Below are 72,089 nucleotides of genomic sequence, written 5' to 3'. Positions count from 1 at the left end.
CAAGGCTCAGCAAATGATAAACTAATCTGAGTAAGCATGTAGGTTTTAGAGCACTTAGAAGAATTGACTTTTAAAAAGAAAGCAATGTTCAACTTTAACATAGGAGAGCTAATGTGTCACTGTAAGAAGTTTTGTTGTTTTAATTAAAATATCTCAAAGGAGGGAATGGAAGGGACCTCATAAAAATCCCCCAAGGTTGTTTCCCCCACTCTTTTTGGTGCATGATTTACAATGTGATGTTTTTGTACTTGTATTGCCATTTCATCTTCATTTCCCCAAAGCTAACTGCACATTTATTGTATCATCTGCTAAGAGAAGTGGCATACAACTCTATCATGGCCCCCCAGTGACCGTCTGATGCAATACAAGTTTCATGGGAATTTTAGAATAAAGATATAAATCAAGTTGGGGAGGTGCCAGGGTTCAGATTTGTGTGTACATGTGTCTAGTATGTGTATGTCAGGGAACCTTTACTTAAAAGAAACTAGCTAAACTTCAGCTTCAAGCAGCGTAAATTTGATTGTGCAGCTGGGTAGCAATACCATAGTTTGTCACCAGAGGTCTCCCTTGTATTTCTCAGGGAAATATCTAGTCCTTAAATGCAAAGTTTATTTCATTAAATGGGCAAAAACAGTAAACCATTCTTCCTCAGGGCTTCCATTTTAAAGATTTTGTACATGATTCTTTAAATGTTGCTGCATAGTCATTCAATGACTGGAGAAGCTGCTCTTAAAGCAACCTTTCAATTTCAAATTATAATATATTCCTTAGAAGAAATATTATTTTCCATGACTAGATATATCAATTTGTTTAGTTGCAAAACATGGATTGCCTTCATTTAAATCACATTCCTGATCTCATTTTCAGTAACATGGTGTTTGCTCCAAACACATTTATGAATTCTTAAGGAATCTCAGTTATGCCACATACTGATAGGGATCCTACTCTTCCAAATTCCTAACGCTATAAACCTTCAACCTACAAGGGGGAGGGACGCATCTTCAGAATTTACAGCCCAGTCTTCAACCTACCTTATGCAGTGGCAAGGGATGCACTGGCCCCAGACACACCCACATAACTTCTCCATGCATCGAGGCTAAATGAAACTGTGGAAGAGTGTGGAATAGAAACAGGGTAGGAGAGAAAGGCATCTACTCCATAGAAAGGTGATGTGGTGCTGTTTTGGGAAGGGGATAGAATCCATATCCCAACAAGGAGCCCCCGGCGGATCTTGTTGCTCTGCCTGTGCCACCTGCTGGAGATAAGGAGGTTACTGCAGCCCTGCAAAAATCTTGTTCTAATCCAGTGGTTCCCAAACTGGGCTTTGTCAACCCCGGGGGTTCACGAAATGTTACAGGGGATTCTAGGGAAAAAAGTCCATAATGGCGGACAGAACTGTCTATAGGGACCCCGGGCAGCATGGGCCAGCAGCCCAGAGCCTTGGGTACTTCCAAGAGCTAAGCAGATCAAAGCAAATGTAAGGGGACTGTTGCCCCCTTACTAACACTCAGTGGGGGTGTTTTGGTTGGCTAGCTCCCAGCACTAAAAGGGGAAGGGTCGATGGCAAATCAGGAGCCTGAGACTGACTGTCCCCAGGAACAATGGGGAGAGGCCAATGCTCCAGATCAGCCTGATTGACAGGGCGGGCAGGCTAATCAGGGAGTCAGGAGGCCGGGGGGGGGGTCCCGTCCTCCGTGTGAACTGGAATGGCCTGAGTCAGACAGAGTGGGGCCGAGCTAAGGAGAGTGCAGGGGCCCGAGCTAAGCTGCTGGAAGCAGAGCTGCAGCCCCAAAGCCAGAGCACGGCCCAGAGAGAGCAGAGCTGTAGCAACCAGAGCCAGAGGGGCCAGACAAGCAGCCAGGAAGCAGGTCAGAGCTGGGAGCAGAGTCACAGAAGCAGCCTGCAGAGCAGAGCTGCCCTGGGGGCAGAGCTGCAGCAACCAGAGCCAGAGAGGCCAGAGAAGCAGCCCAGGGAGCTGAACGCAGAGCAGCAGCAGCAGCCGTGCTGAGGCAGAGTGGAGCTGGAGCCGAGGCTGGAGCAGTCCGGAGCTGGGGCTGGGGCAGTCCGGAGCCGTGTGCAGTCCGAGTGCGGTGAGCACTGGGGAGAGTGAGGGGGACCCTGGGCAGTGGGCCCAGCACAGGGAGACGCCTCAGCCAAGAGGCCTTGCAGGCCAAACTTGCAGGGGGATCATAACCCTGACCGGGCGGGGGCGACACTGGGAAGAAGGGTCCTGCCACCTAGAGCCTGAGAGCGTGTGGCCACCACCAGAGCAAGTGTCCAACCCACAGCATCCCTGCAGCACAGACAGGGCCTGAGAAGGAGCCTGGGACCTACAAGGAACAGACTGAACTGCCCTGACGTTCCAGAGACACTGTTTGTAATGTTCCCTGCTACAGAGCGGGGTGATGTGTTTTCCTTTAACCTTTCCCATTTTTCCTTATTCTTTTTTAAAATTAATTGTTAATTAAACAACTTGTATTTGCTTTAAATTGTATGGAATAATCAGTGGGTCAGGGAGGTGCCCAGTGCAGAGAGAGTACCCCGGAGTGGGGACACCCTAGCCCCTGTCCTAGGTGACCACAGCAGGGTTGGGGGTCGAGCCCCCCAGGAATCCTGGGCCCAGCCTTGTTGGGGGTTTATGAGGACTCTGCCAGACAGGAGAGTGGAAGGGGAGCCCTCAAGGGCAGGGAGGCCTCTGGGTAAAGGAAGTGGGAGCAGGGACTCAGATCCTTTCGCTAGTCCACTTCACCGGGGTAGGGCAGAAGCCAGGAAAGTTCCCCACAATAGCGGGACCATTCCCCCGCTTACACAAGCATATCTATTATGCTGGGGAGATTTAAACTTCAAGGCTCCTTTTACGAAATAGAAAGGGAGGTGGATATTTTTTGCTGTTTTTAAAATTAAATAGGCTGCTACTGTTGTTTTTAAATTACCATGAAGAACAAGTTTAAGCTTTGTTATAACGTGCATTGTTTGCCTGGACTGCTCAAGACCTGAATGCTTGTGTAGGAGGAACTCTTCGAGTTGGCTTCTTAAATACCTTCATGCTGTTTCACATCAGATACTCCTTGATGAAACATAGGAGCCAGAGGCGCCAGTATGGGGAGGCGATGAGGGTCACGTGCCACCCCCACATCAGCGCGCCTCCCCGTGGGTCCCTTCCCTTTTTTTCCGGTGGCCCCCTGCCCCCCCCACTTTTCTGGCAGTGCCCCCCCATGTCCCGGGGTGCATGGGGGCTTTGCCCCCGCACCCCTTTTTTCTACTGACACCTCTGATAGGAGCCTTGTCTTATAACAGGCTTAATCGAAAGTGATACAAGCTACAAAAATGAGATCTTAGAAGAGTGTTGCCATTTTCATAATGTAATAAAAATACTGTAATGATAAATAATAATTAATACATAGTGTGTAATAAGTATATCATAAAAACAAATTTTATATGTCCAAGATCAATGCTTTTATAATTTATGCTGAGGAAAGGGAGAAAATCCCTGGAAATATTCATTTTTAGGAGGGGATTCACAAGACTTGACATTTTAGTGAAAGGGGTTTGCGGGTTGTTAAAGTTTGGGAACCACTGCTCTAATCCTTTTCAGAGAACAAGAGTGGGATCCAGAACCAGCTGGGGTTTGGAGGGGAAGGGGGGAGAGGAGAGGGTGGGATTCATACATTTGAGCAGTAAGGTTAGGAAGGGTGGTTCATAACTGTTGGCAGAAAATGTGATTTAAGGGCCACATCACCCTTTTGATGTTTCCACTTGTTCTCTGTCAGTCAGCTGAGGGTACCCACCCTCACCCAGAACCTTGTGGGGAGTTTGGGCAGGGAAGAGCATTTTTTGTGCCAGCTGCCACGGTCCTAAGAGGGCTGTTTTGGCAGCAGGCGATCATTGGGCACTGAGATGCCCTGCACATACCCCTTTTCTCTCAGCCATTTCCTTTATGCCAGCAGCTCAGAGGGTGGTGGTGGAGGGGGTCTCTATAGCTTTGCACCACTGGGGAATTCTCAGTGGAATGAGTGTACGAGGTTTCCAGCTTTTTGGAGTTCTCAGAGCAGTGCAAAGCATATGGAACAGTGGCCAAGACTGCAACATATTGTGTGTGAGGAAATAGGCTCTAGGTTGAGAGGGGATATTAATTATTATTATTATTATTTAGATAGTTCTGGGGGGGTATGTTTATTTTGTTGTTGAAGGTAATTTTGGAATAAACCAAACTCTACAACAGTAGAAATGGAAACAGTAACAACTGCAGTGCAAACTTGAGGAGAGGAGACAGAAAATCTGCATTCAGTGATCCATATAGGGAAGAGCAGGCTGAGGCCAGCAGTGAATTACAGAAGATAGACGCATTACTGTTCTTCGTATGTAGCCATTACAGAAAATGAGAGCAGTTAACACGCTGGGAACTAGGGAAGGGGATAGCCTGCTGATGATTACCTGAGAGCTCAACAGCTCTACTGACATGAGCAATTTGCGAATCTGACATTTCTGAATTGGTAAAAAGTTTGATATTTTAAAATATTCTGGGATCCAAGTATTGTAACAAATTTAAATGGGCGACAGTGACTGTGATGGGGTATTTGTCCCATACCAGACGTGAAAGGATTAATGAGGTGTGTGTGTGTGGGGGGGGGGGGGGGCATTATCTTGACAGGCTACACCTGAGGGGAATTAGGCTGGCTAAGCAACCCCTGATTGGGAATAGAGTCCAGCTGAGAAGGAACAGGTGGTGCTATGATACAGCCAGGAAGCTGGAAGCAGAAGGGGGTTGCAGTGTAGAGGCCTGCAGTTTCCCTCTAGTTGTAGAGAAGGAAAGCAAGAGGAAAATAGAAGCTCTCAGGTCCTGGCCCTGAGGGGAGGGTGAAGGCAGAGCCTGAGAGAGGCAAGTAGGAGGTATTCAGGGAAACAGTAATAAGGTTTGGGTCAGAGCAGATGTTGGCTGCTGGTTGTAGTGTCTCTGGGCTGGAGTCTGGAGTAGAGGGTGGGCCTCTACTCCCCTATCAGCCACTGAGGAAGTGGTACAGTACAGATCAGACAGTGGAGCAGCAGACTGCCTAGGATAGTTGTCCAGTGGGGCTTTGGGACCCCTGGAAGGGGAAAACTACAGTGACTGGGCTGGAGGGCCAACCCACAAAAAGGGAGCCATCAAGTCATGAAGAGAGAGCACCTGAGTTGCAGAGAGAGAGGGAGAAAGAGGCAGCAGGGTGCATGGATAAGCTGTAGTAAGGGGTGTGAGACTGGCAGAGCTAATCCCCACACAAGAGTTACTCCAAGGGTGAGTAGAGCACCCCTGTAACAGAAAAGTTAAGGAAGTAATTCAACCTTGGTGAATCAAGCACTCGTGCTCTGCTCATGTGATCTGAGTGCTGTAGGAAAGCTTGGGTGAAACTATATCCTCCTCAGCCATGTGTCTTTTGTTCTCTGTCTTCTCAGGAGGACAGGCAGGGCCAGCTCTTTGCTCCCCCAAAGCACCCGGATGTGTAACTGGACAAAATAGTGGGCTTGATTCTCACTTACACTTAGGCCCCTTTAAGGAGAGTCTGCTCCAGTCAGAGAATTAGTCTGATACTGTGCTGAGTATCAAAGATAGGAATGGGGAAACAAGAAAAGTTAAAATGAGAGCCCCTTATTTTACTCCTTGGTCCATCTCCCAAACCAATGCACATCCAAACCTTTCTGGGATACTGGGAAGTGTGATTTAAAAACTCCAGCACAGCTCCCAGGCCCTCCCACATTCCGTACTCAAGCAAAGTTTAAAAAAGGACAGTATATACATTGGTTAACATTAAGGCCTAATTTTCCCACCACAGGATACAAGCAACTTCAGCTGATGTCAGGGAGTAACTCATATGCTGCAGTGGACAAATAGGCACCACTATCTAAAATACCAGCCTCTCTAGCATCAGCAGCTGCAAACCTTTGCACAGCAGAAGCCTCTAATTATTTTTGGCCAATGTGAGCCCAATGTCATTTTTAAACTCAGATTTCTGTGAGAACTGTATACTACTGCCTGATTCACCAGCATTTGTTAGCATTTATTGCATTATCTGAATCTGCACATGAAAGACCGCAAAACAGATTTAATTTTTTTGCCTGAATTTATCATGTTTCTTTAAAAATACATATCAAGATGCTTTATGCAATAACTGCACAAGCAATGAAAAGAGTGACCTTAAAACAAGATAGGGGCTGAAAGCAGGAAAGAATGTGGTGAGCAAACTAATGGATTTTTATAAGTTAAGTATGTAACCTTTCTTTTTTTTTTTTTTTTTTTTTTGACAAAGTATAAGAATCATGGTAAGAATCAGAGATAGAAATGGGTCCATGTTTAAACACTGTGGTACTCACTAGAGGAAGTTTAATTTTCAAATTTTAAAAATGAATTCTATGTCAGAAAAAAAACCCAATCTTTTGTTTCATTTAAGAGCATGAATCATCCAACTCATATCATGGGAAAAATAATTTAAAAAATTGTCAGGAAGAAAGAAAGGCAATGGGCCGAATTGTACTCCTGTTGAAGTCAATGGACTGTCTTCTCCAGTCCTCTAAGGCCACTTTGCAGAGCATAAAGTGGCCTTAATATGGCCAGAGAGAGCCAGTGGAGAATTCCCACTGTGTAGAGAAACTCCCACCCTGCAGAAAGCTGACAAAGGGAGCTCTGCTATCTCCTATGCCACTCACCCTTGAACAAGAGGAGCTAAGGATTGTGTCAGGGGCAAGGGAGGGAGGGGATGTAGTGGACTAGAATTCTGCTAAGCCTGATCCTCCACCATCTTAAGACCTAAGGGACCTTATGCCAGTGTCATAAATTAGAGCAGCAGCAGGCTTCCTCTAACTTCCACCATGGCTGGGGTTGCTGAGGTTCAAGTTGCTGCAACCTGCATCTTGTGGCTGCTACTCTCTGCTATATCTGAACTGCATAACCAATTAGAACTTTACTATCCGCTTCAATCAGGACCGGGCCCAATGGACTTAATTCATTATACTTTTAGGCTGAAATTTTCAAAGCCACCTATGGGATGTGCATGCCAATAATTAAAATTAATTGGGATTGGGCACCCAAAACCCTGAGATGGCTCTGAAAATGCCAGCCTTCACCTTCTTTATTTGACTTACGATTTTTCTGTGGGGTTTCTGGAAGAGACATACCAATGTATTGATCAGTAATCTGAACAAAATGTGGAAATTGTAATCCAAATGCCATCAGCAATATAGTTCCGATCCAGCAAAGCAATTGAACACGTGTTTTACTTTAAATACGTGAGTAGTCCTTCTGACGTAAGTGGTGTACTCGAGTTGAGCCTATTTACACAAGGATATTTTTGAACATCACATCCAAGTATGTCTCAATACATTTGCCTTAGCAATAAAGTACTGGAATATCTTCCTACACAATTCATGATGCTGTGAAATGCTTTTTATAGCCTCTAACTTTACTTAAGGGCATTAACAAACAGCATACTAAGAAAATAAAGATGCATAATGGTACTGCATTTCAATCTAAGGCCCCAATTTTGCAGACACTTATGCATGGGAGTAGGGCCTTTGCATAAAGTTATTGCCATGCATATGTATTTGCTGGCTCTTACTTTAAGCATTAGAAAGAAAAATGAAATGACACCCATTTGCTAAAACACCAATAAACACTATCTCATGTTCTCTTGCTTTAAAATTTCAAACTACTATCTTTCTTTAAAAAATACATAATGCAATGCAGGTGATGTAGTTACACCACTTCTGTGCTGAACAAGTAAAATGCCTGGAATACAATAGGTATGGATGACGACTCCTGCAGTTTCTGCGCACCACATCAGAGTGAGTTGCAGTAATGAAAGGAAGACAGTGTGCTAAGTGCAAGAACAGTAAACAAATGTGAACAAAAATTGATTTTAAAGTGCTCTGGCACCTACCCAGAGACCAGTCCTGCTTACTTAAGAGAAATTTGCTCCATTCTTTGTTTGTGGATGTGTAGTTTCTTAGTGGATGCGGCATTACTTATCTTCTGAGACCCAGTTTCAATTCACCTTCAGACACTAAATAAAAACTTTAAGATCTGTTTTAACTTAGTTGATCAAGAGAACACTTAGAATTATCCTCTTTGAAAAAGTGGCAGTTTGTAACACTTCTGAAGCGATTCTCAAAGATTCCAAAGCCTCATCCCACTATAGCTAGATCAAGACAGACTATTTTTTAAAGATCATCCAGACTGTGGCTACATGATTCATTATTTGAAAGGAAACTGTGACAAATGCAAGTCAATTTATATTTCCCTTTAGAGTTGTCTGCAGTTATAAAAGAATTTAGGACCCTGTAGGGAGGAGCCACAACACTCTGCTGACTCAGGCCAGTATCCAGACCAGGTGGCTCTCATTAGCCCCAAGGATATGAATTTTTGTGTCCTGTAAGGAAGAAAATACTAACTAGAGAGAGTGAGAGAAAGTTCTGCTGAAAAACGCTCTGGGAAGAGTCAGTTCAGGAACAATCTCAAGCTAAGGTTTCTATTTTTATAAGTATAGTCTTGCCTTAAGTTTTTTGTTACTTGTGAAAATATACACCTTAAAGAGGGTCTGATTTTTGGACAATACCCTATTTCTATATGTGTGTGTTTTGTAGAGCACTCTGCCTATTCACAGTCATATCACCTGGTCACATCTTGTCAAATGTCGCAAGCTAACCAAGGTTTGGCCTGGTCCCTAGGTGTTCTCCAAGAAAAGCCCAAGTACTGTACTGGTTCCGGTGATTCAGGACTTGGCATTCTTTCCTCCAAATCAGTACGGATTGTTTCCTAGTATGTCATTAAATGACACTGTGCTGCTGGAGGTGCCATCTTTCAGCTGAGATATAAACCCAAGCTGATGAGTAGTTGTAGTTCTTAAAGTACCATGGGAGCTTAAGAGTAGACTGCTCTCAGTGTTATGACCAAATCCCACTTTGGGTAAATACACCTCTACTTCAATATAATGTGACCCGATATAACACGAATTTGGATAGAACGTGGTGAAGCAGTGCTCCGGGGGGGAGGGGAGGGCTGTGCACTCCGGTGGATCAAAGCATGTTCGATATAACGCGGTTTCACCTATAAAGCGGTAAGATTTTTTGGCTCCCGAGGACAGCGTTATATCGAGGTAGAGGTGTATATCTGTACTTCAATGGCATATTCTTCAATACCAATTTCAACCTTCTGTTGTATGGATGGCACATTTTACAGCAGAAGTGGTTGCATTTCAGAGGTAAGTGCATTGTTTTTAAAAGTGTTACAGGACAAATGTTGCTATATGAATAGACCTAGGTGCACCGCTACTTTATGCAAAAATGGGTTCTTCCTTCTGGTGCTGCCTATTCCCTTCTTTCCACCAACCCACCAAGTGTTCCATGTATTTCTACTTAAACGTCTTCAGTGGGCATCTATAGCTCCCAGATATACTCCAGAACCCTTTGCACTGGCTGTAGTGGTGCTTCAAATGGGGTATTGAATCAGACAGAATGTAAGATCATGGGGGGCATCGGATATCAAAAATCACTCATTACAGCAGACTAAGAAGAAACAAGAACATCCTTTGAGGAAGGAAAAGCAATGGGCCAGAAAAGATTTTCCTACATGCAGATCAAGTTTCTGGGATTCTATAAGAACATGTGACTGGCCATACTGGATCAGACCAATGGTCCAACTAGCCCAGTATCCTGTCCTCTGACAGTGGCTAGTGCCAGATACTTCAGAGAGAATGAACAGAACAGGGCAATTATTGATTGATCCATCCTCTGTTGTCCAGTCCAGCTTCTGGCAGTCAGAGGTTTAGGGTTATTCAGAGCATGGGGTTACATCCCTGACCATCTTGGCTAATAGCCATTGATAGACCTATCCTTAATGAATTTATCTAATTCTTTTTTGAAGCCAGTTATACATTTGGCCTTCAACATCCCCTGGCAATGAGTTCCAAAGGGTTGACTATGCGGTGCGTGAAGAAGTATTTCCTTATTTTTATCTTCAATCTGCTGCCTGTTAATTTCATTGGGTGACCCCTGGTTCTTTTGTTATGTGTAGGGGTAAATAACACTTCCTTATTCATTTTCTCCACACCATTCATGATTTTATAGACCTCTGTCATATCCTCCCTTAGTAATTTATTTTCTAAGATGTACATTCCCAGTCTTTTTAATCTCTCCTCATATGGAAGCTGTTCCATATCCCTAATAATTTTTGTTGTCCTTCTCTGTACTTTTTCCAATATATTTTTTTTTGATGGGGGAGACCAAAACTGCACATAATATTCAAGGTGTGGGTGTACCATGGATTATATAGTGGCATATATGGTATTTTCTGTCTTCTTATCTATCCTTTCCTAATGGTTCCTATTCATGACAACGCGAAGATCTTTCTTGAGTGATAACAGCTAATTTAGACCCCCATCATTTTGTATGAATAGTTGAGAATATGCTTCCAATGTGCATTTCCTTGCATTTATCAACATTGACTTTGATCTGCCATTTTGTTGCCCAGTCACCCAGTTTAGTAAGAACATAAGAACGGCTGTACTGGGTCAGACCAAAGGTCCATCCAGTCCAGTATCCTGTCTGCTGACAGTGGCCAATGCCAGGTGCCCCAGAGGGAGCGAACCTAACAGGTAATGATCAAGTGATCTCTCTCCTGCCGTCCATCACCACCCTCTGACAAACAAAGACTAGAGACACCATTCCTTACCCATCCTGGCTAATAGCCATTAATGGACTTAACCTTCATGAATTTATCCAGTTCTCTTTTAAACCCTGTTATAGTCCTAGCCTTCACAACCTCCTCAGGCAAGGAGTTCCACAAGTTGACTGTGCTCTGTGTGAAGAAGAACTTCTTTTTATTTGTTTTAAACCTGCTGCCCATTAATTTCATTTGGTGGCTCCTAGTTCTCATATTATGGGAACAAGTAAAAAACTTTTCCTTATTCACTTTCTCCACATCACTCATGATTTTATATACCTCTATCATATCTCCCCTTAGTCTCCTCTTTTCCAAGCTGAAAAGTCCTAGCCTCTTTAATCTCTCCTCATATGGGACCCGTTCCAAACCCCTAATCATTTTAGTTGCCCTTCTCTGAACCTTTTCTAATGCCAGTGTATCTTTTTTGAGATGAGAAGACCACATCTGTATGCAGTATTCAAGATGTGGGTGTACCATGGATTTATATAAGGGCAATAAGATATTCTCCGTCTTATTCTCTATCCCCTTTTTAATGATTCCTAACATCCTGTTTGCTTTTTTGACTGCCACTGCACACTGCGTGGATCTCTTCAGAGAACTAAACACGATGACTCCAAGATCTTTTTCCTGATTAGTTGTAGCTAAATTAGCCCTCATCATATTGTATGTATAGTTGGAATTATTTTTTCCAATGTGTATTACTTTACATTTATCCACATAAAGTTTCATTTGCCATTTTGTTGCCCAATCACTTAGTTTTGTGAGATCTTTTTGAAGTTCATCACAGTCTGCTTTGGTCTTAACGATCTTGAGCAGTTTAGTATCATCTGCAAACTTTGCCACCTCACTTTTTACCCATTTCTCCAGATCATTTATGAATAAGTCAAATAGGATTGGTCCTAGGACTGACCCTTTGGGAACACCACTAGTTACCCCTCTCCAGTCTGAAAATTTACCATTTATTCCTACCCTTTGTTCACTGTCTTTTAACCAGTTCTCAATCCATGAAAGGATCTTCTCTCTTATCCCATGACAACTTAATTTATGTAAGAGCCTTCGGTGAGGGACCTTGTCAAAGTCTTTCTGGAAATCTAAGTACACTATGTCCACATCCGAAGAAGTGAGGTTTTTACTCACGAAAGCTTATGCCCAAATAAATCTGTTAGTCTTTAAGGTGCCACCAGACTCCTTGTTGACTATGTCCACTGGATCCCCCCTGTCCACATGTTTGTTGACCCTTTCAAAGAACTCTAACAGAATAGTAAGACACGATTTCCCTTTACAGAAACCATGCTGACTTTTGCCCAACAATTTATGTTCTTCTATGTGTCTCACAATTACTATTGTTTCAACTAATTTGCCTGGTACTGACGTTAGGCTTACCGGTCTGTAATTGCCGGGATCACCTCTAGAGCCATTTTAAAATATTGGTGTTACATTAGCTATCTTCCAGTCATTGGGTACAAAAGCTGATTTAAAGGACAGGTTACAAACCATAGTTAGTAGTTCCGCAATTTCACATTTAAGTTCTTTCAGAACTCTTGAGTGAATGCCATCTGGTCCTGGTGACTTGTTAGTGTTAAGTTTATCAATTAATTCCAAAACCTCCTCTAGTGACACCTCAATCTGTGACAATTCCTCAGATTTGTCACCTACAAAGGCCGGCTCAGGTTTGGGAATCTCCCTAACATCCTCAGCCTTGAAGACTGAAGCAAAGAATTCATTTAGTTTCTCCGCAATGACTTTATCATCTTTAAGCACTCCTTTTGTATCTCAATCGTCTAAGGGCCCCACTGGTTGTTTAGCAGGCTTCCTGCTTCTGATGTACTTAAAAAGCATTTTATTACCTTTTGAGTTTTTGGCTAGCCGTTCTTCAAACTCCTCCTTGGCTTTTCTTATTACATTTTTACACTTAATTTGCCAGTGTTTATGCTCCTTTCTATTTACTAGGATTTGACTTCCACTTTTTAAAAGATGCCTTTTTATCTCTCACTGCTTCTTTTATATGGTTGTTAAGCCACAGTGGCTCTTTTTTAGTTCTTTTACTGTGTTTTTTAATTTGGGGTATATATTTAAGTTGGGCCTCTATTATGGTGTCTTTGAAAAGTGTCCATGCAGCTTGCAGGGATTTCACTCTAGTCACTGTACCTTTTAATTTCTGTTTAACTAACCCCCTCATTTTTGCATAGTTCCCCTTTATGAAATTAAATGCCACAGTGTTGGGCTGTTGAGGTGTTCTTCCCACCACAGGAATGTTAAAAGTTGTTATATTATGGTCACTATTTCCAAGCGGTCCTGTTATAGTTACCTCTTAGACCAGATCCTGCGCTCCACTCAGGACTAAATCGAGACTTGCCTCTCCCCTTGTGGGTTCCTGTACCAGCTGCTCCAAGAAGCAGTCATTTAAAGTATCGAGAAATTTTGTCTCTGCATTTCATCCTGAGGTGACATGTTCCCAATCAATATGGGGATAATTGAAATCCCTCACTATTATTGAGTTCTTAATTTTGATAGCCTCTCTAATCTCCCTTAGCATTTCATTGTCACTATCACTGTCACAGTCAGGTGGTTGATAATAGATCCCTAATGTTATATTTTTATTAGAGCATGAAATTACTATCCATAGAGATTCTATGGGACATGTGGATTCACTTAAGATTTTTACTTCATTTGATTCTACATTTTCTTTCACATATAGTGCCATTCCCCCACCCCCGCATGACCTGTTTTGTCCTTCCAATATATTTTGTACCCGGAATGATTGTGTCCCATTGATTGGCCTCACTCCACCAGGTTTCTGTGATGCTATTATATCAATATCCTCCTTTATCACAAGGCACTCTAGTTCATCCATCTTATTATTTAGGCTTCTAGCATTTGTGTACAAGCACTTTAAAAACTTGTCACTGTTTATTTGTCTGCCCTTTTCTGATGTGTCAGATTCTTTTTTATGTGAATGTTTCTCATCTGATCTGGCCCCTACTTTATCCTCTTCCATCCTCTCCTCCTGACTAAAACCTAGAGAATCTCTATCATTAGACTCTCCCCTAAGAGAAGTCTCTGTCTGATCCACATGCTCCTCTGCAGCAATCAGCTTTCCTCCATCTCTTAGTTTAAAAACTGCTCTGCAACCTTTTTAATGTTAAGTGCCACCAGTCTGGTTCCACTTTGGTTTAGGTGGAGCCCATCTCTCCTGTATAGGCTCCCCCTACCCCAAAAGTTTCCCCAGTTCCTAATAAATCTAAACCCCTCCTCTCTACACCGTCATCTCATCCATGCATTGAGATGCTGAAGTTCTGCCTGCCTACCTGGCTCTGTGCGTGGAACTGGAAACATTTCTGAAAATGCCACCATAGAGGTCCTGGATTTCAGTCTCTTCCCTAGCAGCCTAAATTTAGGCCTCCAAGATGTCTCTCCTATTCTTCCCTATGTCATTGGTACCTGCAAATACCACGACCGGCTCCTCCCCAGCACTACACATAAGTCTATCTAGATGCCGTGAGAGATCTGCAACCTTCGCACCAAGCAGGCAAATCACCATACAGTTTTCCCGGTCATCACAAACCCAGCTATCTATGTTTCTAATGATCAAATCTCACATTACTAGACCTGCCTTTTCCTAATGACTGGAGTTCCCTCCCCTGGAGAGGTAACCACAGCACACGGTCCTTCAAACAAAACAAACAAACACAAGCTCAGCACACAGCAAGTAACCCCAAACACAAACACACACTACAGACAGCCACTTACCCCAAGGGTCCCATATTTGCTCCTCCTTCACCTGGAGAACTCCCTTGTGAAACTCCCTGTTAGTAGCCCTGGTCGCAGAGCTCCCTGGTGGCTTGCTCACTGCTTTATAAAGCCCAAGTAAAATCCCTTTATAACTCTTTGCAGTCACCTTTGGACTTAACTATCTTGAATCACCTGCAAACATTGCCACCTCATTGCTTACCCCTTTTTCCAAATCATTTATGAATATGTTAAACAGCACTGGTTCCCGTACAGATCCTTGGGGAACCATGCTATTAACTCTCTCCGCTGTGAAAACTGACCACTTATTCCCTCACACCAAATTTAATTACATTATGGTCACTATTACCGAGCGGTTCAGCTATAGTCACCTATTGGACAAGATCCTGTGGGCTACCTAGGACTAAATCAAGAATTGCCTCTCACTTTGTGGGTCTCCATTTACTCCCTTACACCAATATGGATCTACAGACAGCTAGATCAATTTCAGAGCATTTGATCATAAATCAGTTTTGCACATAGGTGTATTCTCTTATAATTACACTCTGACAGTGAGTGCCTCTCCATGAGGTGCAGTCAGAGCCAATATTTTAGGGACCTGTCCAATACTCAGGATTAAAGTGCACAGCTTATTGTACTCTATCCTCTGAGACAGAGGCTAGACCTTCCTCAGATGAAGAACTATAGACAGATTTCATCTTGGCTTAACCAGATGTCTTGTGCCTACTGGAGGAACATCTGGGGAAATGTAACCTCCATTAGTTGGCTGCCCTTGTCTTTGCTGCCCTCCTGGCAAGGGCTGGAATCTGTCAGCATACTCAATCTGAGGGAGAAACCACCTTTTTTCCCCCATATCAGCACATAGAGGAGCAGTTTTGAGGAAATTCCTCCACGAGAGGTTCTGAGTGAGAGACTAGGGAGCCTACAGGTTAGGCTTCCACAGATTCATCTTCGATGCAACTGCCATCCCTGACCTCTACTCTAGGAACTGAACAGTGAAACTTGCATTTTGAGCATCTCTGTTTTTCAGTTTGAACAAATGGGGTTTGACACTGGGCGGAAAGATCCTTTCATGGTGATGAGGATGGGGATCCCAGGGGACACTTCCGAAGTTTTTCCTTGGAATGTCAAGCATCTCTGGAACCTAACAAGACAGAACAGTGACTGGCTCTGAAGAGTGACCAATGGGGAGCCATTCTGCAGTTAAACTCTGTCAGATTAGTCCATCTGTCTGCAAAGAGAACAGAACGCATAAATCGATACTGATGTAGGAAGAAGTACAGGATTAGTTCACTGGGGAATGACCACATCAGGTCCAGTAGTATTCTGATGCTCACTTAGTAATGTGGCACTGTAGGTTGCCATATACTTAGCTGATGCACAAGGCTTTCCTATATAAACAAGCTCTTAATAATAATAAAAAAGACATTTCCTACACTAGTGACTGCTGGCTAAGCTGCCACAAAGGAAAAAAGTTAGAGGGGAAAACTCAAGTGAAACATCAGAGATAAAAATAGTAACTGCTTCAGATATCTATTCCAGATGCTGTATTTTGAAATGCCTCTAAAATGTAATACCAAAGAAAATGTTACAATTTAAATTCTGATCCCAGGCTGACATCAAAAGTCATTTAATGATAGATGCACTTCAGCAAATTTAGAATTGACAGCCTATGTTCCTTTTGGAATAATCAGTAAAAAGAGAAATGTCTATAAAACAAGAATGGATTTTCATGCTTAACCATTAGCATTAGGCAGTGAATCAGAGCGACAGGATTCAGTTTTTGTTCCATCTTGTTAGCCTGTGTTGGAGTCCAGCAGAGAGCTGTAGGTTAATTACAGCCATCTCACTGGGCTACATGTGGCTCATTGGGCTTCATCTTGAATATAAGAACAGTGGAAAGAGAGAGGGGGGAAGCTATAGTCTAGGTCAGACAGGTCCTCAGAGAAAGAGCCGTAGGAGCAGCTGAGTCTGCGGAGAAGGCTTAATTTAGGGGAAGGACCAGCCTAGGGAGGAGGCTTAGGCTGGGGTTTCATGTAGTATCATTTTGAAACTACCTTTTTGCTAGTGAAGCCAGATCCCAAGGGGACTTCTTGACTTACGAGTATGCAGCTTTTGTTTGCAAAAAAATACTTATGAGCAAATAAATCCATATACTACAGAAATATTACATTTTTGTCCAACTAAAAATCTCCAGAGATTAAAAGCAGCTTTACTTTTAAACACGCTTACCACAATCAGCTTTTATTTTCAAATTTAAAGTATGAAATTCCAAGTAAATATCAGAGGACAAGGACTCATATTTTCACAATGATTTGTGTTATGTGAGAATTTAAATTATTCAGTTTATGTTGTCACCAAAAAATACTTTAACAATGAGAATGAGTACGAGTAATACACAAGAGCAACACTGGGATAGGGGAGAGAATTATGTTAGGGCTGTTGATTAATCGTAGTTAACTCACATGATTAACTCCAAAAGTTAATCGCGATTTAACCGCGCTGTTAAACAATAGAATACCAATTGAAATTTATTAAATATTTTGCATGTTTGTCTATATTTTCATATATATTATATTCTGTGTTATAAACTGAAATCAAAATGTATATTATTTTTTATTATAAATATTTGCACTGTAAAAATGATAAAGGAAATGGTATTTTTCAGTTCACCTCATACAAGTACTGTAGTGCAATCTCTTTGTCGTGAAAGTGCAACTTACTAATGTAAATGTTTTTTGTTACATAACTGCACTCAAAAACAAAACAATATAAACTTCAGAGCCTACAAGTCCACTCAATCCTACTTCTTGTTCAGCCAATCGCTAAGACACAAGTTTGTTTACATTTACTGGAGATAATGCTGCCCTCTTCCTATTTACAATGTCACCAGAAAGTGAGAACAGGCAGTTGCATGGCACTTTTATAGCCGACATTGCAAGGTATTTACATGCCAGATATGTTAAACATTCGTATGCCCGTTCATGCTTCAGCCACCATTCCAGAGGACATACTTCCATGCTGATGACGCTTGTTAAAAAAAAAAATGTGTTAATTCAATTTGTGACTGAACTCCTTGGGGGAGAATCATATGTCCCCTGCTCTATGTTTTACCTGCATTCTGCCATATACACCTCTACCCCGATATAATGCGACCCGATATAACACGAATTTGGATATAACGCGATAAACCAGCGCTCTGGGGGGAGGGGCGGGGCTGCGCACTCCGGTGGATCAAAGCAAGTTCAATATAACGCGGTTTCACCTATAACACGGTAAGATTTTTTTAGCTCCCGAGGACAGCGTTATATGGGGGTAGAGGTGTATTTCATGTTATAGCAGTCTTGGATGATGACCCAACACATGTTGTTCATTTTAAGAACAGTTTCACTGCAGATTTGACAAAACGCAAAGATTTGAGATTTCTAAAGATAACTACAACACTCGACCCAAGGTTAAAGAATCTGAAGTGCCTTCCAAAATCTCAGAGGGCTGAGGTGTGGTGCATGCTTTCAGAAGTCTTAAAAGAGCAATACTCTGATGTGGAAACTACAAAACCTGAACCACCAAAAAAGAAAATCAACCTTCTGCTGGTGGCATCTGACTCAGATAATGAAAATGAACATGCGTTGGTCTGCTGTGCTTTGGACTGTTATCGAGCAGAACCTGTCATCAGCATGGACACATGTCCTCTGGAATGGTGATGAATCTTTAGCGCATCTGGCAGGTAAATATCTTGCTACGCCAGCTACAACAGTGCAATGCGAATGTATCTTTTAGAAAAATATCCAATTTTGATTTAAAAATCACGAGTGATAGAGAATCCATCACGACTCATGGTAAACTGTTCCTGTGGCTAATTATCCTCCCTGTCAAAAATGTACACCTTATTTCCAGTTTGAATTTGTCTAGCTTCAACTCCCAGCCACTGGATCATATTATGCCTTTCTCTGCTGGATTGAAGAGCTGATTATTAAACATTTGTTCTGGATGTAGCTACTTATAGACTGTAATCAAGTTACCCCTCAACCTTCTCTTTGTTAAGCTAAATAAATTGAGCACCTTGAGTCTGTCATTCTAAGGCATGTTTTCAAGTCCTTTAATCATTCTTGTGGCTCTTGTCTGAACCCTCCCCAATTTATCAACAACTTTCTCAAACTGGGGACACCAGAACTGGACGTGGTATTCCAGCACCCATGGCATCAGTGCTAAATGCAGAGATAAAATAACCTTCTATCAAGATTCTCCTGTTTATACAGCCAAGGTTGCATTAGACTTTTTGGCCACAACATTGCACTGGGAGTTCAATGTTCAACTCATTATTCACCAGGACCTCTCCCAGGATAGACAGCCCCATCCTGCAAGTATGGCCTATGTTCTTTGATCCTAGACATACACAATTTAATTTAGCTGTATTAAAACAGCTTGCTTGTTTGCTTGCACCCAGTTTATCAAGTAAAAACAATGAGGAGTCCTTGTGGCCCCTTAGAGACTAACAAATTTATTTGGGCATAAGCTTTCATGGGCTAGAACCCATTTCATCAGATGCATGGAGTGAAAAATACAGGAGAAGGTATAAATACATGAAAGGATGGGGGTGCTTTACCAAGTGTGAGGTCAGTCAATCTGTTTCTTCACTTCACCAGGTGGGTATTGTAGTTTTAAGAATGCTTGATAGAGATCCTGTCGGGACAAAGTTTGAAAAGGTGAAGCATGTACAGCCGAAAGTCTCAGAAACCAGAAGACAATTAAAAAAAAAAAACCTACACACTTTATTTTTTAAAAAGAACTCATGCTATTTAAGCCAATCTCGTGATTTTTTAATGCTTGAGGTTGGCAATACTGAGACTATTTAATATTTATATTTAGGAATTGCAGTAAATGCATATAAACAAAAGTCTAGTAACCAAAAGCAGCATGAACCATGTACTATCAGAACAATATAATTTCTGTTTTCAGAAATGACATTCAGAACAAGTGTCTTTATTAGGTTATATTAGTATATGATTGATGTCACCTTTTGTTGTCATTATACTTACCAAAAATGAATCTAAAAGAGATGACCCACTACAAAATGTACTCTGATTTGTATGTTATTAGTTGATATCTAAATTATGAAAATCTCCATGAACTTTGGAGAATGAATAAACCTTAAAAAACTTACTGAGATTTAAAACAAACTCTTGTTGGTAAATGTTTGAAGCCAACTAACCTTGGCATTGTCCTTTCCTGATAGGATATTTAAAAAAAAGAAAAAAAGACACTGGCCCTGATTCTGCTTCACCATACGTTATACGTTCCCCTCTTCAGCCAGCAGAAATTATGCTAGAAAAACCTGCATTGACTAACATAGCTCTGATCACCAATAACTTATGTTACATACTCTGAACCCCATAAAAGGACTTGCAGAATGCAGCAAATGACAACATGACAGCATCTGAGGCAGCCTTGCTACCAGTGCCAGGAATGAAACCCTTAGAGCAGTGGTGCCAATTCACTTAATCAACCACTTAATCTTAACCAACCCCACTTTCTTGGCAGGGGGAGGAAATTCCCTCCCCAGCCAGCCCTTCACCCTAACTGGCACCACTGCAACAATGTGATGGCAGCAAATGACATGTTAATTCCGCGAATTTGGGGTGGTGTTGGTTGGTTTGGTTAGTGGGGGATCAGCTAAATGGAAATAAAAGGGAAGGAAAAGGGGGCATGTAAGAGGAGAAGGGTGAAAGGGACAGGGCAGGTGAGAAGAGGGGCAGATGTGGAGTGAAACTGAGATGAGGAGACTGTGAGGGAGGAGTATGGGGAGGGTTGTAGGAAATGGCCAATCAGCATAGGGTAGAGAAATTCCCATAAAAACTGTAGGAAGTTCTTTGAATGTGTGAAAGTCCCTGCTTTGGCTGCTTCTGCAGGATCCATGGCAGAAGGGAAGGGAGATACCATCCAGGCTGTAGTTTCCCCAGAGCATGTGTATGTGTGTGTGTGTGTGGGGGGGCGGTCTCCCCTGCACAGTTCTGGGTCCAAGAGTGGTGAGGGCTGGGGTGGCCCCAGCTGGGCTCCATTTTACACTGTCTTCCTAATGCAACAGCCTTTCCTTTGGCTGCTTCTGCAGCTGCTCTTATCTCAGGCCTGGTCTACACATAAAACTTCAGTTAATATAGCTACAGCACTCAGGGATGTGAAAAATGCATACCCCTGAGTGCCACAGCTATGTCTGGCTACCATTGCTTGGGTAGGTGGAGTTCCTACAGGAATGGAAAAACCCCTGTCACTGTAGTCCGTGTCTATGCTATGGGGTTATAGCAACATAGGTATGCTGCTGTAGTAGTGTCCATACTGAAGTAGACATAGGCTCGGCTTTCTGCGTGGAACAGAGACCATAGACTACGATCATTCCATGCCATCACTAGCCCCACCTTCTGCATGGGAGATCAATAGGACGACAGAAGTCACGTATCATTGAAGATAAGTGCATTCATGTTGTGCAACTTTACATAGGAAGGGAAAGATATGGCCCTGACCATATATAGTATCTGGTAGTACAGCTGTTGTGAGCTATATTTTTAAAACTTTGAATCTCTACAGTATTGGTGTAAATCAGGATGAGTTACTCCATTGAAAATAGGTCAACATCTCTGTTCCTCCCAAACTTTGCATGGCGCAGGAATGAGGAAATGAGGGTCAATGGGGGCTTTTGCCACATTTGTATCTCCTCTCTACCTTCTGTTCTGCTGGATGTCTGCTTGGCTTCCAATATGCTCTAATTTATGTTTGGTTGCAATGGCCCCTTAAGGGCTGTTCCACAGCCCAGAACAGCTGCAGCTCAGTTGCACTCTGACCACTCACCCCTTCCTTGACACACACTCCAAGGCTAGAGGTTATAAGGAGGGGTAACAGAAAGTGCAGGGAACCCCCTTAGGGGAATTCCCTGGGAGCTGTTTCTGCTGGCTTACAGCCCCTTTAGACAGCTGCAGTGGGCAAAGAACAGAGCCTGGTCCAGGAACCTGCTTGTCCCTGCAGTAGCAACATGAGAGAGATCCACCGTGCCTCACCTAGGGTTGCCAACCCTCCAGGATTTTGTCCTAAGGTCTCCGGAAATTAAAGATTAACCTTTAATTAAAGATTACACTGGTCTACAATTTTTGAGAAGTCGTCTGCTTCAGAGATAAAATGTGCTATTTATTATGTATTTTGATGTGCTGAATTCAAATATGACAATTAAAACAACTGATTGGCTACTGTTTCTAAGATATTTAAGTTTTTACATTTTATGTCTATGTATATTGTGTAGATAGTAGAGTTTTAATCATAAATTGTAAACCTAGGTCTTTTCATGTGTTTATGGTTGCTTTACCTGATAATATTTCACCTGTCCTGTTTATGTAACATTTTAAAAATCAGCAAAAGGGTTATATAAATAAAATTTATTATGAAACAAAAGGCAAAAAACTATTATGTACTTAGTTTAGTCCTATTCAGTGTCTACTCGGCGCTTCTTGGCTTGTCTCTTGTATTCATTAAATGGAGCATCTCTTGTCACTGTCCAGCAATAGTCTGCAAGCATTGATGGGCTCCATTTGCCCTGATAGCGTTTCTCCATTGTTGCAATGTCCTGGTGAAATCGCTTGCCATGCTCGTCACTCACTGCTCCGCAGTTCGGTGCAAAAAATGTATCTTTAGTGACATGTTGCAACCAAGGCTTTTGTATGCCTTGAGGAGGTTTTCCACCAACAACCTGTAGTCGTCTGCCTTGTTGTTTCTGAGAAAATTTATTGCCACTAACTGGAAGGCTTTCCATGCCGTCTTTTCCTTGCCACGCAGTGCATGGTCAAATGCATCATCTCGAAGAAGTTCACGAATCTGAGGACCAACAAAGACACCTTCCTTTATCTTAGCTTCACTTAACCTTGGAAATTTTTCACGGAGGTACTTGAAAGCTGCTTGTGTTTTGTCAATGGCCTTGACAAAGTTCTTCATCAGACCCAGCTTGATGTGTAAGGGTGGTAACAAAATCTTCCTTGATTCAACAAGTGTTGGATGCTGAACTCTTTTCCTCCGAGGCTCCAATGACTGTCGGAGTGACCAATCTTTCTTGATGTAGTGGGAATCTCTTGCACGACTATCCCATTCGCAGAGAAAACAACAGTACCTTGTGTATCCAGTCTGTAGACCAAGCAAGAGAGCAACAACCTTCAAATCGCCACAAAGCTACCACTGATGTTGGTCATAGTTTATGCACCTCAAAAGTTGTTTCATGTTGTCATAGGTTTCCTTCATATGGACTGCATGACCAACTGGAATTGATGGCAAAACATTGCCATTATGCAGTAAAACAGCTTTAAGACTCATCTTCGATGAATCAATGAACAGTCTCCACTCATCTGGATCGTGAACGATGTTGAGGGCTGCCATCACACCATTGATGTTGTTGCAGGCTATAAGATCACCTTCCATGAAAAAGAATGGGACAAGATCCTTTTGACAGTCACGGAACATGGAAACCCTAATATCACCTGCCAGGAGATTCCACTGCTGTAGTCTGGAGCCCAACAGCTCTGCCTTACTCTTGGGTAGTTCCAAATCCCTGACAAGGTCATTCAGTTCACCTTGTGTTATGAGGTGTGGTTCAGAGGAGGAAGATGGGAGAAAATGTGGGCCCTGTGACATTGATGGTTCAGGACCAGAAGTTTCATCATCTTCCTCGTCTGACTCAAGTGAGAATGATTCTGGTGCATCAGGAACCGGCAGTCCTTCTCTGTGGGTACTGGGCGTATAGCTGATGGAATGTTTGGATAATGCCCAGTCCGCTTTTTCTTCTTTGACACACCTTTCCCAACTGGAGGCACCATGCAGAAGTAACAATTGCTGGTATGATCTGTTGGCTCTCTCCAAATCATTGGCACTGCAAAAGTCATAGATTTCCTTTTCCTGTTCAACCACTGGTGAAGATTTGTTGCACAAGTGTTGCAGCATATGTGTGGGGCCCACCTCTTGTCCTGATCTCCAATTTTGCAGCCAAAATAAAGGTGATAGGCTTTCTTAACCATAGTGGTTATACTGCGCTTTTGTGACGCAAAAGTCACTTCACCACAAACATAGCAGAAGTTATCTGCACTGTTCACACAAGTACGAGGCATCTCTGCTCACTTTGGCTAAACAGAAATGTGTCTCTTTGCAAAATCAAACACTGACAAATAAGAGAGCACGACACTGTATGATTTCTAGAGCTGATATAGGGCAATTTGTTCAGCAGAGTGATGTAAGCTTCGTTATGATTGCATCATCCATGACTTCTAGGAATAACATGATGCAATTCATATCATGTATGACGCAATACCAGCTTCAGATTGCATCATTCATTGTTTTGCCTAAAAAGCAAGTACTGTCCAAACCCAGTCATAGATTTATTCATAGATCCAGTCAAAGATGTATTTTAGTCATTTCTGGTTTAAATTGAGATCCCTTCCCTTTATAACTCACTTATCCTCCGCCATTCCCAAGTCAAGGGTCGTATATACTGACCCAGTAGCATATCTTGAAAACTAGAGCCAATCAACAATTTTAAGCATCATTTTCGTTCTCAGTGACCCAGAATTAGTAAAGTTGGACTACATTTATTTCAGAAGCATTTTGGCTGTAGAGCAGTGTTATGTCATTTGATGAAACCTCCAGGAATAGGGCCAGACCAGAGTTGGCAACCCTCGTTTCTGCGGGCGGAGACACAAAGGAAAACACCAGGATTATCCACAGGCCTGTTAGGAGCAGGAAAGAAGAAAAGAACGGCCATCCTCCTGCATTTGTGTTAGCCAGGCTGTAGGGCTGGATCCATACAAGCCACGCTCCGCTTTCTTTGCCTGTGTGGGGAAGCGCTGAGCGGGGTCAGCTCGGGGCTGCAGCCTTCCACTGGCCTCCCTCCTCTCTCCTCGCCCGCCCTCCGCTAGGGGTGCGGGGGGAGGCTCCGGCAGGTGATGCGCCCTCCCGCTTGACAGCCGCATCTGCAGCCAAGGACGACAGCAGGTTGGCGGGGCCGGGGCGAGGCGCAGATGCTCTCTCTGGGCGAGCAGCAGCAGTAGGCAGCGGCGGGGTTTCTCTGAGCCATTTAAACCAAGGCTGGAGCCAGCCCCGGCAATCGGCTCGCGAAGGGAGCAACGCTCCGCTGCGGGGACGGACTTTTACTCTTGATCAAACCCCCGCTCCGATTTCGGTGCAGCCGCCGCCGCCGCGGGCTGCTCGCCCAGCTCCTCCAAGGCACCGAAGAGGAAGCCGCGTCCCTGCGCCCCCTTCGCAGCCCGGCCCGGCGGGGGCATGGAGAGCAAGCGCTGCTTCGCCAACCGCTTCGATGACTACGCGGGCAGCCTGCCGGCCGGGCAGCGCCACGAGGCGGTGGTGCCCTGGGTCGCCTCCACCATCGAGCGCATCCTGCAGCAGGTGCCCCCGCTGGAGGGCGGCGCGGCGGCGGCGGGGGGCGGCCTGTACGGCGGGCTGGCCGGGGTGGCCTACATGCTGTACCACGCCGCGCGCTGCCCGCTCCTGGCCCCGGCCCGGGACACCTACCTGCGGGCGGCCCGGCGCCTCATCGACGCCTGCGTGCGCTCCGAGGAGGAGTGGGGCGAGCCGGACGCCGACACGCGGGCCGCCTTCCTGCTCGGCGGGGCCGGGGTCTACGCGGTGGCCGCGCTCGTCTACCAAGCCCTGGGGCTGCCCGACTTCGGCCGGCTGCTGGGCCGGTTCCGGGAGCTGAGCCAGATCTGCGCCCCCGTCACCTTCCTGGAGTGCGGCTCCGACGAGCTCTTCGTGGGCCGGGCCGGCTACCTGTGCGCCGCCCTGGTGCTCAAGCAGAAGCTGGGCATGGAGGTAAAGGCAGCCGGGCCGCTGGCCCCTTTCCCGGCGGGCTGGGCTTAGCCCGGGCAGGGCGCTGGCAGGGGAGGCGTGGGGGGCTCGCACTAGCGCTGGGCTCTGGCTGTTGTTGGGCCGGGTCCTCCTAGCCAGGGAACCCCCCGATGTCAGGCTTGGTCCCTCCCCGAGAGAAGGCGCCTGTCAACCAGCTCCACGGTCACTTCAGTCAGCGTCCCTTGCAGGCAGGGTCTGGAGCTACCAACAGGACCCACTTCCACCAGGCCTGGGGCTGTGGATGGGAGTCCCTTGTTTCCCGTCGAGGATGCCAAAGTCAATCGGTTTTTACTGAATGGCTGTTGGACTGTCACCCAAAACTCCGAATCTTTTCCAAAGTGAGGGCATGGGCTATATCTCAGGAGCCTTTGCCCTTTGTGTCCCTGGTTTAAAGGCAGCCTAGAATAAGGATGCAGCATTTTGGAAAACTAACTGGAAAGAACAGGAGTACTTGTGGCACCTTAGAGACTAACAAATGTATTAGAACATAAGCTTTCGTGGGCTACTGCCCACTTCTTCGGATGCAGTAGCCCACGAAAGCTTATGCTCTAATAAATTTGTTAGTCTCTAAGGTGCCACAAGTACTCCTGTTCTTTTTGCGGATACAGACTAACACGGCTGCTACTCTGAAACCTGCCTTCACAATGCAGGTCCTGATCATTTGCGGGGAGGGGAATACCTGGGTGTTGAATGAACTGCAGGAATTACTTTGGGCTTCTCAGGGAAGGTATTCATAATATGAAGCAGATATTAAAACAGTATGTTGATTTATATGGAATAATAATAGTTATGATAATTAGCAATGATATACTTTGGATTGTCTGGGCCAGATTTTCAAAAACACTCAGAATTGAAAAGGCTCAGTCGCTCCAATTGTGAGACTTTTCCAAAGAGCTCAGAATCCAATTTGCAAATGCTGGCAATTTATTTTGGTGTCAAAATGGGAGATGAGTTTTTGAAAAGCTAGGGTGTAATTGTGATTGTCTTTGCCATTGACTTGAACAGAAATAGCATTTTACCTGGCGGCAGATCCTCTACTGGTGTAAAAGGTCATGAGAGTTTGGTGGGCTTTGGACTTTATCCTGACCACTGCTCAGGACTCACAGTTGCCACTGAATAAATAATAATAATTCCCATTTGCAATAAAGCTTGTCAGAGAGTAGTCAGTATTGTATCTAAACAGATATTTGTTAAATTCTTTTTCCAGTCCTCTGGTGAGGTCTGATTTTTGTTTTTGTTTTTTTCTATGCTCTGGCTTTTTTTCTCCTGGGAGACGAAACAACTACTGCGAAATAAAATGTAAACATGAGCAATCCTGCCTTATCCTATACCAGTCACTGCAGTGGCAGTTCAAGGAAATTCACACAATGGAGGATTCAAGGGACATCAGCATAATTAAGCAGCCATTAAAGGCAACAAGAATGTTAAGCCAATTGAATTTTTTGATTGAAAATTCTTACAATAAGAGACACGTACTGTAGTATACTGTACATGTTTAAATGTTATTTTTTGTTCTTGTACCACTTATTAACCAGAGATATTTAACAACAATAATACTGTGCACTTCTATAGCACCTTCCATCTGAGGATGCCATATACAGGGCCAAAGAGTGGTTTGTAGGCACAGCACAATACTGGGTGCAGCACAGGGCAGTACCACGCTGGGGGGACCCAGGAGGGATCGTGCCTCAGAAAGGTACAAGACATTCTGGAGCTTCAGGGTGCACAATGGGAATGTGCACACTGCTCATACCTGTGCTTATGATGGTATAGGGTTTCTTCTATCTTTGTGATGGGTCAGCTGTTCTGTACGGTGTGGATCAATGAACGGGGCTCTTGCACTTATTTTTCCCTTAGGTCTGACTGTGCTCTTAGAGTGCAAGCAGGGAGCAGTCACTACCCTCTGTTGAGTTTGGAGACTGCAGTTGTACTGGGCTCTTGTGTGGGATAATGCAAGGAGATGAACAGCACTTGCTGAAAGTCCAAGCTCAGTCTGCCTGGCCCTACGGAGTGAAGCCTCACAAGAGCCCAGTGAAGTATGTATATGTTGTGGTCTCCATTTAACAGATGAGACACAGGTAGGGTCACATGCCAAAAGTCACGGAGCGAATGTGTGACAGGACTGGAAATAGAATCCAAATCTCATGACTCCTTGTCTGTGCTTTTACCACTAAACTGTGCTTCCTCCCACATTATAATTTTACTTACCCCAATACCGAGTCCTAATTTTTCACTAATGTTGAAAGGGGAAAAAAAGAAGTAAAATAACTAAAGCCACCCTTTAAAATAAGTAAAGTAACCTTAGCCTGCAGTATATACTATGCTGATATAATTTATGTTTGCTAACCAAAGTTCCCATCCTGCTAAGGAATATTTTAGCAAACACATCCTAGGGCCAGATCCTGTAGTATTTTACAAATGAGGAAACTGAGGCACAGAGCAGTTACATGTCACTTGTTACCCAAGGACACACAGTGAGTCAGTGGTGTTCAGAAATAGAAACAATGTGTCCTTGCTTTAAACACTACAAAACACTACCTCCCATAATCTGATTATGCACAATCTCACTGTTGACTTGTTGCAGAATGTTTTCTTATTTCCCAAGTTTATTTGCTTGAGGCTGCCAAGTAAACATTGATAGCACAGTGAAATTCGTCCCTTACATTGAATCGGGGCCATTAAATGGCTAAAGGCCTGAGACCTTTCTTGGTATGGGAACTAGCGGTCCCTTCCCTGCAGCTAGAGTATAGGCTGCAGTTGCTCCTGCCATTCACCATGTTTAGTTCCGCACTCGCTGTCCTGTTCTTTCCCAGGGGCTACGCCAGGGTTAACCAACCAGCCTTCATAAAGCAAAGTATTTTATTTAGAACAAAAGCACTCCAAAGAAAACATATCTTGAAAACAATAAACAGCTTATATGCAAGTGCCTTTCCAGGTGTCATTCCACATGAAAACCCTGGTAGGTTTCAAAGTCCTTCAAATCCCTTTTGTAAGGTCGGTCCTTCTTGGTCCCAGAGTCAAATCAGTACTTTGAGTGAGAGTGACCCCATCTCTGTAGCAGGCTGCCCATTTTATACAAGTCTTAGTTCTGTGTTGTTTGGGCCTTTTGAACCTGGTGAAAACCAGGATATGCAATTTCCCCCTTGGGGCAGTACTTTTATTTGCCTGTCTAGTGATTTACATTAATTGCCCACTAGTGATGTTAGTTCTCGATAGTTTGTGCTTAGTGACTTTCCCATAGTCATTGCATTGCTTGTCTTGTTTCAAGAAAAAAAATAATCCCTTCCCACCTGGCAGGTAACATACCAGGTGAGAGGGCATACTGAGTCTCATGTTTTTTTAATAAAAATAAATCAGTTTTTCCAATTCTGCACACCTTTTATGCTTCTTCAGTAGTTAGATATCCCACAGAATGCATGTGTCCCCACAGATGCCCATGGAAACAGTGGTAAAAGTCCATTAAACTGTTGTTTGTATTCCTTCTATTAATGATATAACATTTTCCCCTCCTTTCCTTTTATTGTGGTGATGTTTCTGTCCATTTCCCTATTTAGGAGGCATGCCACTAGCTGATCTGGCTTATTCCCCTATACCTTCTTTTAGTGGTGTCATTGTCACTATCAGAAGATAGAGGAAAGGACAAAGAAATACAGATTGTTGTGTTACCAACCCCTTGAGATTTTTTACAGCCTTTTAAAATAGCTTGAGGTTTTCTCTCAATAATCTGTACACTTGTAACATCTACTGACTTGATTAACCTACACTGGCAGTGGGGGGTACCAGAAGTGACAGTAGCGACCTATAGCAGTATGTTATGAAAGAAAACAAGCAGGGTTTGTGCTTTTGCCCTCTCCCGAGATTTCCACAATGGGGTGGTGGCTCTAAACTGCTTTTGAGGCACCATAGGAATCCTATGGGAAGAGGCTTAATCAGCATTTTCTCTGAGCAACATAGCCACATCACTTCCCTGGTCTGAACCATCCATTTCTGGGGCTGGTTTGGCTGGCCAAAGGTCCCCCAGTGGTGCAGAGGTTGCAGAAGTCTTTTGCTTCCTCAAACCCATATCTGGGTGAACTTTCTGCTGCTGGGGCAGAGTCCAGTGTACTCCATGAATGAATCAAACTGCATGTTATATGATCTGAAATAATACCTCATTCTTATATAGTGCTTTTCATCAGTAGACCTCAAAGTGGTTTACAAAGTAGTCAGTGTAGTGAAAAAGCTGTTTCTGCTACTCTTCTCCAATTCCCCAGGCATCTCTTGCTGGTCTACCTCCTTCCACAGACTCTTTGTGTACCCAGAATTTAAGAGTTTCTGTTTGCACCCTTCTGTTCACATCTTTCGTTCTCACCCCCCCCCTCCATTCCCCACTCCTTTTGCTCTGTTCTTAAACATTCCTGGGATCCACAGGTCTATGACTGTTAAAAATTAAATACAAATGTGTTTATAGTGAATGTAAGGATTTTGAAAGATCTTGGATGGATCACTCTGGAGTCTGTCATCATCCATTTGTCTTCATAAGAGATACAGAATGGGCCCCTGTTGTGCAGACCTTCCCCACACTGCTCTTCTAATGTAACTCAATTCTGATCTAACTAATTTTGAGGTCAGGGGTTGATTCAGTTTCCATGCTCATTCAATATTTACTCTTTGCTTAGACTGCTAAGTACTGTAAAGTATTGTGGTGGTTTTCTGGACAGTTGTTGTAACAATACTTCAATCATCGCTCATTTCATACAGGCTACTACACACCTTTTGATGTCGATTTTTGGTCACATGGACTAGGATTGGTTTTAAGGCAGGTACCTACAGAGGTGAAGGGCTTTCCCTCCCACACTAGTCCCCTGAAACATATGCTCTCCCCTCTCCCTGATTTTTCCAGTGCACCTATTTAGACTAGATTTTAAATTTAAATGTTTTTTTATTAGTGAAGTTAAACTGAGAGTTTAAAGTGGGAGGTCTAACATACAAATAGGCCTAAACAAATCCCCTGGATCTGAAGGGTGGGTGTTCAGATCAGAATGCAGTTCAGGTATGAGTTTCAGAACTGATCCCTATCTCTATAATGGACCAAAACAAAGCCACACTTCTTCAAAATCAGGATGCAAATTCTGAGATTGGGATACATGTCTAATGTTAGATAAACTTCAAAAATCTCAGTGGTATCACAGGTGCAAGTCAGCATGTGTGAAAACTTCATTATCTGCTTTAAATATAAAAGGCAGAATTTTGTTTTGATAATGTTGATCTTCAAATCTATTGCTACCAGTGAAATGCTTTTGTCATACACGGATCTCACAGCACAGTCATTCAGGATTGGATATTTGATTGACACACAAGGTTGTAAGGCACACAGACAATCTCACATCCAGTAGTAATAAGGATTTTGATAGCTGATATCTTGAAGAATTATAGTAATCTGACATTTGTTTATTACAGAAACAGGGTCAGTGAGGTAGTATCTTTCATTGGACAGACTTCTGTTTGGTCCAATATTATCTCATCCACCTTGTCTGTCTGATATCCTGGGGCATACATTCTTGTATTATAAAAGGAGAATCTCACACAAAAGTGATGTCAGGTGTCTATATATTTCTTTATGCTGTTGAAAAAAATGTGTCTGTACTCCACTGTCTTTTAGCTGAAGAAGCAACTGAGTTTATGAATAATCCAAATTACAAAGTCATATTTAACAGATAGTTACTGTTTTTTCCCCCCAAAAGAAGTCTCCTGTATCCAGAGTGGAGCCCTACATTTCCACCCTTCTTCTTCTAACTCCACATCTTGGAGGGCCTATGCTATGGATACTGTTCCTCTGAGTCTAGCACACTGTCACTCAACAAATACATCATCATGGAGAACTGTTCTGTCTCTCTTTAAAATCAGCCAGTGTCACTCCTTAAACTGCTAGAGGGGCGGCTGTTGCATGCAAAGTATTCCTCTCCTGTGCATAGCTGAGTGTTATGTTCCCAGCCTAGGGGATGGAGTGGAACAACAATGGCTGTGAGCTTGCCTGCCTTCCTCCCCATCTCATGGGAAACAGTGCAGAGGGAGCAGAGATCCATCTGACAGAATACATCAGAAAGGGTTGGAGGAAGATGTGCTGTATTGTTACATGTAATACAAAGGCAAAACTTAGTCCTGGAATAATCAGTGAGCAAGGCTAAAAAGTCCTTTTAAAATGAGCTTTACCTGTACCATGTCACCTTTAATGGCAAGCCACTGTGCAAACACTTAGAGATATTGCAGGCATATGGGGTCAGGGCATGGGTGTGTTTGTCAAGATGAGTCTGAACCCGGCTCTGGAGACTTTTACATGTATGCCTGGGTGGTAAGCGGTCCCTATATGCATCCAGTGCCAGCAAAACATTTGAATCCAAGGAACTTTGACTCAAGCTAGCCTGAGGTGCTCATACTACTGTTGTTCAGATTATCAGAAATTTATGATCACTTTGATGCAGTAATTTAAGCAGTTTCTTAGGGAGCAACATACAAAGTAACTGTCTCCAATTTCCCAAATTCTTATATGACAATTTTTTGTAAGAAAGTCCTTTGCCATTATAATACTTCTTTATATAGCGCTATTTGTTACCCCTATGTACCGCTCCTTGTTAAACACTAATGTGAATGCAGTGTTTTGGCCTGATTTTCCTCACTACATGAAGTTTCATCCTGTCTTAGGGAACAGAATGGGTCCAAGGTTAGGAAATTAAACAGTGCAAATGAGTGTGTGTGTGTGTGTGAGAGAGAGAGAGAGAATGTAGCAGAGAGTGTGAGAGAGAGATGGGAGGGAGAAATGGGAGGTGAGAAGAAGGGCGGGGATAGATGGAAGGATAGAGTGGGGAGAAGAAAAGAGCAGAGAAAAAGTGAGAAAGAAACAGCAAAACAGGATAAATATACAAGAACCAATATCCCACACGGAGTAGAATTCAGAGAGAAAGAGAATAAGAGCAAGAAATAAAATAGAACTTGGAGCAGGGTACAGTTTAAATGAATGAAAGCAGGTCCTCTTGCAAGATTCTTAGCTGGTGTGAGTTGGCATAAATCCACTGGTGGCAGTGGGGGCTATGCTAATTCACATCAGTTAAGAATCTAGCCCAGAGGCTAGAAAATACAGTATAAGGGCTGGGACTGTGAGAACCCCTCACCCCCAGAGGTACAGTTAGAGAGGTAAATCCTAGAGCTGCTAGAAAAATATTTTTTTGACAAAAACAGGGTCAAATTTTAAATGAAAATGTTAATGAAAAATGTCCCATTTTTCAGTCAGCTCTAGCAATCATTGTTTTCTCCAACTCTACCTTTTATTTTAACTTTATCTGTCCAGGATTTTATTGAGAAAGAGGCGATGGTTGGATAGGAAGGAGGGTTGCTTGTCTGAAGAAGAGGAGAAGAAGTAGACCTCTTTCTTCCCGCCTCCCAAAGTTCCAAAACCCTTCTATCCCTCCGCTGAACCCACCTCCAGTAAAGCTCTCATTCTTTTTCTCCCCCCCCACAAGGAAAGGTGTCCTGTTTTCTCACCTTGCAAATCTGATCACCCTAGGCCATTGTTGCTGAACTTCATCCTTTGGTCTAATTACTAGCTCACCGGTCCAAAACCTCAATGGTTTCCTTACACACAATGTTCGTGTGGATCCCCAGGGCAATTTACAGTCTGTGATTTACTGCCTCTTCAATTGTCTCCACTGGTTCTTTTTTCTCTTTTCTTGTTTGCCCTCCTGTCACCATTTTCTCTTCACACAAGTACACAGATACACATGGAGAAGTCACTATTATTGTCAGCATTTACACACAGTGGTATCTGAGCAGCCACAGATTCTGCTTACAGGAAATAACCATGATAACTCTGGTGTCAGTTGGCAAATATTGACTTTTTAATGGTGATCACTATACTCCTTCTAACATCGACATTTTTCATTTTACATACATGCTACGTTATATATAATGTACTAACCCCTCTCTAGGCACTCAAGGTGTTGCATGAATAATTTAAAGTACAATGCAGTTAAAAACCATCACAAACCAAGCCATATAAATGAGGATTAAAAAGCCAAAGGATGTACTGCCAGTAAAAAAGGGAACAGGAAAGGACTGGTGTCTGCCATAGGGCCCAACAGTGAATACAAACGAAAACATTTTCTGAAAAAGTAACACTTTCAGATGTTTTAAAAGTGAGAAGAGATGAATTGAGCCAGGTATTCCAGGGGACTGAGTGCTATACATGTAGAGTTGTTATAGGAATCTAAGATTCAACATTAGAACCCTTGAACTATGGGTGGATCTGAGCACAGATATGTACCATGACTAGGGTTCCGTATCTGTCCTGGAGGTCACAGAAGTCACTTCCATGACTTCTGCAGGGGCCAGGGTGGCTGACTCCACAGCTGCCCAAGCAGCTGGATCCAGGGCCAACTGCTCACGTGGTTCCCAGGACAGCCATACCAGCCACTGCTGGAGCGACCCTGGGGACGGCCACACCAGCCGCTGCTCCGGCAGCGGTCACAGCGTGGCTGGAGCAGCTGCAGTCCGTGGCCCCGGGCAGCAGTCCCTGGCCATCCGGACCCAGACAGCCCCCTCAGCAGTGCCTCCCCAGATTTCCCCTCTGAGCAGCAGCCCCCCCCATGTCCCTCCAGCGCAACCCTCCCCCCTCCAAGATTTAATCACAGGTATTTTTAGTATAAGTCATGGACAGGTCACAGGCCATGAATTTTTGTTTATTGCCCGTGACCTGTCCATGATTTGTACTAAAAATACCCATGACTAAATCATAGCCTTAACCATGACTCGGAGGTCTCAGATATAGAGATTCCTCCCTATTTAACCAACAGGGCCAGCTTCCTCTCTGTTAATTCAACAGGGCTGGCTTAAAATCAGTCCCACTGTATAGGCAGCTAGTATAAAGAATGCAGATTTACTTCTGGGGGAATTCTGTGCCATTGCACACATGCAGAATTCATGTTCCCCACAGATTTTTTTTCTCCGTAGAAAATACATTCTGCCAGAGAGACACTGCAGTTATGCCTTTTGTCCACCAGGGGCTGCTGTGGCACCTGAACAGAGGGCAGCCATCTCACAGCCTGGAGCAGCCAGCCGCTGATAGGGAGAAGGAGAGGCTGTGTTCCTCACAACACCCTGCCCGCAGGGCGAGGTGAGGAGGCACAGGATATGGAGGAGACAGAGCGGGGCATACGGGGCTGCTGGAGGGTCACATAGACTGGGGGTCAGAAGGGCTAATGTGGGGATAGACTGGGGCAGGGGCTGAATGGGAATTGGGGTGCAGCGCCATATGTGGGTAGGGAGGGGCAAGGCCACATGGGGACGGGGGGAGGTGGCTGAATGGGGGTACAGGGACACATGGGGATGAGGAGAGGGGGTGAAGGTATATATGGGGACAGGGTCTGCATGGGGGAGGCTCCCCAACTCCTAACAATCATTTTCCCCCCCCCATCTCTCCCCAAAAAACCCCTGTTCCATACTTCTCCCACCCACAACCAACAACCCTCCAGGTTCACTCCCAGGCTCCTTCTCAGCAATTACTTCCCTGTCCCTCAGCTCCTCCATTAAACCTGGTTCCCCCAAGCCTTTGTCAGAAATACGGTTCTGTATTGTAGTTTAAATAAATTATTACTCAAAGTTCTGTATTAATATGCCTAGTAAGGAACCTATTTGTCAAAAAACATTTCCCAAATCTTTTTTGTTGTCTACATTGGTACAGACATACTTGCTGACAGGTATTTTGAAATAAATTACCAAAATAATTGAAACTGGTGTGATTATATTGTATTATTCTGACAAACGAAAAATGCAGAATTTTAAAATATTGTATGCAGAATTTTTAATTTGTTGGAAGATAATTTTTATTTTTTTTGGCCAGAATTCCCCCAGGAGTAAGAGCAGGTGCAATGTGCTCACGGCTCCTCACTCCAGCGAACAGGGATGCTGCTGAGTTTAGCACTATCTGCAAGTGGTGGAGGTGGTGTGCTGGAAGCAACTGGGAGGGATTTCAAATAGTTAAGTCTCCTGATTCCATGGGCCTACATTGCTGTTGTGAGGTTATTGCAACAGATGAGGTATGTAGTCACATTGTTTAAGGCATCCACCATAAATTGGGAGCTTGTTTTCCAGCTGATTTGAATATAACTTTTTGTATCAGAATAACGGTGTATTCAATCAGGTGACAATTTCTGATGCAGCTATATGTCATATTGCCTTTTCATCTGAATCTGTCACGAGATACTTTGAATGTTGATGGGAATGGGACGTAACATTGTGTGGTGAGACATAACTTCAAGTACAGTCCAGCAAGATGGAATACAATTAAAATATTCCCCCAAAGGCAGTTATTTCATATCTGTAGTGTAAGATTATTTTCAGGTTGTAATTACTGACCTGATTATTTTTCGTCTGAGTAGCAGTGGCAAAAGAATTGGAATAGCTGTTTCAGTGTAGACAAATATATCATAAAGTATCTTAATAGCAATCCAAGCTGTTGCTGAGTCATTTGCTGTTTCTCAGGTCAGAATACTGTGGTGTATGAGAGAAGAAGTATAAATTAATTCTTCTTACAGTTGCTCAGCATCCCTGATATTAACGGTTTAGTATCTCTTGCTGAAGAGCAATGCATTGGGAACAAGATTAACTGACTGTCAGATAGCATTTCTGACCAACAAAAATAAAAAGTTTGAATCATGACAGTGAATTTTAAATACACCCTCTAGCTGTTCAAGGCATTTAGCCATCTGGTATGGCTGATTTAGCTCTTCATGTCTTCCCTCGCTAACTCAGTGGCTTTACAGGTCAGGGGTTTAATTGTAACTAGTACACTTGAGAGTAGTGATTCAGTCCCTAGTGCACTGCAGTCAGGAAATGTAAGCATGGTCATGCTTAGATTTTGATGCACAGGAAGTAGAAGCCATTCTTAAGAATATTTGGGCCTGGGGATAGAAAAAGCATAAAGAGATTATTTAGTCAGTGCATCATTTAGTGGCAAATGGTGGGTGTTCAGTGTTCTGCACTGGTGGTATTCTGCAGTTTACTTCCCTAATACTAGTAGTTAAAATTGTGCCATCTAAGTACCCCACTTACAAGTAAGTGATGCTGGGCAAATATATGAAGTATAACAAGGGAATCATAACCATAAAAGCTGTAGACTGGTATGCAAAATTACAATTTACCAACTTCTACAACTCAAGAAGCTTCTTTGATTATTTGGCCTATTTGAAATCTCCTTACTTTTGTTTCCTGAATGCTCATGTAAGCTTCTTTATTACTTGACTTGGCAAAGCTGATTGATTAAGAGCCTGTCTATCGTACAGTGCTGACTGAGCCAATCCAGGTTTGTCCGGCGCAATTCAGGGCATCTGTGTTGTAACACTTTACTTTCTTTGTAGTAAGATGGGACAACATATTTTATAGAACTTGGTTGGAGTACTGTATCATGACAGCTTGTCATGATATGTCATCCTGGCCCCACTATAAACTAAAACAGGAGGTAAATAAGTGGAGTTCCTCCCAGGCCTCAGTGTAAGCACTCCCCAGACCCATTGTTTATATGGTTTGTTCTGGAGGACCCTTCTGTTCCTGCCTCTAGGTCCTTCTCCCTCAAAGAGGGATGCCCTGTATATCCTGGATAAACTAGTAGGACCCACCTGCCAGCATGAGTCAGCAGAAATAATTCTATCTTTTTGAAAGTGTCTAGCAGCATAGTCCAGCATAATCAGAGGTAGTATTAGGGTCATTAGAATTGCGTTCTCATAGACGCAAGGATGATCTTGTAGTAAAGGCACTGGACTGAGACTCAGGAGATGTGGGTTTAATTACTGACTTTGCTAGAGACGCATGTGACCTTGAACAAGTCATCTATGCTCCAGTTTTAATTAATGGGAGCATCAGTGCCCAGCACCTTTGAAAGGCTAGTCCTTAATCTTTGTATGCTTAGGCTTCCCATCTATAAAATGGGAATTATACTGCTTTCTTGTCTCAGGAGCTAATCACTTGTAGTTGCATTTGTAGTGTTGATGGGGGCCTAATATGGCAAATTCAATATTTTAAATTCAAATCAGATGCAAAATCTTCAGGTACAAAAGCATCTGAAAAATTCTTAACTGACAAAACAGCAAAAAAGACTTTCCTCTGCATCTTGAACTAAGTATTGATTTTGTTTTTTCCTGTTCTTAGAGAGCTTGAATCAATATTAATTTTGATCTAGAGCTTTCTCATACTGGCCCATCACTGTTTGAACAGTGGTGATGATGTCATCAAAGTCTGTGTGAATAATATTTGTTTAACTGCTACAGAACCAGAAGACAAAACCTAAATGGAGTTATACTAGGGATGACTTTGTAGTATTTTTGATCCATAAGTATTACAAAAGTGGTCACTTATTTTTTAAAATTTACTATTTAGTGGTAGAGTTAAAAAAACAAAAACACATAGCAAATAGTTAGGGTCAAATTCAGAGTTAAGTCTAAGGGAATCTAAAATACTGAAACTTGCATTTTTTAGATGATCAATTTAGACTCTTGACATACACCCATTACATGTGACCTCTGAATTTCTTCCCCAGAGTCTAAGGGATTCTAAGTTAGTGTGACTTGAACTCCAAGGAGGGCCAAAAGAAGGGGTAGATTATACTAAATTAAACTCTCTAAGCCCCACTCACACCCTTCCCCATGTCTACGAACCCTTTCTCCAAACTCATCTCACTCTCTTCTTCTCACCTCCAAGCTCTTCATTCTTTCCTTACTTTCCCTGGTGCCCCTTCCCAAATTCCTCCAATCTCTTCTCCTTTTTCAAATGTACTCTACTTTTTTCTTTTCTCCCTCTCCCCAAACCCTGTCTCTCATATCTCCTTCCGGAATCCTTCCCTGCCAATAGTGTTCGTTCTCTCTCGCCTCAAAATTCCCCTCCTCCAGCTTCCCAAACACAACTTATTCTCTTAGGCCTGGTCTACACTAGGAACTTACATCTGTATAGCTACATCTCTTAGGGGTGCGAAAAGTCCACTCCCCTGAAAGATGTAGCTATACTGACCTAACCCCCAGCGTAGACAGTGCTAGGTCAATGGAAGAATTCTTCCGTCGATCTAGCTACCACCTTTCGAGGCAGTGGATTACCTACACCAATGGGAGAACCCCTCTCGTTGACATAGATACTGTCTGCGCTGAAGCGCTACAGTGGTGCAGCTACTGTAGCATTTTAAGTGTAGACATAGCCTTATCCTCCTTTCTCCAAATCTCCCAGTCTATTCCTTCCCTCCCTCAAATCTTCTTCTCTAAGTTTATTTGTTGCTGTACACAAGAAATCAGCAAATTAATTATTTGCAATAAAAGGGGCATTGTCACAGGGTGAGATGGGCCTTTAAGAGGAGTGAAGGTGCAGGGTCCCACCTACGATGAGTTTTGTCCCTTGGGATTGACTGGGAAGGACCATGTGACTGAGCATGTGAACCGCATTCAAGCATGGGGGGAGGGTATATTGAAGAGGCAGGCTGTTGCTCACTTTGGGAGAGATGAGACCTGCGTGGTAGCTTGCCTCAGAAGCTTAGGTTGCAGCCTGGTGGGAATGGAGTCTGTGAAGGACTTTATCTGAGAAACTAAGAAGAGAAAACTACAAGGACAACAGACCCTGGCCCTGCTTCAGGGCTGTAGCCTCTGATACAAGAGGACAGGAAAATCCCAGGGTTTTCCCTTCAGTGCACTTGGAAGGGCCAAAAGGACTAGAACTATGGATCTTGGGGAGGGCTGCAAGACTTTTGTTTGGGTTGGACTGCAGGTTGTATGATAATAAACAAGGTGAGGAGACTTTTTTTCTTTTCTTTCTGAGCGCTAAGCATGTGATTGATAGAAAGGGACAACTAGGGTTATGGAGACTGCACGACTATTTAACATTCTAATTGCATAGGGCAAATGCAGGGAAGGGGGAAACAATGACGGTAACTGGAGACTAGGTGCTGCCAAGACACACTAACATATATTTACACACACATACTCTTCTTTCTATTTTATTCATAAATTGTTCTTCCTCTTCTTTGTGGTCCTGGAAAAAAAAGAACAAATTTGCTTTGTCTCTGTGTGATTTGTGAATCTGTCTGTCTTTCTTGTCTGGCTGGAGCAGCATTTCCCTCCTGGTTCTTGATTGATCCATTTGCCTCTTGTCTGCACTTCCACACCATGCCTGGCCTGGTGCCTCATGCATTTTTCATTTGTTTTTTTTCTGTACCTCTCTTTTTCTCCTTCATCAATCTCTAGCCTCTGCTTCCTTCCCATTTGTGATAATCTTTCTCATTCCATGGTCAAGGTTTTCCTTTGCATTGCTCCAGTCCACTGTGGTGACTGTGCAGCAGACCTGCAAATTGAAATTGACCAGACTTTTTGGTAAGTTTCACTTGGCAAAGGGCAGTGTGCAAAAAACAATGATACTGAGCAGCCATGCTAGTGCTTGCTGTGGTTTGCTTCTTTCCCTTTGTGCTGTGTGTGCACCATGTGCTGCAAAGTGAAAACCTAAGAGCTTAATACATTTCACATGACAGGCAAGGGGTACAGAAAATGGGACTGCTCACAAGTTCAACTGTGCTCAAGTGCTTTCCTGGACTGAGGCCACTTTGCTGAGCATCACAACTGACCAGAAAATGATAAATATTCTCTCTGAAAAACTCTGATAGAAATAATTTCATGTGGTTTGCAACTTTGTGGAAAATATTCAGGTATGTGTGTGGGATTTTTTTAGTTTTTTACCAAAATTTCTCAAGTAACAGTTTTTTGTTTTGTCAACAAGAGAAGAATTTTACCAAAAACAGTTAATTTAGAATTAAATGGCAATTTTCCTTGTGGAAAATGGGCCATTTTTAATAAAAAAAAGAAATGTTGATGGAAAACTTTTAAACAGATCTACTTGGCACGCTTTAGGACTGAGCCAACAGAGCAGATATTCAGGCCTGCATGTCATGTGGTGCTGTCTGAAATTGTGATTTTTTTTTTTCCTGTAGAGCACAGGCTTCAGAGGGTATCAAAACATTAATATGTAGGCATTGGAATGTTTAGAAGAGTCAGAATGGAAATGTCTTAAATGAACAGTTGTAGCTTGGCTCACCTGGAGTGACTCAGAAAACACAAATGTCATCATCATGTCCATAAGTGGCTGGAAAAGCCTTCTTCCTCCCAACTACAAACCCACTGGAGGTGGAGCAGAGAATTTAGTGCTACCGGGACAATTAGTACCATGCAATCAGTAGGCAGAGATGATGGTAGCACGTCTAGATTCTGAGATGACAGGTCATCTATAAATGCAGTGGGTTATTATGTATTAGTGCTGGTGGTGCTGTGACTTGTTCTGGGGTTGGTACTTTTCCTCCCTTCTTTCCTTGTAAAATACGAGAGGTTTGTTTATAGAAACCTGAGTCAGACCTTCTGACACAGCGGTCTCATTTTCCCAAGGTGTACTTGGCTTCTGTGCCCTAACACCTGAGAGTGAGTTGCAAAAAGAGAAGAATTACAAGGCTTTCACCTTGTCTGTATGCAAGGTTCAAACATTTAACAAGGAGAAACCATCCTTCCAGTTTGTTTTACTACTACATATTAACTAATTTATGTTTAAAAAGGTGTCACCCATTCTTCTTCCTCAATTGAATCCCTGATCCTAATTTTGTCCTTGAAGCATGGTAGCGTCAAACCATAAATGATGTCTGAATTGTCTTTATTTGAGACTGACTTGAATTATATTTATATTAATGAGCATAGTTGTAGTCTTCTTGCCACAGAAGACTCTCTCTTGTTGCTCTGTTATGTTTCAGAATTGTCTGTGTCAGTATCACTTATGCATAGGAAAAGCTTAGCTCTAGCATCCGGTCAAAATTTCTACCATGGTTTAGAGCAGGGATTGGCAATTTTGGCACGTGGCCTGCCAGGGTAAGCCCCCTGGTGGGCCGGGCCGCTTTGTTTACCTGCCCCGTCTGCAGGTTTGGCCAATCGCGGCTCCCACTGGCTGCTGTTCGCCGCTCCACACCAATGGGGGCAGCGGGAAGCAGTGCTGGCCGAGGGATGTGCTGGTCGCTGCTTCCCGTCGCCCCCATTGGCCTGGGACGGTGAAGCGCGGCCAGCAGGAGCTGCGATTGGCCAGACCTGCGGACGCGGCAGGTAAACAAACCAGCTCGGCCCGCTGGGGGCTTATCCTGGCGGGCCGCATGCCAAAGGTTGCCAATCCCTGGTTTGAAGTGAAAGAGTAGCCTAAAATTCATATGATTTAGAGGACTGTATAACCTTCATCTAATCTTTCCCCTTTACCCTATCAGCATTCTTTTCCTAGCTTCTGATGGTATTTCTACTCAATTGCTTATTTGCATGGCACAAATTGCAAATCAGCAAGCAAAATAACTCCATATTGGCACGATGCCATTTGTATCTTCTATTGTTTTTGCTTCGTATTGCTGACACCACCTGAAAATGATTCACTTAAGATTTTATTACTTTTGAATGAGTTTATTTTGTGGCTTACCTCATTTAACCAGACCTTTTCGGGGGGGTATCCTCTTCCTCATCAGTGACTACTTAGATATACTGCTAGATGTCATTCTTTCCATAAATATCTAAAGAATAATAGAACTGTGAATATAAAGCAGCATGACTTACATAGATACATAAATATTGCAAGACAAACTTTAACTTTTTGTTAACAGAATTAGTAATGGATGGAAAAGCAGTAGATGTTCCCTATTTAGATTTTAATAAAGGTTTTGATGCCATGTCAAATGTAATCTTCCTTGAAAACTGAATCCAAGCTGATTTGGACATGAGCATCGTCATGTGGATTGGAAACTGTCTGAAAGACCATATTAAAAAGTAATGATAAATGTAATAAGTAAAGTTGAGGGATGATCTCTAATGGGCTCCTATAGATTGATGTTGGGACTGGTTTAATTTGTCATCATATTAGTGATCCAGAAGAGGCAGTAAGCAGGATGAGACTTGCATTGGCGTCTAAGCTGAGACAAGCAACAAATACCCATAAGGACAGAGGGAAATGTACAATGAGATCAGAAGAGATTAAAAATAGAGATAAAATAAGATTCAATTTTGAAAAGTGCTGATTATATCTGGGGAAAATACACACTATCTGTGTTGCAGATTAAGGGCAAAACCTATGTCCAAGTAATGCTGGAAAAGCCCTTCTGAATATATACTGGAACCTCATTTGCCGGTGCCTTATACCTTGTGTAGTCACTTGCACCTGTGCCAGGTAGGTATAAAAATGTGTTTATGAAATCTACGCTCTCTTATACCAGTGCTGATGTTTCACAGGTGCTTTGCACTCAGTCTGGGTAGGAGTGAATAATTATAGTAGATGCAAGATTGTGGAGAATCAGGCCAATAGGCATGAGTTTGCAGTGCAGTATGGCATCAAGAAGGCCAATGCTACCTTGGGCTACATATACAGATATGTCATGCAGTACAGAGATCATGATCACACTGTATATGACTCATAGGAACACTGACATTGCCCCTACAGAAATGCCATAATAGATTAGACCATTGGTTCATCTAGTCCAGTATCCTGTCTCTGACAGTGTGGCCAGATGCTTCAGAGGAAGGTGCAAGAAACTCTGCAGAAGGTTGTCATGGAATGCATTGCCCATAAGGAAAGCGTCTTCCTAAACCCCGTTACTTAGGGCATGTCTACACTACAAAATTCGGTCAATTTTATAGAAGTCGATCTTTAGCATCCGATTTTATACAGTCGATCGTGCGTGTCCCCACTGAGCGCATTAGGTCGGTGGAGTGTGTCGTCAATACCGTGGCTAGCATCGACTCACGGAGTGGTGCACTGTGGGTAGCTATCCCACAGTCCCCGCTGCCCATTGGAATTCTGGGTCAAGCTCCCAATGCTTGATGGGGCAAAAACATTGTCTCAGGGGTTTTGGGTAAATGTCGTCAGTCTCCCCTCCTTCCTTGAAAGCAACGGCAAACAATCATTTCTCACCTTTTTTCCTGGGTTATCCGTGTAGATGCCATAGCATGGAGCCCACTCAGCTGCACACTGCTTTTGTGAGCATTGTAAACAGCTTGTGCATTATCCTGCAGTATGTGCAGAGCCTAGCTAGGAGCCGCCAGCACGAGGAAGATTGTGAGAAGGACATGGACACAGATGTTCCTGAAAGCACGGGATGTGGCAATTGGGATATCATGGCGGCATTGGGGCATGTTAATACAGTGGAATGCCGATTCTTTGTGGCTGCAAAACTTTCGCATGCATAAGGCCACTTTCATGGAACTTTGAGTTGCTTTCCCCCACCCTGAAGCGCAGGAATACCAAGATGAGACCTGCCCTGACAGTTAAGAAGCGTGTGGTGATAGCCCTTTGGAAGCTTGCAACGCCTGACTGCTACTGGTCAATCAGGAATCAATTCGGAATGGGCAACTCTACCGAGGGGGCTGCTGTGATCCAAGTAGTCAAGGCAATCAATAACCTTCTGCTAAGAAGGGTAGTGACTCTGGGAAATGTGCAGGTCATAGTGGCTGGCTTTGCTGCAATAGGGTTCCCTCACTGTGGTGGGGCAATAAATGGAACCCATATCCCTATCTTGGCACCAGAGGACCTTTCCAAACAGTACATAAACCGCAAGGGGTACTTCTCAATGGGGTTGCAAGCACTGGTGGATCAGAAGGGCCATTTCACCGACATCAACGTGGGATGGCTGGGAAAGGTGCATGACGCTCACATCTTTCGGAACTCCGGGCTGTTCAAAAAGCTGCAAGGAGGGACTTTCTTCCCAGACCAGTTCAACTATAGGCTGAGCAAGTGCAGAATGGTGGTAGAATGTGCCTTTGGACATTTAAAGGGGCACTGGCGCTGTTTGCTGAGTAGGTTAGACCTCAGCAAAAACAATATTCCCATTGATATTGCTGCTTGCTGTGTGCTCCACAATATCTGTGAGAGTAAGGGTGAGACATGTATGGTGGGGCGAGAGTTTGAGGCAGATTGCCAGTTGGCCAATTTTGAACAGCCAGACACCAGGGCAATTAGAAGAGCACGCATCAGAGAGGCTTGGAAAAACAGTTTAATGACTGACCAGGCTATGGTGTGACAGTTGTGTGTTTATCCTTGATGCAAAGCCACCCCCTTTGGTGAATGTACTTCCTTGTAAGCCACTCCCCCTGCCCCCCTTTGACCACAGCTGGCACAGGAAATAAAGTCACTATTGTTCTGAATCGATTCATTCTTTATTTAAAAAAACTTGAGATCACTGACAATGCTGACTAGTAAAAGGTAGCCCGGGTGGGATGGGGGAGCAGGGAAGGACAAGGCTACATTGCTTATTGTAGCAACACTACAAATCAAAGCTGTTTGAATCACAGCCTGCTGTTGCTTGGACCATCCCCTGGAGTTGAGTGGCTGGGTGCCCGGAGGCTGCCCCCCACATTCTTGGGCATCTGGGTGAGGAGGATATGGAACTTGGTGAGGAGGGCTGGTGGTTACACAATGGCTGCAGCGGCGGTCTGTGCTCTTGTTGCCTTCCCTGCAGCTCCACCAGATGCCTGATCATGTCCATTTGCTCCCCCATTAGCTTCAGCATCTCCTCCTTCGTGTTCCGATCACACTCACTGAATGCTTTCCTGGCCTCTGCCACTGAATGCCTCCATGCATTCAGCTGTGCCCTATCAATGCAGGAGGACTGCATGAGCTCTGAAAACATGTCATCACGAGTGCGGTTTTTTTCACCTTCTAATCTGCGATAACCTCATGGACTGAGTTGATACGGGGAGCATAGAAACATTTGCAGCTGCAGGGGGGAAAAAGGGAGAGTAGAATTTAAGAAGATACATTTCTGAGAACAAAAGGGAGACTCTTTCACAGTGAATCAAGCAATTCACAGCCGACCGCACATGTGTTTTAGGTACAAGGTCGCATTTTGCTTTTATATTGAGCGCCTGCCGGTATGGTGACACATCACACATGGCTGGGCAACAGAATTCGGTTTCCAGGCAGCCATGGTAAGCCAAAGGGTACGTGGGGTCAGGGCCGGCTCCAGGGTTTTGGCTGCCCCAAGCAGCCAAACAAAAAAAAACCAAAACAAAACAAAAAAGCCACGATCGCAATCTGCGGCAGCAATTCGGCGGGAGGTCCTTCGCTCTGAGCAGGAGTGAGGGACCGTCTGCCGAATTGCCACCAAACAGCTGGACGTGCTGCCCCTCTCCGAAGTGGCCGCCCCAAGCACCTGCTTGGTAAGCTGGTGCCTGGAGCCGGCCCTGCATGGGATTGGCTTCTTCCGCGTTCATAACATGTGGGAATGGTTTCAAACTGCAGCACCCTCCATTCCCATAGCAACCAATGCCGGTTGGGTTTGCTGTTTAAAAGGAGGGGCTGTGGTTTTGGGGTGGATGTGCAGCGCGCACGCACACACCCCTCCAGGATGATCCCTTTTAGCCAAGTGCAAACAGCCCAGCATGACCGGGGTCTAATGTGCCAGGAATCACCAAACAGAGGGGATTACTGTTCCCTTACAAAAATTTCCCTATTTCAACCAGGTGACCATGAATGATATCACTCTCCTGAGGCTGACACAGAAAGATAAAGACTGAATGTTGCATGAATGCTACCAAAACCCAGGACCAATTGCTGCCATGCTTTGTACTGCAATGATTCCAACTACTTGCTACTGGCTTGGCATGGTAAAGTGTCCTACCATGGAGGATGAAATAAGGCAGCCCTCCCCAGAAACCTTCTGCAAAGGCTTTCAGAGTACCTCCAGGAGAGCTTCATGGAGATGTCCTGGAGGATTCCCGCCCCATCCCCAGACACGTTAACAGACTTTTCCAGTAGCTGTACTGGTCGTGAATGCATCCCAATTGTTTAGGGTAAATCAAACATTAAACACAATTGCTTTTAACCCCTGTAGTGTAGTTACAAATGTGCACTCACCAGAAGTGCTTTCTTCACCTTCAGGGCTGGGAACAATTCGCCCTGGGAGGGTATTGGCTCCAGGGTGAGGAAAAGGTCCTGGCTGCCGGGGAGAATGGATTCTATGCTTGCCTGCTGCGCATTCTCCTCCTCCTCCTCTTCCTCATTCACAAAATCTTCCTCCGTGTTGCATGAGGCTGCCAACTTGCAGGTGTCCACGGACAGTGGTGGGGAGTGGTAGGGTCCCACCGTACCACTGGCATGCAACTGATCATAGAAGCAGCATGTCTGGGGCTCTGACCCTGAGTGACTGTTTGCCTCCTTTGTCTTTTGGTAGGCTTGCCTGAGTTCCTTAATTTTCATGTGGCACTGCTGTGTGTCCCTGGTATAGCCTCTGTCCACCATGCCCTGTGCGATTTTGGCATATATATCAGCATTTCTTCTACTGGATCGGAGTTCTGCTTGCACAGATTCTTCTTCCTATCCAGAAGTCAGATCCAGTGTCTCCTGTCCGCTCTGTACGGGGAGACTTTGGCAAACTAGTAAAGTGCCTGAAACCACTATGGCTTATTGTTAAAGACAGCCTAGTCAGCAAGCTGTTAAAAGCAAGTCTTAACCAAGGCGGGAGGGGGTTTTGGGGTGCCACAGAAAGGGCAGCTTGACCCCACATCCTTCCTGATAAGAATTGTGTTGAAGTTGCTGATACATGCATTTTAAAAGAGTAGGATATGCCCCAGGAATGTCTATTGAGGTCTCAAGGATGCAGGCTCTGGAAAAATCCACACCTGGTTAATCAATAATCAGAAGGAACCTCTTGCTCAATCATTAAAACTGCTTACTTAACAAGGTTTCTGTAAGGGACATGTCATTGTATTACTAATGTATAAATAAGGGGAAAAAGCTTGAGATAGGGGGACTCCTTTGTGGGGGGACTCTTTGGGACTGGTCTGTCCCTCTGGATACATCTTGTGTTCCCCACCGGCAGACGGGCTGCCACTGTGCCACTCGAGAGCCACACTCAGCTTTGGGAATTATCAAGGCTTGGGGGTGTTTTACTAATGCTGTTGCGGACGTGTGTAAGTGCTTGAGACTAGTAAAGTTTCGCTTTAAGTGAAAGCACTCTTGTGTTGTCCTGTTTGTGCCAACCATCTATCAGTCAGATGGCTGTGTCTCCCCTGATTTATTTCATGACACCTCCTCGCACAGAGTAAAGTCACCAAGAGTTTTGGGTTGAAAGAACCCCAGGTAACAGCTCCATGCTGGATCTCATTTGCGATTCTGGGACTGCATGGTCACCTGTTCTGCTGAGCTCGCCACACTGACCAAACAAGAAATGAAATTCTAAAGTTCCTGGTGCTTTTCCTGTGTACCTGGCTAGTGCATCGGCGTTTAAAGTGCTGTCCAGAGAGTTCACATTGGAGCACTCTGGGATAGCTCCTGGAGGCCAATGCCATCAAATTGCACAGTGCTGCGACCAGGAAGGTCGATTTTAGCACTACTCCCCTCATCGGGGAAGAGTACAGCAGTCGATTTTAAGAGCCCTTTAGGTCAGCAGAACGGGATTGGTTGCGTAGACGCATTCCTTATAAAATCGACCTAATGCGGCTAAATTCAACCTAACCTCATAATGTAGACCAGGCCTTAGAGAGACTGTCTTATGCACGGAGGCACAAGGGTTTACATTCATTCCAAAACCTTGGGTTGAGATCTTTCAGAGCTGATTGGGAGATTTAACTCCACAACTTCCATTGAGATTAAGGAGAGTTTGGCTAAATTCCCAATGGCAAGACATAGAATTGCAGAAATTTAGAAGGATCAAATGATTGAATTGAATAGTAACTCTATTTTGTTAATTTGGTTAAAGAAGTTTCACTTTGGAGATTACCAAGCAAATTATTTGTCAACTCATAGGAGCCAGTGGAGTTACTCCAGATTTACAAAGCGTTTGCAAGGTCAGAATCTGGCCTGTGGAGTTGAAATATTTTTGCAGCAGGTGTGTATGTTCCTATGAAGAGTTGCAGTGTGAATGTTTTTTAACATAAATGCTGAAGTAGGTTACATAGTGTTTGCCAGCACTAAGGGACCAAATCCTGATCCAGTTAAAGTCACTGAGAGTTTTGACATTGACTCTAATGAAACCAGGTGTTGGCTCCAAATCCCTAATTTTGGTCAGTATTATCAGTCTAAATTGACCTATGAATAGAGATTGTACGGGGTGCAGTATCTTCCCCAAATAATGCTATTAGTTGAGCCATGAGTATATTAAGCAGATATTCCTAAAGAAGTATCAACAAAACCTTTAGCACTCCTCACCTATCGTATTCATTATGTCACTTTATTTTCTTCCAACTTAATCCTTTCTAAAATTGTCCCTCTGTTTGTCCCCTTTTGAACTACCATAGTTGTTATGAGGAAAAATGATGGGCAAAGCTTAATGACATACACAATTGCTGTATAAAGTTGATGTATACGATAAGCTGGAACTATGTTCAGTAAATTGGATTATTGTAAATTTTTTATAGAATATTTCAGCAGGCACTTAGATACCGTAGTGATCAGTGCAGTACTGTACAAAAACACATTCATATATACCTATGTGCTCTGAGAAATATAGATGTTTGAATTATTATTGTCCATGTATCTGGAATAAATTAAACTTTTTGTTGGGTAAATAGTGAAATTCCTAGGACTTTAATAGCTCTTCCCTGTATTTCTCTGCAGAGATGGAGTAAATCAGATTCCATCAATTACATTTGAAAAAGCAAGTATGTAATCTGCTAACAAGTCATCCTAAAAACTACCTTGATTTAAAAATGATCTCTAGTGGGGATTTTATCTTTAGAGTGTGTTATTACTGCTCTTTATCTTGGAGCTTTATCTTCAGAAATTATCTTTTCATTTGGTTTTGTTTAGTAGTTCTAACACAACACTACTGTTGTCTGTTTAAAGCGTTCTCTTTAGTTCACAAGCTGACAAATGCTGAAGGTGAAGTCCTTTCAATTATGTGGCTATTTTTTAAAATCCTGCTTAAGTGTAACTCCTTAGAGCGCAAAAGACTACCACATTGGATAACCTCATAAAACAACCCCGCCATCCTCCCCTGTTCGGTGTTAAGTTGGCAATTCACAATACCATGGTAATTTACCATCTGCTAGCATATGGTCTGTTGCTGTTTTCTTTACATTTGCATTTAACAATAGCATCCTGTTTGTTGTTGGAAAATGTAGGTGTACTTGAGCAGAGGTGCTGGAACAATTTGTATAGTGAGGATCCTGCGAGCCATTGAACCACCCTGTATATAATGGAAACCACTTCAAGCCAGAGCGTGCAGCAGCACCCCTACTTCAAGCACTTATGTATTTGAGTATGACAAAAAATTAAAGAGCTGCTTATCTCATAGGTTTAATATGTTCACTTGTTTTTTCCTTCTCATCTCTCCAGGGAAATAAAAGACAGTCCAGAAAAGATGAAAAGTATGCTACAAATCAGGCATATGAAAAGAGTACACCATATTTTGTCCCATTGCTTTTCCCAACCAAATGTCATCTTGGAAGAATGTTCAGAGCATTATCATTTGTCTAATAGATAGCTAGAATTCTATGTTAAATCCCTTAGAGATCAAATGCATGTACACATGATAGAATATATTCTACTTCCTCTTTTGTTCCTGTTGCTTGACAACAATTTTCCAATGCCTAATTTTACTGTTATACTTTATTTAGTGATACCTTTGAATTTAAGTGTGTGTTTGTGAAATAGTCAGCAGTCTAGGGCAGTTCCTTTACAGAAGCTTACATTCTTCTTTGTATGAAAATTTCTCTGAAAACATTTATACTCTACATAACCAAACACCATATATTTATATCTCATTGGACCTGGTCCTGTGAGATGCTGAGCAGGGCTGAAAATAAAATTGAACTCTTACCGGGATGGGTGCTGGCTCTGCCTCTCCCCCGACCCACTCCCAGAAGGGGCAGGGCCTCAGGTGGAAGGGGCAGGGATGGGGGTCAGCATCCCCCAGCCAGCCCATCCGCACTGCCCAGGGCTCCAGCAGCAATTTAAAGGGCTCAGGCTCTGGCCCCAACCCCCCTATATCCACCTTCCCTCAGTGGCTACTCCCAGTCTTCATCTAGCCCCTTTACTCAGAAGCAAACTGGCCACTCATCATTGGCTAGGGGGTTGGATCTGCTGCCTTTTCCTGTAGCTGCAGAACCTCCTTAGGCCTTCCTGCCAGGCCTCAGCCTGGGAGGTAGCCAGGGCTGAGCTCCCCAGCTCAGCCTGCCCCTTCCCCAGCACTGCTCTGTCGAGGGTACCTTTTTTTCTTTCAGGCAGCCAGGTCCATCTCTCTCCAAAGCTGGAAAGAGACTGACTGCCATCTGGCCCTGCAGCCCTTTTATAGGGCCTAGCCTGGCCCTGATTGGCTGCCTCTCAGCCTTCTCTGATTGGCTCTCAGCCCCAGCCCTCTCCAAGGGCTGGCTTTTAACCCTTTCAGGGCCGGAGTGGGGTGACTGCCCCGCTACACAAGGCTATAGCTGTGTCTCTGTTAATTTGCAAATCTTACATGCTTGCTATTTTTAAACATGCTCTTTCATCCATTCCAGAATATTTTAATTTGGGAGCATTCTCAACCATATGTAGTTAAAATTGAGCTCTGGATTATATTGCTGATCAGTGCTCTGTGGTAACATTTTCTGCAGGAAAAACACTGGGTAGGGATGGTATTTGAGATTGTTAGTCTGAGATTACACAGCCCCAATTAATTAAAGCCTATAGCATCGGGGGGTGACAGATAGAAGCCAACTCCAGAGCCCAGAGGCACCTCACACCTCCGGGCTGCTCCATTTGCAGCATCATTTCCCAGTCCCAGTGGAAGAACTGGGAGCTATGCTTTGCCACTTCCCTTGGTTAGGAAGCGAAGCTGGAGCTGCTGGGACCTTCTGTTTAGGGAGTGCATTGTTAGAGCTGGGTGGCTACAGGCAGCCATAGGAGGAAGTTGCGGGGCAGTAGAACAAGAGTATTCTGGGTCTGGCCTTTGTCTAAGTGGAGGACTGTGTGAGGAACGGAATGGCCTAGGAGAGGGGAGGCAGGAGGAGCCACTGATGTTTGTTCTCTCTCCCTTCAGATGATCCAGGATAAGGGGAGTTTGAAGCAAGGTGACCGTAATTTTTTCTTTACTTGCTCAAGTGTTGAACTCTGAGGCAGAGTAAATGGATGGAGGCCATCCCTATAGGCCCAACTCACTGCTCTCACACTGCCTGGTAGCCATGGCATTAGTTATGCTCCTTTCATGTTTTTAAGGCTTTGTTTGCAGCCCTAGATCCTAGAAATTTACTTTTTGTTTTTCTTTAAAAGGCAAGTTTGAGTGCAGAAGTTGATGACTTTGGTGCTCTTTGCCCCAGGCAAGTGAGATACGCTATTATAGCACGCTAGCAGTTATGAGAGTGTTGGACTGTCTTTCTCAGCAATTATCTGGTTCCCTCACCAGGGATAAAGTGCAGCCTGTGGTTTCAGGTTGGAATCACGATTAGTGTCTGAGGCCTGGTCTACACTACGGGTTTAGGTCGACTTTAGCAGCGTTAAACCGAATTAAGCCTGGACACGTCCACACAACGAAGCCCTTTCTTTCGATTTAAAGGGTCCTTTAAACCGGTTTCTTTACACCACCTCCGACGAGGGGATTAGCGATAAAACCGGCCTTTGCGGGTCGGAATTGGGGTAGTGTGGACGGAATTCGACGTTATTGGCCTCCGGGAGCTATCCCACAGTGCTTCATTGTGACCGCTCTGGACAGCACTCTCAACTCAGATGCACTGACCAGGTAGACAGGAAAAGACCCGCGAAGGTTTGAATTTAATTTCCTGTTTGCCCAGCGTGGAGAGCACAGGTGACCACGCAGAGCTCATCAGCACAGGTAACCGTCATGGAGTCCTCCCAGGATCGCAAAAGAGCTCCAGCATGGACCGAACGGGAGGTACGAGATCTGCTCGCCATATGGGGAGATGAAGCAGTGATAGCTGAACTCCGTAGCAGTAAAAGAAATGGAAAAGTATTAGAAAAGATCTCCAAGGCCATGAAGGACCGAGGCCATAACAGGGACACACAGCAGTGCCACGTGAAAATTAAGGAGCTACGGCAAGCTTACCACAAAGCCAGAGAAGCAAACGGAAGGTCCGGGGCAGAGCCACAAACTTGCCGCTACTACGCGGAGCTGCATGCCATCCTAGGGGGTGCAGCCACCACTACCCCAACCGTGTGCTATGACTCTCTCACTGGAGAAACACACAGGGAAGACGGTTCGGGGAACGAGGAAGATGACGATGGAGGTACTGTAGGTAGCTCACAGCAGCAAGGAAGCGGAGAAACCGGTTTCCCCAACAGCCAGGATATGTTTGTGACCCTGGACCTGGAACCAGTAACCCCCGAACTCACCCAAGACCCTCAGGGCACACAGGAGACCTCTGGTGAGTGTAACTTTGTAAATATTTGTAAACATTACAAAAAAAAAAGCAAGTGTGTTTAATGATTACTTTGCCCTGGCAATCGCGGCCAGTACATCTACTGGAAAAGTCTGTTAACGTGTATGGGGATGGAGCGGAAATCCTCCAGGGACATCTCCAGAAAGCTCTCCTGGTTGAAATGGGGTGATTTTATTAAGGGGNGGGATCTCAACCCAGAATTCAAAGAAAAGGCGCGAACCGCTTCTCGGCTCGAGCTGTGGTGCAAACGTAGTATCTGACGGCCTAGGGGAAGGAGGGAGGGGGGCCGAGTGACGACATGGCGTACAGGCACGGGGAATTAAAATCAAGAACGGTGGCTGTGCATCAGGGAGAGACACAAACAACTGTCACACAGAATGGTCCCCCCCCCAAAGATTAAACTGAAAACCCTGGGTTTAGCAGGCCGTTGATTTGACGGAGGGAGGGGGAAGCAAATGAATACAGAGCAAATCTATTTTTTACATCTTAAGACGACGGTGCAGCGTGACTGATAGCCCTCGGCATCTTTCTGGGTGCTTGGCAGCAAATACGGGGCTCTTTCTGGGTGCTTGGCAGCAAATACGGGGCGGTGTATGACGATGGTCTTCAGGCCTATTGCACAATCGGCTGCTCAGGAAAGACTCTGCTAACGTACGATGACCCGACTTGTAATAGGACGGATAACAGTCGTAATACACCATTTACTGCCAAAAGGCAAGCCCCACGGCTGCCAGCACCCAGATCGCCGATGAAGGCTACCAGTCTACTGCACCGTCTACCGCCAAAAGGCAGTTAGCAGCTGCTGCTGTGTAGCAATGCAGTCCCACGTCTGCCGGCACCCAGAGAACATATGGTGACGGTGAGCTCAGCTGAGCTGAGCGGGCTCCATGTTGTCTGCACAGGTAACCCAGGTAAAAAGGCGCGAATCTATTGTCTGCCGTTGCTGTGACGGGGGAGGGAGGGGCCTGACGACATGTACCCAGAACCGCCCGCGACACTGTTTTGCATCATCCGGGCATTGGGATCTCAACCCAGAATTCAAAGGGGCGGCGGAGACTGCGGGAACTGTGGGATAGCTGTGGGATAGCTACCCATAGTGCAATGCTCCGGAAGTCGACGCTAGCCTTGTTCTGTGGACGCGGTCCGCCGACTAGAGCACCTAGAGCATTTTATTGTGTGGACACACACAATCGGCTGTATACAGCCGATTTCAATAAAAGCGGCTTCTATAAATTCGAACTAATTTCGTAGTGTAGACATACCCTCATAAAAGAGAGTGGCCCTCTTGTTGTTGTATTGTTGCCAAGGCAAGGGACGTGAGTCAGAAGAAAAGAAAAAAGGGATCTGACATTTTTTTAAAGAAAAAAGTAATGTTGCCCCTTTTCAACCTAAGCAGCTAGTCAAATTGTGGGGATCTGGAGATTTTCCAGATAGAAATAGAAATTGATAGTCTGTTACTCTCTTTGATGCAATCTTGTTTATTTACAAGAAATGCACAAAGTTCTGCTTCTCTGAATACAGGAGAAATCAAGAACAAAAGGAGCAGTATCTGAGCGTGCAGACCCAGAAACTCTCTCTCTAGCTTTTTCCAGGGTCATACTGTGCTCATAGGCTATTGCTTGGCTTTCTTGTTGTTTTGCCTCTCCCTCTCTTTGTCTGTTATCAGTTTGCGTGTTCTGCCTTTCTCTTCTTAGTGATGTTACAGCATCAGCCAATCTGCATTAGCAACAGTGCAGTGCCATTCTAGACGGTATCACTTGAGCATCAGTACTTCTGGGAATGGTGTCAAAAATGTGATGTGCTTGCCACTGTTTTGGAAGGGATGCAGATAGTAAAATACTTCTACTGCATTAAAATAGTTGTATGCTAATCAAACGGAAGTAACATTGTGGAGAATTAGGCCCTTGCCATCTCTGTAACCGTGAAGCCTTCCAATCCAGACAGGAGGCCTCTGGTTTCCTTGGAGAGCCCACATCTCACACCCTTTCAATTATGGCTTCTGTTTTGGGACACCTGAAAGACAAAAGAGTGAGCAGTACATTCCATGAAAAGGTTCGTGAAACATTCACAGCTGCTGCTGGCCTGGCAGTAAGAGACAGGGCTTACGAGGCTTGAGAACTGAATTTTGGTGTCCTGCAATGCAGCACACTGTCATTAGACTACTGGGCTGGCCCCAGCTCATCTTTATGCTGGAGTCAGCTGGCCTCCTTAATACAAAAATGTTCTTCATTTTACAGCTATTGTGCATGGGATAGCTGCTTCAAAAGCTCCTTCTGCTGGGTGTTCAGAATACTTCATTATGAGATTTCAAAACAAAGCCTTTTGATAGTACAGCACAAATTTCAATTGCTATTTTTGACATTGTTATAAAATATTTCAAGAAATATATGGTTGAAATCATTTAGATCCTTTATTAGAGTAACATCAGGGAGAAATCTGATCTGTTAAGTCTATAGCCAGTAACTTTTACATGCATAAAACAAGGCTTCCAGTATAATGCAATAAATATAAATGTTACATTCTAGAACAGTGGTTTTCAACCTTTTTTCATTTGCAGACCCCTAAAAATTTTTGAATGAGGTGCAAACCCCTTTGAAAATCTTAGACATAGTCTGAAAACACCTAATGGCCCATGAACCACAGGTTGAAAATCACTATTCTAGAACTATGATCACACAAATTATTAAATAATAATACTTGGCACTTACATAGTACTTTTTGTCATAGATGTACACAATGCAGTACAACAATATAGTTGTAACAAAACAAATCAGGCAGCTTGTATGGTACACAGTACTATATAGTAGTGTTTCTCAAGGGGGGAATCAGAACCCCCAAATGCAGTCATAAAGGTCATGAGTTGTTGAAAAATGTATTACAATCTTAAGCAAAGCAAATCTCTCTCCCCCACTCCCCACACACCTTTACCCTTCAAGGTAAGTATTCTCTATCAACCTCTATGCGCGCGCATGCGTGCAAGCGCGCACACACACACACACACAAATGAGATAAGCTTAACATTGTCCTCACTGATACTTTTTTTTTTTTTTTTTACTCTTTTATGGTAAATATATAAGGGAACCATGAAAATGTTTGACTTTGAATAAAGGGTGTCCAACCTGAAAAGGATGAGCAAATATACCATCTGGTAATGAACAGCCAGAAGGGTTAAATGGTCATTATAGACCAAACAATTCCCAGTGGGTTTTTTAGTAGGGTTTTATTTATTTACTGAATGAGATGCTTGGGTTAAATTAGTTGGGAACCTGTTGCTAAACACAGGGGGTGTCTTCATGAAAGGAGACAGGTACTCTGGACTGACAAAATAGACAAATGGAGAGACTATGGACCTAGCGTAGTTAAGTCCTTAAATGGTGTATTTAAGGGTGATTGAGAAAGTAAGAGCGCTAGGAGATCACTTCATCCATCACCAGAAAACAGTAGCTGTTTAACACCACCCAGCAACATTACTCAACGTTTCAGAAGAGAAAAAAAGCCTTTCCTACTCAACTGAAATTGCAGGGAAAACGTAGGCAGGCAGATTGTAATGATCTGCATTGAAATGTAATGAGGATATTAAGATTAACACGTCTACGGTTATTAAAGATCCCATAGAACTTTTTATATCCACATAAATCTAATCTGAAAAATAGCACTTGCAGAAGTGCAATGCTTCTCACTGCCATTCAGCTATTGCCTTAAAGGGAATAATGCCACCTACTGAATGACCAATGTGTATTAAATCTGACAGCCTTTGAAGTGGCCTGGGAAAAACAGTTTACCAGAATTACAACTACCTCAAAGACAAGGATTTGTATGGATTACCAGAGCATTTCTCTACTGGCCTTATTTTTTTCATCATCAAACATCTCACAGATGGTTTGGAGTTGGTTGGAATTGGTATACAGTTTATCCTTCCTAACAATTTGCAGTTGGTGCTTCTGTCTATTTTTTTGATGGCTCAAAGGAAAATCACAAATAAAATGCAATACTACAGTAATTTCCAGGAAAAAAAATATTAAAATGGAGTTAAGATTGAGAGCATATATCAATAATTTAGGATAAAAACATTACAGAGATGTCATTTTCCCAGGCAACTGTGAGTCGAGATTAAATTTAAAAGAAATCCAAGTGTGTTTATGGAAATGCACATTAAATAACCCAAGCATGCTTAATTCTGCCCTGTAATAATACCATGCAATGATCATATGGTTGTGTTTGAGGTCCAGGATTAAATGACACTGTTTTTTTGTTTCTTTTTGTTTTTTTAAAGACACTGTGATGGAGGATCTGAGGACAAGCCCCTAATTCATATGTCTTTTCAAAAGAAAAATTGTTTAGGATTCTTAACACAAGCCTAACTGAAACTAAGAGTAGTTATCAATGGTTTACTGTTGAATTTGGAGGACATATCCAATGGGCTCCACAGGGGTCAGTTCTGGGTCCATTACTATTCAATATTTTCATTCATGACATGGATAATGCAGTGGAGAGTATGCTTATGAAATTTGCAGATGATGCCAAGCTGGGAGGGGTTGTAAGCACTTTGGAGGACAGGATTAGAATTCAAAACGACCTTGACAAATTGGAGAATTGATCTGAAATAAACAAGATGAAATTCAGTAAAGCCGAGTGCAAAGTACTTCACTTAGGAAGAAAAAAATCAAATGAGCAGCTGCAAAATGGGGAATACATGGCTAGGCAGTAATACTGCTGAAAAGGATCTGGGGCAGGGGTAATCAATTAGTTTTTGTCAAAGTCCAGATTTCTTGGTGAAGGCCCAGACTCCAGAGAAAATAATAATAAAACCCAACAATAATAAGTAAATTTAAAAGATTTTTGGGGTCCGTTCAAAAGAGTCTGGCAGTCCAGATTGGGCCCGCGGTCCACCTATTGACTACTCCTCATCTGGGGGTTATAGTGGATTACAAATTGAACATGAGTCAACAGTGTGATGCAGTTGTGAAAAAGACTCATATAATTTTGGGGTATTTTAACCAGAGTATCAGGGTGTTAGACCAGGGAGGTAATTATCTTGCTCTACATGGCACTGGTGAGGCCTCAGCTGGAGTACTGTGTACAGTTCTGGGCATGACAGTTTAAGAAAGATGTGGACAAATTGGAGAGTCCGGAGGAGAGCAACAAAAATGATAAGAGGTTTAGAAAACCTGACCTCTGAGGAAAAGTTAAAAAACCTGGGCATATTTAGTTTTGAGAAAAGAAGACTGAGAGGAGGAGCTGATAATCTTCAAATATGTTAATGGCTGTTACAAAGAGTACTCTGTGTCTACTGAAGGCAGGACAAGATGAAATCTGCTTAATCTATAGTAAGAGAGATTTAGGTTAGAGATATTAGAAAAAGCTTTCTAACTATAAGCATAGTTAAGCTCTAGAATGGTCTTCTAAGGGTGTTTGTGGAATCCCTGTCGTTGGAGGTTTTTAAGAACAGGTTAGGCAAACACTTGTCAGGGATGGTTTATGTATACCTGGTCCCGCCTCATTTCAGGGGGCTGGACTAGATGACCTCTTGAGGTCTCTTCCAGCCCTCCATTTCTATGATTGTATGATAATCACAAAACTGAAAAGAATTCAGAGCCATTGGTGCAAATGCAGTGAACCTAAGGTGACTAGACTAAGGTGACACTAGCAAAAAATGAGTGAAGTCTATGATTATTAATAACCTTATTCATTTGTATTGCAGAAACACTAAAAAACTCTTATCAGGGTTCTGTTGTGCAAGGGGGTGTACAAATATCACAGTCACTTTGAGCAGTTTGTAGCAGAGAACACTTTATTTGGGTACAAGTGAGGTAACAGAGAGAGATTTTCCAACCGTTTTCTTCCTCTTAAGGCCTAAATAACACCAACTCCATTCGCCTCATTTTGCTCATCCAACAAGGGTGTATAACTTTTCAAGAACATTGCCTGCGTACTTGACAGTTCAAAAAGCATTATTTAAAATGAAGAGCTCATTATAAGTCCTATAGCACAACTAGTTTATTTGAGACTGTTTGAAAGGAGCAATGGTAAGGTTATCATTAGTTTTTATTTCTGTTACTAGTCCTGTCAGGATTCATTACATTTCTTTTTTATTTCTCTGCCTCCTGATGTCACTTTTCTCTTCTATTTCTCGCTTCACAAAAGGGAAAAAGGATTATTTGTGAAATGCTTTTTTTCCTACAGACTACACCTGAATTAATGATTCAGGCAATTAAAATGCCTAGAAATGAACCTCTCTCAGCTTCCTTAGTGAAGGTCAGCCAGTAACAGATGTGAGTGGTAGAGAGGAAATTGCTAATGAACACAGGAAAGTGCATATCATTAGAGCCCTAATTAAGAAAATGTAAAACAGATTCCTAATTGACTACTGAGATACAAAGTCTGTTCTTGAAAAAGTACATCTCCTATGAAACAAATTAATAGGTAGCCACCTTTTCCTTCTAATGCTGTAAGGTGGGCCATCATCCAATTATTTACCAATCAATAAACACAAAGGCAGCTTTGACCTGTTTGTGGTGATAAAGCATTGCAAACAGCTACCCTCTAACCAGCTGTACAACCACTAACCACTTTATTTTCAGTAATGTTGCCTTGAGATAAGAGGTATGCACCCAGACATGTTGTGTGATAGGATGTGCCTTAACCCAAGTATCTCCTATACCAACACTTAATCCTCTACTACAAATGAAACAAACAAGAAAATGTAATGCGCCTTCCTCCAATTTAATACCTTCTCCCTTTCTTCTTGTGTTATGTTGCTTAAAAGCTCCTTACATGTTGTTCCTTATGCCTGGAACAGCCTGTCAGCATTCATCCACCAAGCCCCCTTGCTCCTCCTTACAATCCACTTTTTCTAAGAATCTCTCCTTTCTCCTTGTCATTAGTAACTGTACACTCTCCATTCCCTGAGCTGTTGTCTTGTGTCTCATCTTCTGCTTGTTTATCACATTTCACTTAGACTGTAAAATCTGTGGAAGAGAGAGCATCTCTCTTTCATTGGGCCTTACTCTGATCCCATTGAAATCAATGGGAATTTTGTCACTGACTTAGTTGAAGCAGGATTTAGGCCGGTATGTGAGACATGTTGTGTAATCCTACCACACTATATAAATGATTGTTATTGTTAATAACATTACAGCATACATTCTAGCATGCACACAGAGGCAATGCTCTAATATATGTGCCAGGATGAAAAAGAGGGAGCTGTATAACTTTTAAAAGGGAAAATTGTTATAACAATCTGTCTCTTTTGGTGTTTTCTGCTTAGATGTTGACCCCAGTACAGATCAGATCAATTTGCCAGGCTATATTAGAATCTGGGAAGCAGTATGCTGTGAAGAAGAGGAAACCATGCCCACTCATGTACTCTTATTATGGAACAGAATACCTTGGTGAGTAGAACACACCAACCACTTAGAAACCCAGGCATTGCTTTGACACCAAGATAATAGACCACTTAGAAACAAGACATTGGCAGGCAAACAATGTGTACAGTCTGCTTTTCCTAACAAACAAATGGTCATACAGGTAAATGGACAGATATTGTATTTGGGCCACCTAAAATGAATGCAGTGATTAGTGCTAGTTATACACTGCATATTCCCACTAGGCTCCAATATTTCCCTTCTGCAGAAAAACTTGTAATAAGGGAAAAATCCATAAACTTTGTGAGACTCCTCACTGAGTTGGGGCCTTTGCCTCTTTGAAGCGAGGAGTTTGCAGCTGTTATGTATTTGTAAAATGCAGTAGAGACATCTTTTATCTGCGCTTTAATTTTCATTATTCTCAAATGTTGCCACTCTATAGTGAGAATGAGTGAATTCATACTGAGTTTTTCTTTAAATTTAGGAATCTGAAAGATGTAAGTGGTAACAAATCTTTACTCAACACAATATTATAACTGTCAAAACAAGACAGAACACCCATCTGCATCACACAGAAATTATTCCAGTAGAAAGAGGCAATGTGATGGATCTGTGAGCAAAAATAATTCTTCTTTTAACCATTTCTATTCTTTACAGGTGCAGCCCATGGTCTTTCATCCATCCTTCAGATGCTGCTGTCCTATTACGAGTACCTTCAGCCTGCAGATCAGGAGCTTGTATGGCAGAGCATTGACTTTCTTATGGACCAAGAACAGAACAGCAACTGGCCTCCTGAACTGGGAGAGACAATTGAGCGGGAGAATGAGCTTGTGCACTGGTGTCATGGAGCTCCAGGTCCTTTTCAAATTGATGCTGTGAAGTAGCCAGATGTTACCAATTACATGCTTTTCACACTAAATTATTCCATTGAGAAAATAACGTCAGGTCAAATTTTACTGATTTTACCATTTATGTCAAGCAGGAAAATTGTTCATGCCTTTTTCAGTTAAGCTTTTTTGTTTATTACTGAAGTAGGTGGAAGATCAGGCAATGAAGGAAGTTCCCAAAACACTTTGAGGTACTTTCAAATATGTTGTTACAAAAGCCATTAAAATCCAGTAGTACAATATGTCATCTGATGATGACAGCTGTAATGCCCTGTACTCTCATACAAGAAGCCCAAGTATGATTTCTCTATTCCAAGTCCTTGCTCCCATGCATAGCAGGGACTTCAGTGCATGATATATACGAGTTACAAGGCAAGTCCTGGTTGGCTGGAGGGTGAAGGTAGCCTTAGTATACTGAAAGGGGCACAGCCAATACCAGACTTTTTAGTATTTATGGGTGGCCCGGGAAAAGTTTTTTGCCTCTTCCCCTCAAACATAGCCTATTTCTGTTTATTGCTATTGTACACTTATGCACCGATCTGACCTAAGGATTTTTTTATGGGAAGGGAAGTAGCAAATACGTCCAATGGCTGGAGATGGAACACCTACATGGGGAGGGCTCTGAGTTGCTCTAGAGAATTCTTTCCCAGGTATCTGCCTGGTGGGTCTTGCCCACATGCTCAGGGTCTAACTGATCACTGTATTTGGGGTTGGGAAAGAATTGGCGGAGACCTGGCTGGGGGTGTGTGGGGGGTGTTCACCTTCCTCTGCAGCATGGGGCACGGGTCACTTGCAGCTTTACACTAGTGTAAATGGTGGATTCTCTGTAACTTGAAGTCTTTGAACCATGATTTTAGGACTTCAGTAACTCAGCCAGAGATTAGGGGTCTATTACAGGAGTAGGTGGGTGAGATTCTGTGGCCTGCAATGTGCAGGAGGTCAGATTAGATGATGATGATGGTCCCTTCTGGCCTTAAAGTCTATGATCTAGGAGTATGCACTAGCAAAATGTTAATTGTGGAATTTCCCCAAATTTAAGAGCTCTGCGGAGGAGGGGAAGCTTCTGTCTGAGTTCCATGCTGACTGCAGTTGAGGCTCTCACTCTTGCTTTAGCAGTGTTTGCTTGTGCTGTTATATATTGAAATTACTTCCCACCAGGACATAGTGGCTAACTGTTCTTACTGGCTTTGTAACCTAAACCTAGAAGATAGCAGCAAAAATTGACACAGTGCTCCAGTACCATTCATTTTGTTAAACAAAGTTCAGGAGCAGAGATCCATGTATTTTAAATATCTTCTTTTCAAATTGCAAACAGTGCAACATGATTAGAGCCCTTAACTGTGCATTCTGCCGAAACTTTATCTTTTTCCTGACGTGTAGGGAGTGAAGGTCCCTCTTTCCTGATCCTTCCCTGTGGGTGAAGGGAAGTGAAACCAGCTTTGTTCAGTTAATTTCTCTCTTGGAAAGAAAGAAATTTAGACTCCAATGGGAGTTTGGCCCACTGTGTGTGTGTGCTGGTGATATCTGTGTGGCAGAGGCCCCTTTGGCAGGCTCACCTGCCCTCTGCCCACATCTCCCGGCCAGTACTTCTAACGCTACAAACCATGAAGAAATTTCAAACGGCCACAATCTCTCATTACGGAACAGCCGACTGGATGAAAGTTTCTTGCTTCCTCCTCAAAGGCGAATATTTCCCCACAAAATTATACGAGTTTGTGGTGCAGGTTGGGCAGTATTTGGTCCTGTCCCAGGGACCGATTGATAGTCTGCTACCTCACAACACAGCAGGGCTAGAGCTTGATGACTTATACCATTAGAAAACAGGGGCTTTCCAGTAGGATACAGCACTTACTCTTAGCCCTCGGAGCACCAAGATATCAAGTAGTTAAAATTGGGATGTTTAATGGAAAGTTATTTGAGATAATTTTTAGAGCCTTCTAAATATTCTGATTTTCCTTTCCCTGGGAGTTCTCTATGTTGTGCACTTCATCAATCATAAGTAATGCAGCCATTACTCAATACCACGCCACTGTATAGTTTGTATATGTCACTGAGAGCTATTTTTAACAGTTTTTTTGAGAACTTGAATTTTTTTAAAAATTCAGATTGTATTTGTATCTCTTCTCATGTAGCATCTGTCTTTTAGTTACTGTGAATCCAACTGCACAGTGATCACATGGAGATTATAACTAATAAAACTGAACCCCCTCTAAAAATGACTTAAACTGGCTTTTTCATACATAAAAAGGACATTACTGACAGCCAGCATCTCAGGATCTGCCAGGGCTAGAATAAAGTGCAATGTGTCCCATTGGAAAGGGGATTAGTTCTCATTTCTAGCTCTGTGGAAATGAGAACTACTGGGTCTTAAACCTGTCATTGTTGCAAGACTAATTATTGCCCATCCTTGATCTTGGGTCAATGTGATTTGGTGGGGGAACTCCACATCTTTGGGAGAGAAGAAAATGTCTTGTCTTGTGGCTGGCTGATTTAAACACAAAAATGTGGCTGCTGTTTTAAGCTGCTCAGGAGTTTGGAATGTTAGTCCTGGAATGAGATCAGCTAGTGGGGTGACTGCATGTGAGGCTTTTAAAGGTGCATGATAAATGCAACTTATCACATGACTCTGCTACCACCCTCACATATGTGGTGTGTACACTCAGGTGAATATATATCATAGATGAGAATATCCATATTATTATGTATTGATCATATAACATTATACCAGCTGGACTGTACTTATAAAAACAAAACTGATTTCTCTGCTGTTTCCCTAGGTATTGCATACCTGTTTGCTAAAGCTTTTCTGATTTCCAAGAAGCCCCAGTATCTAGACACTTGTATCCGCTGTGGGGAACTGACATGGCAGAAGGGCCTGCTGAAGAAGGGACCTGGAATTTGCCATGGAGTGGCTGGTAGTGCCTATGTGTTCCTACTCCTATATAGGCTTACTGGGAACTCTAAATACATCTATAGAGCACAAAGGTTAGTATTCTCACAATTCAGCAACACCTCACTTTGGCTTTGGAGTTTATTATTATTATTGAGTTTGGTGAAATACAAAGAACACTCTCAGAACCTTGCATAGTCTATGACTACAATTCCTTCAAGTAGCTTAAATCTTTAAACATCCAAAACAGAACTAAAAATGCCCAGAGCCAGCAGAACACAAAACAATTTAAACAGGGACATTCTGTCTCTAGAGCCGAACATGCTAACAGATTTTACATTCTAACAACCTATTTCTTCCTCAGACTAGTCCAGCCTCTTTTTAGGGTCTGCATCCAAATAGGGCCATGAACAATTGATTACATTAACTGATGAGGTGCTTGTAGTGGGACTCCGCAACCCTTTACTGGGATTAAACTCAAAAGGGTCCATGCTACTTATTGACTTTTTGTACCTCCCCCTATGGTTGCCATGGGGGGTGAGGGCTAGAGGAATGGCTCTAGATGGCACTGAAGTTCTGAATACTCAGAGTCCCCAAATATGGTTTGGATACACACCCGCTAAGTATGGGACTAAGATCATAACTCATCTAACATAGACTATTGAGTAGGTGTCGTGTTATTGACTTTTTGCCATTACCAGCAGGGTTTGGGCCTGTTCAGAAATACAGCAGTGAAGATCTCCATAGCCTATGAACAAATACCTGAGAATTCTAGCTCTTGCTACACAGCTGAGTGAAATGAACTGCTGGTTTCATTATATTGATTCTCTCTGGTTTTCACAACGTGACACTGTCTGTCAGTACATAGAAGTGCAACTAAGCCAGGATCTTGCTTCTCCACATATTTTACACATACACACAGGCCTCATTCTGCTCTCAGTTTTACATCAGTGTAACTCCATCAACTTCCTATTTATACTGGTTTAAAAGGGATGAGGTCTATGTAGAATTATAGCAGGGAGCAGTTATTTTTAGTTCAGATTTTTTTCTGACGTATTGTAGCTCTTTTAAATGATGATATGTTTGTTTCCATTTTCCCTAGCAAACAGGAAATGGTTCCGGAATCACAATGACTTATTTTCAATGCTGCTCATCTTATAGTATTTTGAGAGTATTTCACCTGCTTAATCATGTCTGTAATACAGGGCTTTTCACATCCATCCAGAAAGCATTGCTGCTCTGTGTCCTGCTGGGTCCTGATGAAACAAAGACCAATATAAAAACACTTTTTAAAAAAACCCTTCCATTTATACACTTATAAATGTTATACAGAGACACAAAAAAGCTTGTAGATCTCAGACGGGCACCAAGCATGTCAAATATATAAATACAGATTGGAACATTTCTGTTCTTGATCAAATGGACCTCAGTTTGGTGAGGGGAAAAAGGTGTAAACAGATTTGCAGATAATGTCAGATAACTAGCAGACGTGAAACTACACCTCTACCCCGATATAATGCTGTCCTCGGGAGCCAAAAAATCTTACCGCGTTATAGGTGAAACCGTGTTATATCGAACTTGCTTTGATCCGCCTGAGTGCGCAGCCCTGCCCCTCCTGGAGCACTGCTTTACCGTTATATCCAAATTCGTGTTATATCGGGTCGCGTTATATTGGGGTAGAGGTGTATTAATATTCTTCCTATTGAATGTGTTGACATGAAGCCTTCTAATGACAAATGAACAGATACACAGAGATGGCACCAAAGCGAGTTGCATAAAGAGAGAGGTACTAAAGACTTCTTTTTTTGTCTTTACTGTTTCTTAGGTTTGCAGAGTTCTTATTTACAGAAGAATTTAAGGCTGGTTCCCGGGCATTAGAAAACATATATAGTCTGTATGAAGGCTTCTCGGGGACTGTGTGTTTCCTGATTGACTTGCTGCAGCCCAGCCAGGCCGAGTTCCCGCTCTTCAGTGTCTTTGTCTAGAGAAGGGTGTTCTCCAGTGCCACATTGGAACAGCCATGCACAGGGCACCTGCAGTTTCACTTATCTGTAAAGGGAGGCTATTTACAAAATAAGCCACATTCAGTGGTACCACTAATGCTAGCCTTAATTTTGCTGGGGGGTCAGGAAAAAGCCTAAATATAGTGGGGTTTGATGAGGAAAGTATGTGTTTTTTTAAAAAATTAACAGTTTAAAAATAAAAGGGGAGAATGAAGTGGTTTTTCAAAATTGAAGTAATGTCCTCTGATTATTCAAATGAGAGCGAAAGAGGCATTAACAATCTTTAACGTGATGGTTATATAGAAAAACAAAATGGAAATCTGAACAGTAGGGACATGCAAGGGAAATAAAATGATTAATCCAATGGGTTTTAAAAGAGACCCATAAAATAGGACATTATACATCTATGCTCTTGTAGGTGACACAGACAGGTCAATAAAGTATGAAAAGGCAAAATCTGAGATTTCTTAATTAAACATTTCCTAGTACTACCTTTCCTAGAAGTACCTATATCTTGGAATCTTTTCATTGCCATATGCATATAATAGCAGTTATACAGCTACATTCTGTCTTTAATTGCACATGTACCACATTACTATTGCAGTCAGTGGGGTTTCATGTATGTATTCATAAATTTGACCATGAGTTTCAAAACTGCGTGTGTGCTAAGAAACACTAATCCCTATCACCACCTTACGGTAGTAGTAATACTCCATCTTTTTATCAATATCTCTTCTTTCATGAAGAAGATCAACAGAAGCCATGTAGAAGACTTGGATCACTAAATTCTGTAGCAAAGGTCTTAGAGAAACAAGGTGGGTGAGGTAATGTTTTTTATTAGACCAACTTCAGGTCAGACTTGAAGAAGAGCTCTGTGTAAGCTCAAAAACTTGTCTCTCACCAACAGAACTTGGTCCAATAAAAGATATTATCTCATCCACCTCATCTCTCTAATATCCTGGGGCCAACATGGCTACAACAACCTGCAAATAGAAAGGGTATAGAAGTCAAATGCTAGTCTCACAGTATCAGATACTAGGTAATATTTCTTATTGTCAGTCATCAAAAAAACTGCCTTTAATCCATTATTTGAACTGTAGCATATATATGGAGATTGACAAAGTGATTGACAAAATAATTTCCTGATGAATTGGGGTGATACACTTTAGAGATACAAATTGTATGCAGACCTTTGATGGAACCCCAAATACTGGGCTTAGGAGAAGGCTGATAAAAAGTTTAAAACTAAAGCCACTTATTTCTCTGGTTAACAAAGTAATGTTGTTAATGTACCACACAAGGTATTGTATATGCCCAAATGATTTGTAGCTATTGAGATCTATGGTCAGTCCAGTAACACTGCACTAGCATGGATAGGTAGAAATTGTATTTTATTTAGAGAGAGAGAGAGAGAGAGAGAGAGAGAGAGACTCTATTTGAGACCTAAACAAAATGCAAATATAGATTTGTTAAAATACTGTAGCAGCAAATGCCTGTATTTACAATATATCACACCAATATATTTCTTTATACTGGAATACAGTAATATGATTGAATTTAAGGGGAGAGTGGGAAGGCTGATAGGTCAAAAATTACACCCAATGGCTTCACGTGTACAAACTGACACGTGCATAACCCTATCCCAGTACTCTGCTGATCTGCCATTCCCCTTGCGTTTTTACCTGGAAAAGATTCAGCTTTTCTTAGGGCCTGATCCTTTAAGGATTCCCATTGACTTCTATGGCTTTGGATCAGGCTATAGAATGGAGTCAGACGCTGCAGCCCTTATATATGTTATTAATCCTTACTCACTCCCACAAGCCCCTTTCACATGAATTTATTTAATGGGATGACTTGGATGAGTAAGGGCTGAAGAATCAGACCCCTGTTGTATGGTGGTGTGGTGCAGTATTAAGTAGTTATTTCACCCCAGAAGTAGCTGCATTTTGAGTAATGCATTTCAGTGGTGTATAAAGAAATCTATTTTTGTATCAGTCTGTCAAGCACTTTGGGATCCTTGGAGGAAAGGGAATGTCAGAATGGACAGTACTATCAAAATGCAAAGTGTATCATTACTTGCTTCATTGTTGTGTGCAGAGGCAATACATCTCACATGTATGTACCTATTGTGCTGAAACCTGAAATCAGTGGGAAAACAAGGATAAGTAATATGAATGGGATTTGTCTCAGCATGTTCAGATGTGTGCCCAAGACTAGAGGTCAGCCCAACATCCCAGAACTGTTGCTAGTCGATCACTCAGCTGAGAAGTTGGGATCTTTTTCTAGGTTGCACCCCGTGTTTTGGATGGCTAACAGATTTTTCAGAATTTGGACCTTTTTAAATGTGTTTAGGAAAGGTGAAATTTTTGACCTGTCTGTTTTATCCTTGTAACCTGATATTTAGGGCCCTACCAAATTCACAGTCCCTTTTGGTAAATTTCATGGTCATAGGATTTTAAAAATCATAAATTTCATGATTTCAGCTATTTAAAACTGAAATTCCACTGTGTTGTAATTGTAGGTGTCCTGACCCAAAAAGGAGTTGGGGAGGTTGCAAGGTTATTGTAGGGGAGTTGTGATACTGCTACTCTTGCTTCTGTGCTGTTGCTGGTGGTGGCACTGCCTTCAGAGCTGGGCAGCTGGAGAGCGGTGGTTGCCAGCTGGGAGCCCAGCTTTGACAACAGCCACCACCAGCACCAGTGCAGAAGTAAGGATGGCATGGTATGGTATGGTATGGTATTGCCACCCTTACTTCTATGCTGCTGCCTGCAGAGCTGGGCCGTCAATCAGCAGCCACCGATCTCTGGACGCCCAGCTCTGAAGGCAGCGCAGAAGTAAGGGTGACAATACTGCGCCCCCCCCCCCAAATAACCTTGCCCCCCCCCCCCCACAACTCCTTTTTGGGTCAGAACCCCCAATTTGAGAAACACTGGTCTCCCCCCGTTAAATCTGTATAATACAGGGTAAAAGTACACAAAAGACCAGATTTCAGGGGGCGAGACCAGATTTCATGTTCTGTGATGCGTTTTTCATGACCATGAATTTGGTAGGGCCCTACTTATATTATTTAATTCTAAACTTATATTGTACATAGTATTCACGCAGTTAAAATATAAAAGTAATAATATCCATGTTGCAGTATTTAGAAAGCTCCTCTAATTGCTTTTTATTCTATTGTGAAAAACAATCTTGGAAATATTTTTTTTTCTTAAATTAAAACAGAGAATTGGATTCTGCTATCATCTGGACTCAGGGCTGTTTTAATTCTGTAGTTATTACCTTCAGCCTTATTTACAGATGCAAACTGAAAAAACAGTGTTTTTGGTATATAAAACCTAAGAAGCACAATGCACCCAATTCAGTCAAAAGCAAAAAACCTAGAACTTAAAATCTATTTATATAGCAGCACAGTAATCATCAAATTTTAATTTTTTCTTCATTATCTCCGGCACCACAAAACCTAATTGTAACCAACTAGCTATGTCTCAGGAGTTTTCACTGCAGATGAAGATCTGTGTCAAAACCCCAAACAAATCTAGAAAATGGAATAATTACAAAAATTCAGATCCTAAACAAAAATTGAGATTGTTACAAGACTCTAAGTTTTCAAATAGGAACTCAGTGACAATGTTTTAAATATTTGGAAAAAAGTAAAAATATTCCGTAAAGGCAATGAATTAGATAACTCTTATTTTGCTATTCTATTTTGTTTAATTTCCAATAGGTATAGTTTTATTGATCTTTTTAACTTGTCCTTATAAATGGCAGGAATTGCAAGTGTTAAGTATTCATCATCTGTTCTCTGATGGTTTTCTATCTCTGTCCTTTTGCAGAGTTCATTCTTTCTGATTTACATTCAGTAAGGAATCTCTTCTAATTTGCCATATATTCTAAAAGCAACCGAAAACAAGTTTACAGGCTTTTCTTGTGACCCTTGCTCATGAAGGTAATCTTTAGCCAGCTGGGACTAATTGTGAGAGTAGCAACTACTTGTGTAAGGGTTGCACTGTGTTTATTATCCATTCTGCTATAAGAAAACAGATATAACCACTCTCCGTTTTCAAAAGCCTCAGGCCCATCCTGTTCTTTTGAAGTCAAAAGGAGTTTTGCCATTGACTTCAGTATGAGCAGGGTGAGAACTCCTGTTTATTTCAGCATTTGTAAAATAAAAAATATATATTACAATCTCTTGGAACTTAATTGTTTATCATTTTAATCCTGCATTACCTTTTAAGAAAACCGCCTTACACTGTTTTAACAGTGAAGTCCCCGTGTTTCTTCCCCCCCCAAAAATAAAAAAAATTGGAAAACAATTCAATTTAATTCTTAATAAAATGCTTGTGGTGCAGTTGCATTAATTTAGACTTGGCTCTGCCTCAAGGATTGAAAAAACTCAGCACATATTTTCAAAGTTTCTTTAGTAGCAAAACAATTAATGAATTGATAGTAATGTACAGTTAGATATGTAGGGTTGGATTTCAAAACTGTATAAAGGAGTTAGACACCTCATTTCCTCTGGGAGTTGGGTGCCTAACTCACTTAGGCACTTCTGAAAATGCTAGCCATAATGTAAATCTGGAATTTCAGCTCTTTCCTCCTCTTAACTCACATCCACTTGCAAATTCCCCTCATACTTACCCCTGTTGCAAACTTTATTGTAGCTTTTAAGAGATAGACAAGTAAACAACTTGTCTGCAGATGTCAGTGTTTCTGTGAATGAGATACAACAAAGTGATAAGTTTTCCTATGTTCCATCCTTACTGCCTTCAGAGACTAACTGTGTCACCCCCAGGCTGAGACAAAACGTCTAGCAGAAGTTACCTCTTCCTGCTCCAGAACCAGAATCTCACAATTTGAAACATCATAATCCTGTGCAGATTCTGCCACCATGCTGTGATAATAGTATATGTTAGGAGAACCTCACCCACTTACCAAAAGTAGAACATGAAATGGCAGAATCTCTTTTACACATTAAAGTCAAATCCCTTAATGTGTTTGGTTGCTGAAGTATAGGCCATAGGAATTTAAGTGGTATAAAAGTGTTTCTGATAATGCTTTTTTAAAGCAAAGGGGTTACGCTTTGCCATACATTGTGTGTTGTTGCTTATTTATGGTGCGTGCGTATCCTGTTATTGTGTAAAGTGGTAGAATAGATATCCGCCTACGGCGCTATATACTATTTATGACTGTTGGCAAATCATCTGCAAATGGTTACTGTTGAATAATTTATTCTATTTGGTGATAGAACTAGATCTGAAATATTGAGGTTTAGTGATTTTAGGATTCATAGAGCCAGGTACAATGTGTAATTTTTAGCAACAGAAATGTGAGATCTATCAGATACTTACTGGTTTTTTTTTATTTTCTAGCATTCAGGCTTTCAGCATCAGGAATATACTTATTTTATGCCATTGTTTTAAATCTCAGCTTTGTCTACATGGGTTTTTTTCCCCCCCTTTTCCCCCCTCCACCCATGTTATGAATCACTTCAGAAGGCTAGATTAGCAGCCCAACTCCTTTTGTTTTTGAAAACAAAGCACACTACTGTAGGGCTGTCTATTTTAATGTAAAAGGAGATTGTCCACATATTAGTATTATGTTACTTTCTCACTCCTTGCTGGCCTCTGCTCATTGGCTCTGCCACTTCCCTGATGCTAAATAAAATCATTTGGACTGTATATTGATTTTCACTGACTTTTCAAATCCGTGAATATAACAAAAATGAATTTGTAGAAAATATTTCCAGTTCTACCGTAATTCATTTCTACTAAGACAGTCACAAGAGGGTGGGTAGAATGGACTAGTGTTCCAAAATATACACCTAAATTATCCTTGGAAATATGCACAAATGAACAAAGACACTGGTTACCCTTAAAGACTTTTCAGTTACCTTTGTAATAAATAACGTCACTTTCATATTCCTGATACTAAATATAAAGAAATGCCATGGATAACAGGAGAACATTGATTATTTTCAAAGGTCACATTGTTAAGTTTTAAGTGTGACCACTGTAGGTGTGTGCAAAATATAGAGTTGCAGGTGCAAATGGGATAATTCTCCAGGCAGAGACCCATTTGCACATGTAGTTACAGGGTTTGCAAACATAATTGCATGTTTTATGCATGTAGTTATCTGTTTTGACCCATGCATGCATCACTGAGAATACATCTTAGTTGCCCATTTTTTAAAATTTGACCAGTAACATTTATGGACAAAATGTCTCTCTCAGATCTATAGAGCAGATCTCAACTCTTA

The 72,089-nt window shown here is 42.8% G+C and overlaps 1 protein-coding gene across 1 annotated transcript; it reads left to right on the top strand.

Annotated features, from left to right (window-relative positions):
- Positions 1 to 24,375: 24,375 nt before the first annotated feature.
- On the top strand, positions 24,376 to 68,531 carry LANCL3 (LanC like 3). The gene is made up of 5 exons (XM_034754589.1): positions 24,376 to 25,288; positions 59,957 to 60,080; positions 60,711 to 60,908; positions 63,718 to 63,925; positions 65,656 to 68,531. The coding sequence occupies exons 1-5, from the start codon at positions 24,740 to 24,742 to the stop codon at positions 65,813 to 65,815; spliced, it is 1,239 nt and encodes a 412-aa protein (XP_034610480.1). The 5' UTR covers positions 24,376 to 24,739; the 3' UTR covers positions 65,816 to 68,531.
- The last annotated feature ends 3,558 nt before the right edge of the window (positions 68,532 to 72,089 follow it).

Source organism: Trachemys scripta, chromosome 1, assembly GCF_013100865.1.
Source record: "Trachemys scripta elegans isolate TJP31775 chromosome 1, CAS_Tse_1.0, whole genome shotgun sequence".
Lineage (NCBI taxonomy): Eukaryota > Metazoa > Chordata > Testudines > Emydidae > Trachemys > Trachemys scripta.
Note: the sequence above shows the minus strand (reverse complement) of the source record. Positions and strands in the feature narration are given on the sequence as shown.

Excerpts from the sequence above, each read along its gene's own strand:
- LANCL3 (XM_034754589.1), top strand. The coding sequence starts at position 24,740 with ATGGAGAGCAAGCGCTGCTTCGCCAACCGCTTCGATGACTACGCGGGC. Across the intron at positions 60,081-60,710 it reads TTATGGAACAGAATACCTTG|GTGCAGCCCATGGTCTTTCA; the intron begins GTGAGTAGAACA and ends TATTCTTTACAG. Across the intron at positions 60,909-63,717 it reads CTGGTGTCATGGAGCTCCAG|GTATTGCATACCTGTTTGCT; the intron begins GTCCTTTTCAAA and ends CTGTTTCCCTAG.